The sequence below is a fragment of the Myodes glareolus genome, chromosome 3, assembly GCF_982192425.1.
Source record: "Myodes glareolus chromosome 3, mMyoGla1.1, whole genome shotgun sequence".
Lineage (NCBI taxonomy): Eukaryota > Metazoa > Chordata > Mammalia > Rodentia > Cricetidae > Myodes > Myodes glareolus.
Window position 1 is genome coordinate 21741560 of NC_142028.1, and position 72089 is coordinate 21813648.

A 72089-nucleotide genomic window follows, 5' to 3' on the forward strand; every position below is an offset into this window, starting at 1 on the left:
TGCGAACCGCATTCGAAAAGGCCACCGCGAAACAGCAAAACAGCAGGCGGCTAACTACAGCATTCCTTGTGCGCCATAAAGCCTCTGTGCTAGATCCCAGCTTCGTTCAATAGAATTGGGGTGGGAAACTTCCTACCAGAGCCTCACACCGCTGCTGGCTCCCGACTGGCCCCGACCACCCGCCAAACCTAGGGAAGATTGGGGAGGGGACTTCCCTGCTTCTGCAGATGCTGTGGAACTCGGGAAGCGTGCTCCCATGACTGCTCTACCCCGCTCGGCAGTGTCTTCCCAGCTGCCCCAGCTGAGTCCGGCCTGAGCCGCTCACCTGAAAGTAATCCACACAACACACGATCTGTGAATTTAACCTCTGGATTTGAGTATATATATTTCAGAATCCTTCCAGGTTTGACTCCCTTGCCACATGGATTCAGGTGCGACCCGCCACCTACTGGCAGGCAATGGTCATTACAGGTAAGATTTTTTTTTCCTGTTGAAATAAATAAATAAATATATACAAGTAAGATTTCTTTTGATTGAAAATGTTAGAAAACATTACTATCCAAGAGTTCAATAGCCTTTTTAATTGCACCATGGAGGATATCCTGCAAGATGTTTCAGCTATTCCTCTTACTTGGTTATTTCTGGGGTTTATCATTTTTCTGATGTTTGGCTGTCTTTTAAGAAGGATGCAGTTCTTACAGACTGACTGCAGAATGCTGAGGGCAGAGATTTAAACCTTAAGGACAATTCAGACTGACACCAACCTCCTCAAAAAAGAGTTTGGAGTTCTCAAGGAGGAGACAAGATCTTTGTCTGATATGACTCAGTCGACTGAACAAAATATCCAGAAGGTGCAGTCCAATATTACTTCCTTAAAAGGGAGCTTCACTGCTCTGGAGAAGGGATCAACTAAAATGACTCATAACTTCCAGTCCATGACAGTTAAGTGTTGAAACATTAGCTGAGAGAATTAAAACCATTGAATGTGAAAATCGGACTTTATCAAAAGGGTATGATAGATTAATTGACAGGATTTCCATACAAGAAGGCACAGTACATGCCATGAGGATTATGTCCAAGGAGGAGATGGTATCGCTAACAGACAGACTCCATGCCTTAGAATCCTCAATGAAGGTGATTGTGTCCAAAGGAGAGATGGTGTCTCTAATGGCCAAATTCCATACTTTAGAATCCTTAATGAAGGCGTTGGAGCATAATACTGGACAGGAGATTCAGGACTTACAGAAGGCAATAGTGAGCAGATTTAATAAGATTGAAGAAATCACAGACTCTGATGAACAGGAGCAAAAGGTAGAAAGGCAACATTTAACTCTGAAAACTCTCAGTCTACACAGAGTTATACCTGCCTTTCCAGTAATAACATCAGAAAAGATAACTGGCTCCAAAAACCCTAAGGTCATTAAAGAACATACATGGGAGCCTGTATGTATGAGTGATCTGAAAGAATTTAAACAAGCAATTGTGAATTATGGACTACATTCATCCTTTGTTAGAGAGATGTTAAAAAAAACCTGGGTTCTAAAAGCCTGCCTGCAGCAAGGTAAGACTGCAGGCAGGGAGACTTCTGACCAGCAAGTGGCTCTGACCCTGTACCAGAAGATACAATGGAGGGATCCTTCATCTGGTGATGGATGGAGTTGGAGATGGAGACCCACATTAGAACACTGGACTTAACTCCCTAGGTCCAAACGAGAAGCAGAAGGAAAGAAAACGTGAGCAAGGAAGGCAAGATCAGAGGGAACCTTCATTCGACAAGGGATGGCGATACAGACGGAGACCCACATTGGAGCACTGGGCTGAGTCCCCAAAGGTCCAAACGAGGAACAGAAGGAGGAAGAACATGAAAAAGGAAATCACTCCCGTGAGGGGTGCGATCACCCACTGATACAAGGGGACTGATCTAATGAGAGTTCACCAAGGCCAGTTGTCTGGGACTGAGCGATCATGTAATCCAGCCAGATTCTCTGAATGAGGCGGGATTCTCGGAATGTGGCTGGCCTGGAGTCTTCCTGAAAAGCCATTGACAATGACACTGGGACTTGTTTCCTCTGCATATAGTGGATTTTTGGGATCCAGTCTGTTTAGATGCTCACCTTCCTGGACCTGGAGGGAGGGGAGAGGAGCTTGAACTACCCAGAGGGTGGGAGACCCTGACTGTTATTGGGGATGGAGAGGGAGGAGGGAAGGGAGTGGGGAGAGTGGGAGGGTGTTGGGAGGAGGGGCGGAAATGGAGATTTTTGTATTTTAATAAACTTTGGAAAAAAAAAACAAAATCTGGGCTCTCAGCAACAGGGCAACCTCTCAAGATTGGAATCAGATCACGACAGCTGTCCTCGAGACCTTTATGACATTTCAAATGCCTATTCAAACAAGAGGCCAGACTTTTACAACAACAAGAATAAGTGAAAGAAGTTGAGGTTTCTCTTGATCAAATTCTAGGTGAAGGACTTTACTCTGATCCTCAGGAACAAGCTCTTTATGATAAAAACATTTTATCCATATGTGCCACAGTAGCTCTAAGGGCCTGGGACAGGGTTCAAGACTCAGGTCAGAGAGTAGAATCATATATCAGGGTAAAACAGGGTCAGAAAAAACCCTGTAGTGACTTTTTACAAAGACTAACTAAGGCTGTACAAATAGGGATACCTGATCCAGAAGCAAGAAATATAGTAATTGAGTCTTTGGCTTATGAGAATGCCAGCGTAGAATGCAAAAGGATCCTGGGGCCTTTAAAGATCAGATCAGGGCCTTTGGATGAATGAGTACTACATACAATGAATGCTGATACATTTGACTATGGCAATGAAACATGGGTACAAGAAGCAATTTCCAAAGGTAAAAGGAGACATCAGATTACAAAATGCTTTCATTGTGGCAAAATGGGACACATCAAAAGGGACTGCAGACAATGGAATTCCAGGAATAATGCCTCTTCTAGGAATAACAGGAATAGGAGGACTCAGCCTTCAGGTTTATGTAGGAGATGTGGAAAGGGCAGCCACTGGACGAATGAGTGTAGGTCAACAAGAGATAAACAAGACAACCCATTGCCATCAGGAAACACAATGAGGGGCCTCTCGCAGGCCCCCATGGTGAATATGGTCCAGTCATTTCCGGTCACTGCAGAGAACATGCCTCTTCAGGAAAATTAGAATGCCCCATGCCTGCTGTTAAAAACAATAACGGCCTGAAGGATGAGTTAAATGTGGTGAGTGAATCAAGAAATCTAAGAGGACAAAGTAAACGCATATTCTGGCAGACCTCTATAAATGAACAAAGACCAAAGCTGAGAGTGTGTGTAAATGGCATATTTATTACTGGCTTACTGGATACAGGTGTGGATGTAAGTATCATTACTCCAGAATCTTGGCATCTGCATTGGCCTCTTCAGGAGGTAGATATTCAGTTCCTGGGAATTGAAACCCTATCTCAAGTAACACAAAGCATGAGATGGGTTAAATGTATAGGACTAGAAGGACAAATAGGAAAACTAAGGCCATATGTAGCCAATATTGCACTGAATCTATGGGGTCGTGATCTTTTGCAGCAATGGAATACCCAAATTAACATTACTGCTTCTTCTAGAGCCTATATTTCTGAGAGAAATATTACAAAATATTACAGATGGTGGAAACCAGCCGTTAGAGCTGTACAAGAACACAAAACAATTGATGGCCCTTCAGAGGTACCAACAGCCTTGCCTCTAAAATGGTTTACTTAGAAACCAATATGGACTAAGCAATGGCCTTTAGCTGAGGAAAAGTTGCAGGCTTTAGAACAGCTTATACAAGAGCAATAAAATGCTCGACATATAGAAGAATCTTCTAGCCCTTGGAATTCTTCTGTATTTGTTGTTAAGAAAAAATCTGGTAAATGGAGAATGGTGACAGATCTTAGAGCTATCAACAAGGTTATTCAACCTATGGGCCTTCTGCAATCTCGAATTCCTCTGTCTTCCCTGATACCAAAGGGATGGCCTCTTATAGTTATTGATCTGAAAGATTGTTTCTTCACTATACCATTACAAGAAAAAGATAGAGAAAAGTTTGCCTTCACAGTGCCTACTTATAATAACTCTCAGCCTACAAGAAGGTACCAGTGGACAGTCCTCCCACAGGGAATGTTAAACACTCCCACCCTGTGCCAATATTTTGTAAGCCAAGTATTAAAAATTATATGCAAATAATTTCCCAAGTCGATAATTTACCACTATTTGGACGATGTTGTGATATCTGATCAAAACAAAGATACCTTAGAAAGGCTGTTTGAAGAAGTAAAAATAGTGTTACCTACATGGGGATTGCAAATTGCTCCTGAAAAAATTCTGAGAGGAGATTCTGTTAATTATTTAGGTTATAAAATATGTCTACAAAGAATTAAGGCACAACAGGCACAAATCAGGAGAGACCGGTTACGAACTCTTAATGACTTTCAAAGATTATTAGGAGACATCTCCAGCCTATGACCGGCTGTTGGGATAACACCTGATCTAATAATTCATTTAAACAAGACCTTGGGTGGTGATAAAAACTTGAACAGTCCCAGAGAATTAACAGCTGAAGCAGAAAAAGCACTGACAATGGTTGAAGAAAAATTACAGGAGGCACATGTGGACAGGGTAAATCCAAAGCTTAGTTGTATTCTCGTTATATTGCCTTCCAGAATTTCTCCTACAGGAATCTTGATGCAAAGAGATGTTATTATTCTGGAATGGATCTTTTTGCCACACAAACCAAGTAAAAAATTAAAAACTTACATGGAAAAAATCTCTAAGTGATTATAAAAGGAAAATTGAGACTTCGTCAATTAGCAGGTATAGACCCAGCAGAAATTCTAGTGCCTTTCACTGCTGATGAGATAAAAAAAAAGTTGTGGGAAGACAATGAACCATGGCAAAGAGCTGGTGCTTATTTTCTGGGAGAAATTAATAGCAATTACCCAAAAAGCAAGAGACTTAACTTTATAAGGAGAACTTCTTGGATCTTTCCTCGAATCATCCATGATGCTCCAATAATCGGAGCCCGTACATTTTATACTGATGCTAATAAATCAGGGAAAGAAGGTTACAATTCAGAAGAATTGAGTAAAGTAGAGCAAAGTCCTCATGATTCTGTCCAGAAGGCAGAATTATATGTCATTCTTATGGTGCTTAGGAATTTTAGAGAATCTCTTAATATAATTACTGACTCACAATATGCAGAAAGAGTTACCTTGCATATTGAAACTGTTGAATATATCCCTGATGATATAGAACTGACCTCATTGTTTATCCAGGTACAAGACATGATCAGGAACAGGCTTTGGCCTATGTATATAACACACATCCAATCCCAAACGTGTCTGCCAGATCCTCTAGCACAAGGTAATGAAGATATTGATCAATTATTGATTGGTAGTGTGCTGCAGGCATCTGAATTTCATAAAAAACATCATGTCAATAGCAAAGGCTTGAAAAAAGAGTTTTCTATTACATGGCAACAAGCTAAGGAGATTGTAAAGAAATGCTCTACTTGCTCTTTTTATAATCAAACACCACTGCCTGCAGGGACTAATACAAAAGGTATTCAAAGGAATGAAATTTGGCAGATGGATATGCTCCACTTTGCAGAATTTGGCAAATTAAAATATGTACATCACACCATTGACATGTATTCAGGTTTCCAATGGGCAACTGCTTTAAGCTCAGAAAAAGCTGATTCAGTAATCACTCATTTATTGGAAGTTATGGCCATCATGGGTATACCTACACAAATAAAGATGAATAATGGTCCAGCTTATGTTTTTAGGAAAATGAAATGGTTTTTTGCTTATTATAATATTAAGCATGTTACAGGTATACCATACAATCCTACAGGTCAAGCAGTTATAGAAAGATCAAATCGAATTATAAAATATATGTTGAACAGACAGAAAGGGGTGGAAAATACCCCCAGGAATAGGTTACATAATGCTTTATTAACCTTGAATTTTCTCAGTGCTAATGAGAAGGGGACAATGGCTGTAGAAAGACACTGGATAATGGAAAAGTCTGCTGAATTAAATCAACCAATTTATTTCAAGGATGTGCTGACCTCACAGTGGAAGCCAGGAGATGTACTGCATTGGGGAAGGGATTTTGTTCTTGCCTCCACAGAATAAGAAAAATTGTGGATACCATCAAAATTAATAAAGGTTTGGTTTGAAGAGGAGAAGCCTCTTGGAAGATATAAATAACAACTCATTTACAAGGATAATAATCACACCAAAGGTAAGAGAAGTATATAGGTTGGAGGCAGGGTTCTCTTCTTATCTCCACAGGAAAACACTCATCTTCAAAGGATTCAAGGGACCCTGGATATTTGAATACTGATGGATAGAAATCATCTACGACCCAAAGAGGATCAACAATGAATCCAAATAGTTTAGGTAAGTATTACTGTTTTTTTTAATAGGTACTAATGTACATTTATTTATAAATATGTAGAGCTGGTTTTGGAGTTGTACAATGGCTCAGTCCCTCTTCATTTCCAAGCCTGTTGATAAGAGATATCCCAGAGTTTCTGCCTTATGTCAAGAGCCAAGATATGGGACAGAATAATTACAATTAATAAATTTTCCTTGCCTTTCTCCACATCTGTTTCTGTCTTTATTATATATATATATATATCTGTATATGTCTTCATAGATAATATTTAACTTTCCCATAACAAACAATAAATTTTCCTGCAGTAATCTTTAAAACTTCTAAGATGAAGATGGGGCCCCACAACATCAACTCCACCTGGTTACTATGACGTCATAAGGCTGATAGCACTACTTTTAGACCTGTTTTTTGGTACCAGCTACACAAGACAGTTCTGAATGGTGCACAAATTTTGACAACACTCTGGCCAGACCTCCTCAAACTACTCAGAGACTATTTGCAACTTTCTCACACCAAATGTTAATATTGGAATTTTACAGTCAATTATTTTCACAGGACTCCTTAAGAAAAATGTTGCCCCCATGACAGCTGGAAGCAATTTTAGAGGACGACGTACCCTCTCCCAGTAGAATTTGCCCTCAAGTTTAGGGACATCATTTAGGAGTTGGTTATAATTGATATAGGGATGAGGGGATATGGGAGGTATTTTATAAGCTCAGGGGTGTTTATCATTAATTTTGAAAAAAGGGGGGGATTGATTGGTGATGGGATAATAATTTATCGGTATTTGTGAGTCATTGTTTTTAGAAAATTGTATTGGTGTTGATTCTTGTACATTGATATATTGAATCTTGTATGTGAGTATGCTGCTACCTCTATATATTGTATGTGAGTATGCTTCTACCTCTATTTGTATTGATATATATATATATATACACACACACACACATATATATATTTACATTTCTACCTCTGATTAAGATATTTATGTAATGATATACATTGGTTACATTTGGAGGTCATTGTCCTCATTCATTGCACAGTTGTTTATTCTCTTAGTCTTCAAGTTAGGTAGATAGAAATCAATAGTCATATATGTCTGTTATATTTATATTTAGGCTAATCAAGTTATTTAGGTGCATAGAGATCATATTTAGTATAGATAGTATAATCTTCAACCTCTTTGAAGAGCTGTAGAAAATGGCCTTTAATCTAACTCATAGTTCTATAGTAGTGAGACACAATCGCTCCTGTCATCACTGCTCTACTCCTGAGAGAATGTTGAGCACCAAAAGCACTCCACTTGGAGCGTGTCTTCTTCCTGGCAGAACTGTCCTTTGGGCAAAGAAAAAGCCCATACCTCGACCACTGACAGAATTACAAAATATCCGTAAATGCATAAAAGCAGGATTGTCTTATCTTGCCAAGACAGGGTGAGAGAGTCCTAAAAGGTTTCTTGCCTTTGAAAAATGACATGTCAGTTCAAAGTTGGTTGACTCAACATTGCATATGAGACTTTGGATGATTGCCCAGGTAATCAGTTGTCTCTTCCATTTGTTGCACATTTCGGAAGTTTCTCGCTTGTACTTCCGGTCTGCTTGAGTAAAATTATTTCCCTTCTCAGATCTTTGATGGAGTTGAAGATTAGATAGCTGTAGTTACCCCTACATTATTTAGACTCCTTGAAATAGAATGTTTAGTAAAACTTTTGTTATATATTTCTTGCTTAATATTGTTTGTTATTTGTAATTTTATATTTATTATTTGTTTCTATTGTATATAATGGTATTTGGTTTTGTTCTGTCTTATTTCAGAAAAAAGGGGAGATGATAGGGGAGTTCAGCCAATCACATTCTGTCTGTGGGGCATGTTGCCCTAAGGCAAAAGTTTACCTATAAACCTGGCAGGTGCACTTCCCCGCCCTCTCTCTCTGGCCTGGATCCAGCATTCCAGACAGTTGGGATTCTGGTGTAAGTTTTTCCTTCTGTTTTATTAAAGCTGTATCTTTTGTAAGCTAGTCTGGCAGACCTTTAATTACCGATCGCACTGTGTCTTCAAGTAGCCAGACAGGAATTATAGGCCAGACAATCAGACAGGAAGTAGAGGCAGGTCAATGAGAACAAGAGAATTCTGGGATGAGGGAAGCTCTTTCCACAGTCCTGGCTCAGCCACAGAAGAAGCAAGATGTGACTGTCTTGCTGAATAAGGTACTGAGCCACATGACTAGCATAGACAAGAATAATGGGCTAATATAAGTTATAAGTGTTAATAAAAAGCCTGAGCTAATGGGCCAATCAGTTTATAACTAATGTAGACCTCTGTGTGATTTCTTTGGGACTTAACGATTGTGGGAATGGAGCAGGACAGAAACCTCAGACAACAGCAGGAGATGTTCACTGCCTAACCTTCCTCTGTGTCTTACCTACTCCTCAACTTCTGTGGCAAAACACCATGACCAATCAACTTATAAAATGGTTTAATTTGGAACTCATGGTTGTGGAGGGTTATAGTCTTTAACAATTATGATGGTGAGCATGGCAGTAGGCAGGTAGTTAAAAGATCATATCTCAGTTCACACAAATCAGAGAATTAACTGGAAGTGGGGTGGACTTTGGAATAATCAAAATATGCTATCAGTGAAGTATCACCTCCACCAAGGCCACACCTTCTCTTCCTTCGCAAACAGTTGCACCAACTGGGGCCCACGTATTCAAAATATGAACCCATGGGGGCCATCCTCTTTCAAACCATCAGAGCAGGAAAGAAGCTGGAGTCCACAAATGCAGTAGCTATTTTCTTCCCTCTGGAAGGTCATTCAATACACTGTCCACCTGTACAGTGCTGGCTGTCTCCACACACATGACGTATTTTTTTTTAGCACAGGATGAATAATAAACATAACTTCTATCTATATATCTACAGTACATATTACTTAAGTCATAATTGTTTCTTTCAAATCTGTAAGAAAAAAAGTAAATTCACTTCACAAGTTATATTTTGGTTAGACCCACATAAGAGCATTTTCCCCATAAAATGATTATTTCTTTTGTCTATTGTCTAAGTCAAATTTGGGCTGAAGATTGGAGTGCATATAAGTGATGTGAAACCCTATTTTCTCAGCTTCCCACATCTGGAATATTTTCTGTCATTCAGTTCCCAACTTAGCCTTTCTTCTCACGACTAATAAAATTTCAATAATACCATTTCATAGGTCTCTACTTTAACTTTCTCAGCAGCGAAACTTTGGCATTGTCTTCATCGAATGTTTTAATAATAATGACCATAGCTAGAATAAATCTAATTTAGGAAACATTAAGTCCTACACCATTTCTAATGTGGCATTTCCTTCTAACAATGCCTCTTATACTCCATTCTGACTAATAGTTTGTAACATTAAATAAGTGGTCATAAATACATATTCATAAATTAAAAACCTTATTTCCTTGGTAAATATAACATCAACTCTTGGGTCAATTAATAATGGTCATCAAACAACTTCAAGAGCCATTTTGGGGAACAGAAGAAGCCCTGAGTGTGTGAATGCTTAAGTGGGAGTGTGTTATTGATGTGACCTGGCCATGTTGAGGACTATGGCCTCAGACCCATAGTAAAATATCAAAGCCTTCATCCTCCTGGGGTTAGGCTCAGAGGGATGGGAAAGCCTTCCCCTAGTTCATGCACAGTTGTTGATGGCATAGAAAATGCCCACCATAGTCTTCTCCCCCTAGATATTTGTAGCCTAAAGAGTGTTCCCTTCAGAGACCATTTCTACTGAGATCAAGTAAACTTGTCTCCTTGGTTTATCTGTATGAAATAACATCTGCCCCCATTCAACAGTACATAATAAACACACTGCCTTCTGAGGTGCCTCGTCTTTTCCACCAGAGAGCCCAGATTGCCTGTGTGATCATGTGTACATGCCTTTTCTTCCCTCTCTTACCACCCTGGTCAGGTTCACCCTCAAGGCAGCACAAAGATGGAGCAAGTTAAATTTTCAAAAATGAGACAATAAAGAGGCCCCATAAACAAAACATAAAGGGAAGAAAAAAGCCTCTTCCCAGAAAAAGAAAAATAGGTGTGTGGGGGGGATGGGGGGACTTATTCCAATAAAAGAAATTTCTGACAACCGGAACTCAGAGCTCTCTGGCTGCTGCTTGCTGCCTTCAGCTCTTTCAGCCCAGGGTTCACCAGCACAGGGCAGTGGTAGGTGAATTTCAAAGAATGATGGGCGGGGCTTAACTGCATCGTTGTGAACCATCACAGCAGGCCCAGAACTTACATTTTTCTTGTTTGTTTGATTGCTTGAATTTGGTTTAAATGTTTCTGTTTGTTTGTTTGTTTGTTTCTCTCTCTAATAGCGGGAACAACTCACTATCAATCAATGGTCCATTCATGGGAGAAATAAAAAGCTAAAAAAAGCCCAACTTCTGGAAAAAACAATTACAGTCAGGGCATAAAGTACAAAGCCAATGATGTTTGAATTTCCAAAGGTATTAGTCATTCATTGTAGGGAGGGTGTTACCGTCTCTTGATCAACTGATTAATGCTTAAATGAATGTTTAATTTTCGTAGTAAAGAAGAGCAAAATTCATGATTTTTAACAATGTTATTGGGAATGCTCTTGTCTGTTTGTCATTATTGAGAATTTCGTTCTGCTCTTTAAGTTGCTTTCTAGAAACTTTCAGTTAAATTCCATAAAAATGTAAGACCTGAAATAGAGTGTAGTTAGCTTATTAAATAATATGGCTGCTAAGGCAAAAGTTCATAGAAATAATCTCTTGCTAATAAATAGCCTACAAAAAATATTATTCTACTAAAAAAAATAAGTAAATTTTTCCATGTTATTAATAATTGACAAATTATATCAATGTGTCACTTGGGATTTATAAAAAGGCATCCTCTTGTTAAGATTTTATAAAAATACTGTTGCCTAAAATGATCTCTCTAATTCCTATATTGATTATTTTCATGCTTTTATAGATGGCCTATGTAAAAAAGGACTATACACATAGAGGCAGAAGAGAGAATTACTCAATTGTTATCACTCCCATTTCTGAAAGGTTAAACAGCTCAAAATGTAGGACAGCAGATGTTCTAAGCACTGGGAAGAAAGTATTTTTGTAAACTGTTTTTAATGATGAGAGGTCAAAACTAAGATTATAAGTAAATGGCATTGAATTTGAAAGTTTAGTGGACACTGGAGCTTATGTATATATAATTTCTCGAGTCTTAGAATCCTAACTGGTCTTTACAGGAAGTTTCCACTCAGTTGTTAGGCATTTGAACATTATCTCAGATGAAACAAAGTGCAGAATGGATTAAATGTATAAGGCCTAAAAGACAAATGGAAATATTAAAGCCTTTTGTGACTGATGCAGCCATGAGTTTGCAGGGGAAGGGTTTGCTGCTGCAATGGAGAGCTCAGATCTTATTCTTACAATTTCAGAAACAGCCCAAACAATGATGTTAAAAATGAGGTACCTTTCTAGGAAAGGTATTAGAAAAAAATTATCAAGGAAAATCACAGGCTATGCAGGTTGTTCAACAACAGGGGAAAAAAGGAATTAGCTATCCAAATTTGAAACCCAACTGCTCTGCCTTCAAAATGACTAAGTAATAAGCCTGTATTGGTGGACCACCACCTCTTAACTAAGAAAAAGTTACAGGTGCTTGAACAGATAGTAAAAGAACAGTTAGATGTTAAGGACATTGAGGAAACTACTAGTTATTGAAAATCTGTATATGTAATGAAAAAGAAATCTGGAAAATGGAGAATGTTATCTGATTTGAGCATTGTAAAACAAGTAATTCAACCTATGGAATCCTTACAGTCCAAAATTTCTCTGCTTTCTTTACTACCTAAAGATTGGCCTATTACAGCTATTGGCTTATAAGATTGTTTCTTTATAAGAAGAAGGTAGGGAAATTTTTGCTTTTACAGTGCCTATTAATAATAATGCCAGATTGTAAAACAGTTCAACTTTATGTCAATATTTTGTGCATCAACCACTCGAAATGGCCCCTAAACAATTTCCTTGATTAATTATTTAACATTATAAACATGATAATTTATTTGTTGCTTCTGATACAGATACTTTAAAAAAGTTTAATGTAGTACAAAAAAAATTTGCCCCAATCGGATTACAAATTGCTCCTGAAAAATTTCAAAAAGGAGATTTCTTAGTTAAGATTTAAATTAAGTAAACAGAGAATCTGCTACAAAGGGTAAAGATTAGGAGAGGTCAATTCATGCTCAATGATTTTCAAAAATTATTGGGTAATATTAAGTGGTTGCACCTTACCATAGTAATTAAGTAATTTGCTTCAAATTTTGCAAGGTGACTCAGATTTAAACAATACTAGGCAACTAATAACTGAAGCAGAAAAAGAATTGGCCAAAGTAGAACAGAAATTGCAAAATGGCTATGTGGATGGACTAGATCTCACAACTGAATGTATTGTATGTTAGAAAGAGAGAGAGAGTGGGAGAGAGAGAGAGAGAGAGAGAGAGAAGGAGGAGAAAGAGGAGGAGGAGGAGGAGGAGGAGGAGAAACAGTAGTTACCCCTTCAGAAGAGAGACAGAAAGAGAGAGTGTGCACAGACTGGAGAAGGCAGAGATCTGCTTGCCTGGAGGCAAATTGGGATGGTTGGAAGTGGGTGGGGCTTGTCTCTTAAAGAGACAGGGTACCTAGGTGACAGACCAGGCCAACAGATCATAATACTAATAACCCTCAAGAAATCTATAATTTGACTCCTATAGGTTATTGGAGATTTGCCAAACTAGTAACAAGACATGTGTGACAATTTTCTACATAGTCAAATACATCACAGACACCTGCAGGGGCAGTTGCCTTTAAAGACATGGTGTCAGCTGAAGTTGCTGTGAAAGGCCCTCTGCTAGGTTCCTTAAGAAATGTGTCCATTCAAGTCTAACCATAAAAATCCAAGAAGAACAGAGACTTACCCTGCAGAGAGGAACATGTTCTCATTCAGTTCCTCGTAATAATTTGGTCTCTCTGTTCTGGGTGACAACCCCAGCCAATAATCTTGTAAGTTCTTAGATTTTATAAATTCCTAGAGAAACAGAGATTACCTGTTTAATAAACTGTTTCTTATATCTGTACACTGCCTCACAGGATCACATACTGCAGACTGCTGTTTTGACATTATAGTTTTGGTGTAGCATGTCAGCCCTTTTCATAGCACAGTTTCCTGATTAGCAGGAAGAAAGCTGGGCCTGCTATGTAGACACAGGGAAGAAAGAGAAGGAAACTCCAGTATTTGGAGGCTGATATAATCACAAACCTAGGTTGTGACAGATCATCCTGCAACTGCTCAAACAGCAAAAACCAACACCACCACAAGCTAGTTAGGACCATGGATGACCCTGGTCACTACAGATGGTCCTTTGCTTTATCATTATGGTCTGATCAGCCTTGCAGAAAGTGCAGCTTCCATTATGCATCTGATACTACAACATACCATCCCCACCTGCCCTGCATAAAAACAGAAAGGGTCAACCCTAGTTCGTTCCAGAATCTCCTCCCCTCCTAATCCCATGAGAATCTCTTTTCTCTGTAGTGTCATTTGAACTGTATTTTAATAAATAAAGACTACCTGAAGATTTGAAAGCTAAACAGTCCCATTGGTTAACCTTACAGACCAGATTATGGTAACACACACCTTTAATTTTAGAAGCCATAATGACATAAACCTTTAATCCCAGCAGCCACACAAGAAACTGGGCGGTGCATGCCTTTAACGACGGTGGTGCACGCCTTTAATCCCAGTCCTAGAGAGGATTATAAAATGGGAGAAAACAGCTCTCAAAACACAGTCTCCTTCCGAGATCCCTGGAGGCAGGATCGCCATTTCAGACTAAGGTCGAGGTAAGAGCCAGTGGTTGGCTGTTTTGCTTTTCAGATCTTCGGGTTGAACCCCAATTTCTGACCCTGAGCTTTTATAATCGTGCTTCATTTCTCCAAGTAAAACTTCTCGTAAAACAAGCCATCCAAACGCCCAGGAATGAGACTCTCTCTTGAGAAGCTCAGCTCCCTTCTGCTGGTTTACTTTTGCTTTCTAATAAAATGGTTCAACTTTTCACTCTCTGTGTCAGAACTTGGCAACAGTAGGTTGAAGTCTCTACGACTTCTTCTGCCTTCACTATGGGTGACCAAAGGACTGCTGATTCATTGAATCACCTTCATGTAGGATTTTCCAGGTCTAAGTATTTGAGTAGTGAATATTCAATCTGGGGTAAAGGAGGTGGTTAATAACGGCAAGCTGAACTTCACAGAAAAGAGAAGTATAATGCAATAGACCCAGAGAAGAGCAATAACCACAGAATCAAAATTAGCACAGAACACTTTACTCAAAGTAACATCTGCTTTTCTGTTAAAGACAGACATTTCTTAAAAGTAAATAATTATAAATGATTACTTGAGAAAGGTCAATGAGACAGAATAGTTCATCAAATTCCCTTCTCCTATAAAAGATGGCAAAGATTCTTATGGTAAAGAAGCTGAACCACTTAGGGGATATATTTTTACTCCAAGAAAAATGACTACAATATAGGACCAGCAGCTCACACAGGTAATTTCAGAACTTGGGAGACTGAGACAGTAGGATTCCTATGAGTTTGAGATAAGCTAGGGCTACTGGGTGAGATTTATCTCAAAAAAAGAAAGTAGTAAAGGATTATGATGTGAGAGACCAGAACTCTTTACTAATTAGTGAAACAGAAAGACATTAGTTAGATCAGTAGGGAGTCACTGCTCCTTTGAAATCAAATGACTCTTACACAGGGGTCACCTAAGACCATCAGAAATTTCAGATATTTGCATTACAATTCATAGCAGTAGCAAAATTGCAGTTATGAAGTAACAACGGAAATAATTTTATGGTTGAGAATTGCCACAATATGAAGAATTATATCAAAGAGATGCAGCATTAGGGAGGTTGAGAACCACTGATTTAGACAGAAACAAATAAATAAGCAAACTTTTCATTAGCTCTAATAACTCTGTGCAATGTGTCTGCTTAACATTTGCCTCCTCTCTGTCAACCCAGTATCCTTAATTAAACAAATATCACCCAATTCAACTTTACCTGGCTTCTTTGCCTAGTAAATAAAAAATATAATATATTAACAATAAAGAAGATCATCTTGTGTGGTTTTTATGGGTGTGGTGAGCCTTAGTCATGATGGTCACACTTTTTGTCTTTGGATAGCTACTCTGAGGACATACACAGAAACCTGCTACTATACTTCCAACTTGAAAATAACATAGAATTGAGGATTCTGGGAGTTCCTACCCATCTATCCTGTAACTCCTTAGATTTTGATTAAGCTAAAGCCCGTATCTTTTAGCTTGACTGTGATTTCCCTGAGATAAATGTGCAGGTCCCACTCCCCTTCCCACGTCAGGAAAACAATCCCCAGTCATGAGTGGATCACAGCATGTCTTCCCAACATATCCCTCTTCACCCCGCATTCCATGACGTGAAATGATTCCTTCTGGAGGGAACAGAAACATGGAACCTTACCAGCACACTCCTGTTCTTAATCTTCAGCAGGCTGCCATTCCGAGCAGAACAGAGCATTTCACTCATTTTCCATGTTTCATACTTATAAAGATTGGAATAACAACTGTCCTCATACCACTGTGAACCCTTTGGACAAGGTTTGCATTTGTGTTCTAGAAGGAGGACAGAGTTTTATAGGTTTGTGTGAATACCCTTGACTACTATTCCTTTACTGTCTGTGATGCTGATCAGATTTACTGTGTTTCTTCTCTTTAGGTCAAGGAGAAAGTCATCTGCATTCCTTTACATCACCCTAGGAACATGATACAATACTTGGGCAAACACACAGGTTGTAGTACCTGGCCAGATTCAAACTTATTGTCCATCATTAGGAACCTGGGTAGGTTTTTTTTTCTTTTTCTTTCTTTTCTCTTTTCTTTTCGTTTCTTTCTTTCTTTTTTTGAACTCACTTTTGACTCTAAAAATAATTCACAGCAAATACTGTCTAGTAAAATCAGGTTCACAGAGCCACACCGGTTTTCTCCAGCAAATGTGTCTCTCTAGCTTTCAACTTCCAGAATATTGAAGAGGCACTTTCAAAGCACGGGAATATAGTTTAGCCATAATAACTACAAAAACGCTGGAAGGCAATACTCCTTTGCCTGCTAGGTGCATCACCCGAGACTTCATTTCTTTGCCAGGATCTTTTACACCTTCAGCACACATTGAAATTTAGGAATGAGGTCATGAACAAAGAGGCACCCTTTCTTACTTACCACCTCCTGAGCTTTGTGCCCAGGACAAGGGTAATAAACCGCAGATTAGAGAAACAGTATACTGTATGTGTGCGTCATTATGTAACTGTTGAACCCTGTAAATTAGCAGTTTACTTATTTCTACTTTCATGTTTTCCTCCTAACTAGGGGGAAATATCAGTGACTCATTTACCAACTCATTTAATTCCTTCAATTAATTTCCCTGTAGTTTGGAGCCTGTCCTGGGCCCTCGAACTCACAGAGATCCACCTGCCTCTGCTTCCTTAGTGCTACTGGTATTAGGCATGTGCCATCACTGCCCGGCTAAGAAAGTGATTCTTAAAAGACACTAAGGTTTAGTTTGTTTCCCAAGGAATAGTTTTGAGAGCAGTATAGGGTTACCTGGTTCTTTTTCATACAGTTCACGACACAGCTGGGTGGCTGCCTTTTGCAGCATGGTGGAAAGGTTCCTGATTCTCTTGGAGCTGTTTATATTGTGCATCAGCTGTAGGGAAACATTTTCCTGAAGTTCTTCCCTGATGTTTTGTAGTTGATTTGATTTTATCATTTCTGTCTCCAAAGTTGTATGAACTCCAGGATTTTTTAAAGACAGAAGGAGAGAAGAAAATAGTAGATAATTTTTAAAAACTTCTAAATTCTCAATTATTCTTTCACCTTTAGAAGCTTGATGATTTTTTTCCATTAAAAATAGCACTAAAATATTAAAATGGTAGAAAAAGTCTTCTCTATAAGAGTTAGTGGAAGGGATAGAGTGTACATCTGTGAAGTACATTATAAGATCCTCTGGAGTGTAAGCCTTAATTCTCAGAATAAACATTGGTTCAACAACTCTTGGCATTCTAAATCAGCCCAAAAGTATTTAAATAGATGCATACATTTATAAATACATATAAATATATATGCAGCACTGCACAAACTCATCAGGTTGCATTTACGTATTTATTTATATATCTGGGTAACAATAATAAACACTAAGAGGCTATGAATTTGAGAAGGAGCAGGCAAAAACATGAGAGTGATTATAGGAAAAAGGGAGAAATGATGCAATCACATTTTCATTAAATTTAAATTTTCTTTTTAAAGAATGATGCGATACATACACAAACCTCCTAAGACCCCCAGTCCAATGAGCAGCAGAAGGCATAGAACAGTCAGAATCAAGACTGCTTTATGCTGTGAATAGGAAGGAGCAGAAGGTGCTGTGAAAAGAAAAAGAGCACAGCATTCAAGAAGCAGTTCACACCTCAGTTTCATTCATTCATCCAGTCACTCATTCATTCATTCATTCATTCATCCTCTCCTCATTTTTTCTCCTATATATTTTTTTAAAAGTAATTTGCTCAAAACCCAAAGACATTAATTTTTTCAAGAATAATCAGATAGGAAACCATAAGTAAGGCATCAGGTTTTATCTTAAGATCTTTAACTATGCTGTCTTACTGCCAGATTTTTTTTGTTCATTAAATGTCTCAAATTTCCTACTAATAAGATCAAAACAATGAGTTTTTAAAGTAAGAAACGTGGTAAGTTCTTTTGAATGAGAAAACATCTCATAGACAAAGACATTAATCCCTAGGCTGATGAAAGATACAAAAAAGGAAAGAGAAAATTTATAAAATAGAGAGGAGGAAGGAAAATGGAGACGATTGCAGTCAGAGGGCATCCTTGGATACATTGTGGCAATGTCTGAGGCTGAGGGAAGCCAAGTCAGTCTGAGGAGCTTCTTGGAATGTAGAGGTGAGGCTTGACAGGCAATTCCAGCTGTTAACGCTTTCCCCTCTTACATCAAGAGTGGGGCTGATGAACAGCAGAGCAGGCTCTCACCGGTTATGTCCTGGCATCCCTCTTCAGCATCCTGCCTCATTTGCACTTCTCCTTACTTTTTCAATATTTTTGTGATTTTCTAGCAAAACATTGTGATGGAATAATTTTTATTATTTTCTGAACAAAGAACCATAGACTAGACCATTTTCCTAAAAGTAACTGTGAATTACTGGTAAGGCATTCCATGATTTAAATTCTCACCATGTATGAATATATGAAAAGACTGTTTGTAGCACGAATAATTAAAAACTCAGATATAGAAATTGGAGTTCAACTTGAAGATCAGAAAAGCAAGACAGTCAGTCACTGGCTTTTACCTCTATCTCAGTCTGAAATGGCGATCCTGCCTCCAGGAATCTCAGAATGAGACTTTGAGTGAGAACTGTCTCCTCCCACTATATAATCCTCTTTAGTTCTGGAATTAAGGGCATGTACCACTACTGCCTGGTTTCTATGGCAAGCTAGTATAGCTACTGGGATTAAAGGTGTGTGTCATTGCTGCCTGGTCTGTAAGACTGGCTAGTGTGACTGCTTTACTTTTCTGATCCTCAGGCAAATTTTATTTATTAAAATACAAATGAGAGGTCACTACAACTGTTTTAAGAATGTAATTCAAGAATTACCTAATATTTTTACTCTTTTCCTGAAATTTGTCTTATATCAACAGTTAGTAACATAACAGTGTTGTAAAATCTCACAAAAGTGATATATAAAATATAAACTTGATTTCTTAATATTTTGTAAAATTGTCATTCTTGAAAGTCTATAAATATTGTTCCAGTCTTTATCTGAGGCTTAAAAATCAAACTCATGGGCTATTTTTTGTCAAAATTATTTTCTTATTTATGAATGTATTCAATTATTTAAAAGCTATCAGTTGTGTGCCATTTAGGTACTAGACACTGTTGTGACTGCTCATAAAACAAAGTAATAGGGTGTGCAAGTTTATGTTGTCATGCAGATGCATTTTAAAGTGACAGAAAAGAAACAGCTAAATGCTTGATACAGAGATAGATAGATAGATAAATAGATAGATAGATAATTTTTGAAACTCTTATATTTTAGGAAGTATGTGGTCCAGATGTCATGGATACAGGGAAGAGATGTGCAAAGTTGGTGTGAATAACATGAGAGGAACAGTACCCAGCTCTTTGACTCTGATTTAGGGGGAATATTCTTATGTGCGGAACAGAAGGCACTGAGGGTAGCTAAAGATTGCTCTGCATGAGAAGGAATGCTCACCAAGAATTCAAAGCCAAGCCAAGCCTTCCTGTGGAGGAGCAGGACAGGTGCTGAGGGCTGGGAAAAGGTCATAAGCAGACACTTGGAAGTCATGGTACTGGAAGGGGAAAGGTCATGAGCAGACACTTGGAAGTCATGGTACTGGAAGCTGAAAGGCATGAGACGACTTAGAAATGTTTATTGTGGCACAGGAGAAGGAGACCAACCTGGAAAGTGACCAGATGTGAGCCATCGAAGAGCACAAGGAAGAGGTCAGGACAAGCAGAACAGCTAAACCACAGGAAAAGTGAAAATCAGAAGGTTGTGTCCTGGAGAATGCCTGGTGTGAAGAAATTTCACTTAGGTTTTGGTGTGATATGAGGGTGGTGTTGAGTGTGTCATGTTGTGTTATGTTGTATTGAAAGTAGAACCCCACACATGCTAAGCAAGTCCTCTAGCACAAAGCTCTCTCCTCATTCTCGTTTTACTTCTTATTTTAAGACAGGATCTCACTAAACTAACTGCCTGAGCTGACTTTGAGCTCACACTGCAGCTCAGGCAGGTCTTGAATTTATAACCCACCTGCCTCAACCTCTTTAGTAGTCGAGATTAGAGAATTACTCCTTCAATGTTAGCAAGGAAAGTAATTTTAAAAGAGACTGGTTTACATTGTGAAAACAGTAGGGGAGTATAGCCGTGAAAGAAGTTATGAGATAGCTCAGGGGCTAAAGGCACTGGCTGTACAAACCTGACAACTTAAGCTCAATCCCTGGTGGTAATCTAAATTTAAAACAAAAAATAGAAATCCAAATGCTAGGATAAAAGAAGGAAGAGCCAAAAGACTTTGAATAGAGCAAGCTACATGAACAATGAGGAAAGAAGTCAGATAAAAAAATATTGTCTCTGGATACACACATATATAAGTGCACACACATGCACGTGTGCGCGCATGTGCACACACACACACACACACACGTGTTCTCTCCTTATTTCTCCTTATCCTTTTCTGCAAGCATTTTACTTTTCAAAACTATAAAAAGAGTAACATGTAAGTTCATGACTTTCCTGCATAATGTATAATCATAGTTCCATGGCTTCCTAGAATGAACATAAAACAAAATAAAACAAATTAGAAAATCTTCATACTAGAATACCAGCATTTCTACACAGACAAGCCCGTCTCAAAAACAAGCAAGCAAATAAAAAACACCAGCATTTGAAAATATGACCCTGTCCCTTCCTTGTACTGAGTTTAGTATTTTAAAAAATGCAATATAAAATATAGTGTTTTGTTGCAATAATTTATGCCATAAGGGAAAATATCTTTATAATCACTTTGATACTTTGGTTTAAATAAAAAACTTAATTAGAAATGCACGCTGAATTATTGCAGGATTTGAAGTGTGGGATTGTAGCCATTGCCACAGTCTTGGCTCAAAATCTTACCTTTTTCATCGCATTTGTCAGATGTCTGCAGATTTTCTTTCTTATCAGAGTCCTTGAATTTGAGATTTGCATAAACAATTTCTTCAGACATGGATGAGTATTCTAAGAAAGCTCCAAAAATTGTCCTTTGGAAAAGGTGAGAGAGAGAACTAAAGGCTGAATGAGTCTATCTGAAATTTTAATTTTCTCTGTGTAAACTGAAGCTAACCTCACACGCCAGAATTTCTTTTTAAAAGCCCACTGTGCCAATCTCTCAAATATGTGCCCAAGAGTCACAAACTGTCTGTTGTCTCAGACAAGAACAGATACGAGTCAAAAGAGGAAATATCTTTCTTCCTCATATTTCTTCCTTTTTCTCATTTCTACACAAAGTAATTTTGAAATTGTGTTGGGATACTATTAATATTGTGCAAATTGCAAAACTCACTCTAACCACATGGTACAGATACAACATAGGGTTAATCTGCCTAGCACGGAAATAAATGGAATGATTCGGTTCATTTACTCACTGATACAACCACAGAGGACATGCATGGTGCTCTGTGTGTAGAATGGTCAAAGTTCCCCGAGAAAGACTGGCTTACTCAGACCTGAGCATGCAGAGAGATGATGACATGCAGAGAGTAAGAGATGAAGGACCGTGCTCTCTCTCTCTGGTGCAAATGTTCTGATTAAATTAACAGGAGCTTTGCTCCCCTTGCTGGAGAGGCAGAAGCAGGTGGTTCTCTGTGAGCTCCACGTCAGCCTGTTCTACATAGTTAGTGCCAGGACAGCCAATACTATATAGAGAGACACTGTCTCAAACCACCACCACCCCTGAAATAACTAATTAGCCAGATAATAAATAAATAATGTGAGACACCACTACCACTGTGTAACTGGTAAATGAATGAGCTCAAACCTGGTAATATTGACTCAAAACCATAAGCCATGACCTGTGTTACACTGGTACCAGTTTCCTTCCCCCTTTCAGTGGCTTATTGAAGTACCTCATGTGGATTTAGACTGTGTGCAGAAGGTTAAGTCTGGTTTTAGGTTTCCTGGTCTGCAGGGCTGTTGACAGACCCCTCGAACAAAGATTGTTCCTCGAAGCATTTGAACTTCCAGTTGGGGTTCAGTGCCCCTGGTTCATTTTTGCAAGCAATATTTTTAGTAAGCACTATTAAGACCAGAATAACTGTTAAAAGGTTCCTTACTAGAGACTAAGATTTGGATATCAATTTTATCTCAGGGTATTAAACGTTGACCCTTGTAATTTTAATCATTTTTATTTCTATCAGTTTAGTTATGCCTGTAACATCTTTCTTTAAGTTTTAATGCCCACAACCTCTTACAATATATTTTAATCTTTTAATTTGTCCTCATCTCTTTATATTTTGAACAAAAATTTTAAAATTTAGAGTATGAAATTCTTTTTCATCTAAATGCATTTCCTTTTCCTCCAACCTTCTTTACCAAAATTACATTCATATTTCTAACCTGTTGGGCCAAAATTATCTCAGGGCCTATACTTTGAGACTGTAGAACAGAAAAGAGCCTGGCTTGAGTTTGAAGGATAGTCTCAAAGCTATTGAGTGGGGTGAGACAGCAAAATCTAGGTAGACACCCCTGCAGCCAGAGGGAGGGCTTGGCTGTATGTCATTGGATGGAGGTACCCCCCCCCATACCACACAATGTCACTTAACCTATATAAGCTGACACTCACAGTAATAAACTGAGTTCCTGCTTTGACTCAACTCCCTATCGCATCTGATTGTCCTGTGTTGTGGGGCTGCAGAATGGGCAGATAGGGCACTCACCTTTCCCTGGGGAATAAGGCTAAGGAGGCCTGGCACTAACCTTTATATCTCATTTTCTTACTCAATGGATCCTTTCATATTGTGACATTTGTACCAATTCTGGAACAATTTTAGGCATGCATGCAATGTATTTTGATCACATTGCTCTGCTGCTGCCCCCAACTCTTCCCAGATCTATTCTTACCTCTCCAATGCCTCTCAGTTTCCCCTATTTACTCCCCCAATGTAGAAATATGGATTGAAAAACTCCTTCCTGTCCCTCACTATTACTCTAGCCCTCTATTCATTCTTGGACAGGTCGCCAAGTCTAACTGCTGTTGGAGCATTTGCTTTGTTTCATTGTTCCTTTAAAATTCTAGTTTTCCTACAGTCATAAATGAATGTAGGTTAACTTAACAACTCAATTTATGTAAGCGACCACCTACAAGCCAACATGATATGAAATAATCACAGCTCTTACATAAAGACAAACCTTAAAGACAAGGTTTTAGAGCTTTTGTTTAGCTCTATCAATTGTGAGTTAAACGTTGCTTTGATTTTCTATTTTGTGCTATCAATAATCTCAGGTCTGTACTTTCAAAGGATTGAATTTTGCCAGAATAAGGTGGATTTATATCTTAAAGAAGTAGACTTGGAGGTTAACCTGGTCTTTAATAAGGCTCAGGAATGTCCTCAGAAAAGGCAAGATTCCAACACGTGGAGTGACCATGCGTCTAGTTTCCAAGCTAGAGAGCAGAAGTGGGGATACCTTTACTGTCAGAAATGGGCCTGAACTATATTTTTCACTTGCTCTCAAATCCCATTTTTCAATGTGGCAACAACCTATATGTTTTATAAGCAACAGAACAAAGAAAACTATCAGTCAACAAACTTTCCAAATACAGTAGGTGAGCGTATTAGGTAGGTAGATTCCAGTAACTTTGGGGAAATCTAAAGGCCTAAAATGCTCTCTGATGGCGTTCTTATTTTAGGGCCAAGACAAGTTAGGATTCTTTTAGTGTACTGCAAAATGCTGTAAAGGATGATCACGGGACCTTAGGTCATATACAGAGGTGACATATGTGGCTATTTAAGGAGTTAAAATACACTAAATAATTTGTCTCTGGACTTTGGTAACATTCCAACCTTTCCCCAATCACTTCCAATGCTGCTGTGTCTTAAAGGTCAAGGGTCCAAATACCCTAGGCCAAGGAACTATATCACTAGCAATAATAGGTCTCAGCACTTGCAGCCTGAGCTACAAAACTAGCCTCTGCTACACGCTGTTGCCCGCAGTCATCACCTACTACTTCTTTGAGTTAAGGTTTCACTGGCTGTTGATGCCCCATGCTACCGACAACAGGAGTTCCAAACACTAAGACTCTAACCGAAGCACTGATGACTGCATGTCTCTGGGTCCTAAGGCCTGGAGCATGTTCCCAAAGCTTGGAGTTATTATACAAGCCTCTGAGTCCGTCAGCCCAAGTCCACTAGCTTTCAGGACCTAAGAGCCTAGAATGACCACTAGGGAGAAGTTGTTTCTTGACTACCCATGATGCTGAGTGCACAATGCGACCAAGCCAGCTGATCCAGAGCACAAGGAGAAAATGTTCCTTTTTGATCAGGGTTTTGGAGGTTTCAGATGATGGCTGGATGGCAGCATAGTTTGGGTGTGAGGGTGAGGCACAGCTTCACAGTAGGATTACGGTAAAGCAAAACCACCCACCTCAAAGGCAAAAAGCAGAAAAGTGAAAAGGATAGGAACCCTGTCATCCCCTTTCAAGAGAACTTTCCAAGGACCCTACCAGCTCTGTACTCTGCCTTTCATACATTCCCCTGCTTATCCCTAATGCCACCCTGAGGTCTTAAGTCTACAACACATAAGCCTTTCACAGGCATTCAAGATCTACTCCGTAGTGTAAGGAAGAACACCACTAGCAAGGTTTCTGCAAAGTAAGCTTCCTACCAAAAGCAACATCATAGAACCAGCTTTTAAATTCAGGCTGCCACAGCAACATAAAAGCAACACACATGTGTGTGTGCATTATACAACAGAACACTTGGTACAGTTGTAATCATCTCTATGTTTTCCAGAAAGAACTAGAGATATGATGGGGATGAAGGCACCACCAACTCTGCCACTACCTTTTGGATGTTTCCAGGCAACCAACTTTACTCCAGACCAAGTTCTAACCATTGTCACAAGATATTGCAGACCCTGTTAGAACATTACATCACATACTTTTAGTAACTGCTCTGCCAGGGAACTGGATTCTAAATCTCACACAGTGTAGCTATCAACAACAAGCTGTCTTTTCTTTGTGTCTAAAACTATTCTTGCTGAAGTAATTCGTTTCAAAATATGATCGTAGAAAAGCATTAACCAAATGAAGGCATAGGAGATGACTAACATAAAGGCTTAAAATAGTAGTATGATGATGCTTAGTGTAATCACAAATTATTTCCTTATGAAACAAATAAGGAAAAAGCTCTAGAAGATAACATTTTATTTTTGAAAGCCATTTGTAAGATTGAGATATATTTTTTTTTGTAATTTTCTGCTTCTTTTTGTCTTTTCCAAATGACCGTACTGAGATTTTGGTGAAAAAAGAACTGCTAAGCAGTAGCTCTCAGCCATGCTCACAAAGGACTTGGTTTTGCTAGCCTCTGAATGGATTATCACCACACAAAAGAACCCGCAGCTTGGGAGATAAATAAGAACAGAAAGAGTGGTAGTTCATGGCCGGGTATCATGGCCCACAGCTGCCACCCTAGCACTCAGAGAATTGAGGCAAAATGCAGATAAGTTCAAGGCCTGTGTGGTGATTTGAAAGAAAATGGCCACCGAAGGGAGCGGCACTATTAGGAGGTGTGACCTTGTTGCAGTAGGTGTGGTTTGGTGGGAGGAAGTGTGTCACTGTGGAGGCAGGCTTTGAGGTCTCATATACTCAAGATACTGTCTCATATCACAGACTACTTCCTGTTGCCTGCACTATGTAGTACTCTCAACTGTTTCTCCAGCACCATCTGTCTACATGTCATCATGCTCCACCATGATGATAGCTGAACCTCTGAACTGTAAGCCACCACCACAATTAAATGTTTTCTTTATAAGAGTTGCTGTGGTCATAGTGTCTCTTCACAGTAATAGAAAACCTAACTAAGACAGCCAACCTCAGCTAGATGGAGACTCTGTCACCAGAAACAGACAAACAACAACAAAGAGAGCCAGATTCCTTCACCCATGAATAATTTGAACTCACTCTCAAGTGTATTTTTCTTTGTGAGCATGTATGTGTGCATGTGTGCATGTATGCCTGAACATGTATGCGTGTGGGTAAAGAAAGTAGATGACAGCCATGAGTAACATTTCTCTTGAATCGCCCACCTTTTCTTTTAAGACAAGGCCTCTTATTGACTTGCAACTCACCAGCTTAGCTTGGCTGGCTGGCCAGCAAGATCCCACAACCTGCTCATCTCCACCTCCCTAGTGCGTGGATTACAAAAGCATCCTGCCACCACAGCTGGTTTTGTTTACTTGAGTTCTGAGGATCAAACTTTGGCCCTCTTGCTTGCAAGGCAAGTACTTCACCAACTGAGGCATCGCCCAACCCAACCCATGCGACTCCACCCCAGCGCAAAAACTGTCTTTATAAATGTAAATTTCCATGTAAAAACTCTGCCTTCTTCTATCAGAAAAGCTACAGAGGAGGAGGTAGGTTGTTGGCTTCCTTTTACCTAGTGTCATCAGATGTGCTAGTCACTACCTTGTCTTTCAGTTTTCCTTGGGGAGAGAGTGATGTACCTGGATGTACCTGAAAGCGTGGACCTGTGCTATGGAGAACCCTTCCTCTCACCCCTTGCTTTTGAAGGTTTTCTAGCAATCTTCTCATCTGTAGAAGGTTTTCCCCACGTGTTGTCATTCATCTTTTGGAGACCTGTAAATTTTCACAGTTAGAAGTCCATCACCAAGTATCTTAGCTTCAGCAGCTTCAACTTCACACAGCCGATAGTCATTTGTTGGGGGTCTCAGCTGAGGGGCTGGCCAGAAAGGAACTCTATGACCTTGTCTGTGAAAGTTTGTCTGAACGACTGACCATGAGTCATATCATCCCTAGGCAGATGGACCAGGGCTGTATAAGAAAGCCAGTCGAACATGAACGAACATGTGCTAACATGTGAACCAGCAAAGCGCTAACCAGTAAGCAGCATTCCTCCATGATTCCCACCTCCAGGTTTCTCCTCCATGTTCCCGCCTGAGTTTTTGCCCTGACTTTCCTCAGTCGCGGACTGTGGCCTGAAAGTGTGAGTGGAATAAGCCCTTTCCTTCCCTGAGTAGCTTTGGGTCAGATTGTTTCATCTCAGCAACAGGAAAGCAAACTTAAGATAGTAAATCTTCCTGCATAGGATCACAGGTGTGTGCCACCACATACAAACCATGGGACTTCTCCATGTTTCTAATGTTTTAATTACGAAGGACCTAAAATACTCCTTGTAGCAGTTTTTAAATCCCCCAATACACATACGATGAATAGTTTCAATGTTTAGTGAGAAATTAAAAGTCATCAAAATTTATAATTCCCCCATTAATTATTGAAATCTGGAGGACTAATTCCATCTTATGCTGGAATCTATCATGCTAGGTCTCTTTGCAGAGGATAGTGCCTATGTAGGAAACAAGCCTTAATTTACCATGAAAGCAAATAAAATCAATGGTTTTGCTTTGCCAAATTTTACTATACAATCCACATGACAATTGAAAATACAAACAGATATTGAAACACAAAACAAAACATGCACGAGAGAATGAGTGCAATTTACAGTTAGTTGAAACAATCCCGAAGTTACACAGATATATCAGATTTGAGATTTGGGGGAGATTATACAAAGTCCAGGGAAGGGCAAACCATGATCTACTGACTGAATGGCAGAAGGTTGAGTGGATGCCAATCAAGCTTCTCCCTGCCCCCCCTCCACCCGCGGTGGTTGCTAGCCAATCCCGGGCTGCTAGCAGACACCGTTGGGGTGTGTCCCGCTGCCGTTACTCTCTCAGAGGAGCGAGGACAGGGCCAATGAGAGATCTTGTGGCCCGCCGGATCCGAGCGCAGCTTCAGTGCCAAACCATCAGGCTGGAGTGGTGCTGTATCATCTGTCGATCAGTCTTGCTCCGTCCCTGACCCCAGAGAAACTTGGCCCTCAGAGTCCAAAGGTTTGACAACGGATATGATTATCAGTTCTCCTTTTGTCCTAAGAAATTTCTCTGCCCCGGTAGTCACTGGAGCGCCTTCAAGATGATGGTGGAAAATTTATACAGAGCATCCCAGACAAGCCATGTAGCTGGGCGTCATAGGACACAGTTTGGTAAGAAGATGACAGGGTTTGTTTGCTGGCTAAGACTGGCAGCCTTTGCTTAGCCTGTGAGGCAGAGGGTATGCACGTGGACCTTAAATGAAAACGATCGCTGTCGTCATCTACAAAACAAAGGCTCAAAAAACTAAAAGGAAAAAGGAACACTACCTTTCCACCAGATCCGCCCTTCCCTAGCTGCAAAAAGAGATGTTGCATTACAACAAACAAACAAAATCACAAAACGAAACCAAACCCTCTGGGGAAGGCGGGGACTGGGTTTTTGTTCTACAAACCTTGCTGGAGAATACACCGCCCAGTTCTTGGAAATGACCCTTAGATGCAAAGCTACTCCTGAGCACCTTTTCCCCCTTTTCCAAATAGAGCAAAGACTGAGTTGTAAATAAGACACAGAGAATTTGGTTTTTTTTTAAATGGGGGTTTTGTTTACTTGCTGGTCTTTTTCTGGTAAATAGTGACCTGTCTGTTTGCCTTATGTGCAGATGCGAAGAAATTGCTGACCGTGTGGACCGTGATATGTGGTGGTGTTGTTGTGCTTCTTTGGGGGTTTTTCAGTTTCCCTAGAAAATGTAAGTGATCAGTTTCGACCGTCCATTTGCCTCCTAGAAAAACAGTTTTAGGATAAATATGCATTGCACCCAATTACTGCTGATTCATCCCAAAATGGGACTTCATGCCTAGAAAGGCTTTTATTCCCCTCCCACTCCTCTAACTGGACAGCGACAACCACAAGCAAGCAGCTGTGGCAGAGTAAAGTAATTACTTGGTGGAAGTTTGTTCAGTTTGAAGCAAGAGGAAAGTGAGCCCTGGTTGTCAGATAAAGCCTTAGTCAAGAGTTGGGTGAGTGCTCCAGGGTAAGATCTTATACGTACGATATTCATGTCAGAAAATCAAGCCAGCTGTAATGGCGGTGGAGGTAAAGAGCAAAGTGAGACTATGTTGTGCTGCATTTCCAGAGTGTGTTAACCATTACTGCCACCCGTGAGTGTGTGGAACCTTATTCTAACAGAAGCAATGGTGGGAGACATCCTTCCCTTCTCCACCAAAGAGGTTTTCCTGACAGCGGGGTGTCCAGATTCTTCGCTAGACCCTGTATTGTCTTACTCGGTCACTAGCACTGTCCTTTTGTCTCCCATATACCATTGTTGTTCATACTACATCGTTATCAGCGACATAATGAAGGTCACAGCTTACCCCCAAATGGAGTAAAAACAAAAAAATTCTCGTTAGCCCCTATTCTTGCTATAAGTGCTGTTTATGTTTGCTACTTAATACAGAAGCCTCCTTGAAATCTTTTCTGTGTTTTTGTTTTCTCTCCCCTCCTCTGCTCCCTGTCTGCCTTTCTCCTTTCCATTCAGCCACCCGTCCTTCCTTTCTCCGGGGCTGCATGTATGATCTACCAACAGACTACAACTGCAGCTCAGACGGCTAAGTTTTTCCTTGAACACAATTCTCGTGCTAAGGATGGGCTCTTACCGTGGAATTGAACCCCAGTGCCCGTGCTTTTCAAACTTTCTACTAAATTCACTTTAGGTTTCTGCTTCTTCTTTTCTCATGAAATCTGTCATTGTTTACCAAAAAGTCAGTGCCACTACTTAGTAGCCATCATCTGTTCAATATTACTTCACAACAATACACATTCACTTTATTTTTTAAAAGATTTATTTATTTATTATGTATACAACATGTGTATGCCTTTATGCCAGAAGATGGCACCAAATCTCATTATAGAGGCTGTGAGACACCATGTGGTTGCTGGGAATAGAACTCAGGACCGCTGAAAGAGCAGTCCGTGCTCTTAACCTCTGAACCATCTCTCCCGGTTTCCACATTCATTTTAAAAATTATTTTTCTCTTAGAAAATTTCATACTATTATACAATGTATTTTGGCCATATCCATCTCCTTTGTACCATCCACAGCAGCTTCCTTCCAATTTCATGTTCTTCCTTTTGTTGCTGTGATAATTGATTGAAGGGATCCTCAATCCAATTAGCACTGCCTATATCTAGATATGGACAGTCTTCTTGCAGCCATGTCCCCAAAGGTGAGTCTCTCCCTTGTCTGCAAGGGCCCACTTGCAATCCAACAAGGATGGGCCTCAGAGGGAAGGCCTCCCCACCTCATGTTGGAATTTTCACTAATGTGATATTGAACAATATCTTTTCAAAGCAAGCAGTGGTTGATGCAGACATAGGTAACTGGTTGAACTGCCAAGTATAATAAATATGAGGACTCAGCTCTGGATAAATCATCTATTCTACCCTTTCCCCACCCAAGGCTCATAGACTATCACAGAAGAGTGAGTGGAAGCTGTAACACTGATGGATGGGGAAGAGAGCTGTGCATTGTTGACTTCTGTGTTTCACCTTTTGCTGGCATCAGCTAAGATAACCTCTGGTTCTTCACACCATCTAAAATCCCTTCCTAAAAATAATTTCATTTGGCCTTCAAGTCAGTAGTCCTACTGCTTGTGTCTTGCCTACATTACGACTGACATTATTTCCTTTACTCTTTCCTCCTTTTCCCCTGCACATGTGCACCTAGTATTTGAAGCATTGTTGTCCTGTTGGCCTTCTGAACAGGTCTCAAAATTTTATGACATAAATATATCTTCAATCTGGGACACTTTTTGAATTCAATCATTTAAGAAACAAAATCTAACTACTTGATTATCTAATATCTCAAACTTAATAGTGTTCGTGCTGAAATATCTCTCCTCCACCCCCACCGTGTGTGTGTGTGTGTGTGTGTGTGTGTGTGTGTGTGTGTGTGTGTGTGCGCACAAGAGTATAGGTTCCCATAGAATCCAGAAGTCAGCCTTGGATGTCTTTCTTCAGGACTCATTCACCTTGTTCTAGATAAAAGGACCCCTCACTAGGACTTGGGGCTCAGGTTAGGTTTAGCTGGCTAGCCAACTCCTCCCAGGAATCTGTCTCTCCACTGCTGGGATTACAAGAGAGTGTCACCACACCTAACTTTTTCTGTGGCTTCTGGAGATTGAGTTCAGGTAGTCTTTCTTTAATGGCAAACAGTATATTAACTGAGCTGTGGCCTTACCCTGAACTCTTCATAACTTTCTTTTACCTATGGTCCCCCTCATCACAGGGAACAGTAAATATATTCTAACATGAAAGTCAAAAACCTTATGTATTTCTTATTCCTTTTTTTCCTACTTTCCAAATATAATCAGTAAACTGCCACTGTCCTTTCATTGAGCCAAATGTGAACTCTATTCACTTGCCAGTTAACCAGCCAGCACCTCATTTTCTTCTCTGATGTTTGTCTCTCTTCTACCTGTGATGCCTTAATGCAACTGTATAATAATACACTTTCTAGTATGAGATTTTTACATTATTTTTTTCCTACTTTGATTTTATAATAAAAGTGAATTAGATTTGAACTGGCCACATTTCAAGGTTCCATAATCATATATGACTAGTGGTATCCATATGGACAGAGTTTATTTTTAACAATTAAAAAATTATCAGATCTGTTGGAAATTTTACACGGTTTTTTATTCATTTATAGCAAAGGCTAATGAATGGCTATGCTGCCCTTAAGGCACCTAGTCATCCTGAACTACTGATGTCCTGTACTACTGAATCTTTCACTCAGTCTGTAGGAACGTGGGCATCTTCATTATTTGGTGAACAAGCCAGACACGCTCACCTCAGACCTCTGCATCAACTCTTCCCATTGCTTAGAAAAAATGTGTTCTTACTCTGGAAGCAGACTTACCTCCCCAGTCCACCTTTCTTCAGGTCTTTACTAGGCATCACCTGTGTCTAACCCTACCCTGAATGTTGTGCAGTCATATATATCCCTTGACCTGGATGCTCTTCATGAGAAATTATATGGTTTCAGGTATGCAACTTACATGAAAGCAATTTTTTTCATGGTATATTTATTTTTGTATTCCAAGAACTACAAAAAGATAAATGTCTGACACAGGGTAAGTGCTCAGTTTGGCTGTGATTGGATGTACAAATGAAGAAAATATAAGCTAACAGATGAATTATAAAACTGCATTTCTGATAGTTCGGGTTTTAAGCCAACTGTTTGATAGTAGTTGTATATTTGAACCCAATGTTTTATGATAATTTGGTCATTTTTTCCAAGTAATTTCAGTGAAATGAGTGTTTTTACTGTGCTATCACATCAGGTTTTATGTATATAGAACCTTACTGCTAGTTAATGCTTCCAAATGAGTAGTCTCCCATTTATAAGCTTGAGTAGGAGGCGGTCATTTGTTTTTCCAGTCTTGGGGTAAAAAATACCTTAAACACTTTCTCTCAGGGTTAGTCACATACAAGTAAATTCATATATCCAGTGCTGTGAGATAAGGAGTAAATGGAAAATGGCTTAAAACTTAAATTTCAGTGTTTTCCCCTTCCTGAATTTTTTTTTTCCTAGAACAAAGGACAAAGTTATATCTGATACAACTAAGTATCAGATAGGCCAATAGGAAAGGACCAACTCTTTGATATTATGACTAAAGAGGAATCTATTAGTTTGGGGTAAAAACATCTAAGGTGCCATATCCAATTATAAGAGCTGTGAATGAGTAAATAAATTTCAGTTGTATGAAAATACCAGAGAAAGATTTGTCAGAGAATTTTACGTTTCTGGAAGTTGCTCATTACCATTTTAAGTTACATGGAGATCTTAATTCTCCAGTTTTTTTTCTCTCTCTCTCCTGTTGTGCTCTTGGTTGACTTCTCATCACAGAACAAATAAGTAAACTCATTTAAAAGTCATTTCAGCCATTTGACTGAAATGGGATGTGGAAGTGGAATTCCTTTCATCAGTGCGAAATATAGGAGACTCTTTTGTAATGACAGTCAGACTTTCTTTTCTCATAGTGTCTTCGTGTCGTGTGTTCATTTCAGTTGGAGTCTCAAGAATGATCAGAAATAAGACGTGTGATGATGAAGCAAAGATATGCCCGAGGGCCTGGCATAAAATTAACCAGAACTGTGTCTTCCTTTTCCAACATGAAAACTCATGGCCCGTCGCACAGGAGAACTGCCAACACTTAAATGCAAACCTGGCTAAGTTCAACAACAAGAACGAACTGGTTAGATTTCCAAATGAACAAGCCCAGTAGTTAAGACACAGGTCTTTTGCCTTTGGGGAAGTTGGAGCACAGCAGGGAAGACAGCCAGTTAGAAATACAGAAAATATGAAAATTACACAGCATGTTAGATACAGTCAAAGTGGTTATCACTTCTCCAAGAGGGAAGATTGGAGAAAAGGTCACATTTCCTTGAAATGATGACATTTGAGCAAAGAATTTGAGGGACAAAATCCTTGGGGAAATAAATCACCTGCAGCACAGGGTTAAAATAGGTAAATGCCTGGAATAGTCAAGGAACTGAAAATAGACAGGCAATCAGCCTGTCTTCAGTGGAGGAATGAGTATGGGTGTGACCACAAGGGTCTTGTAGGCCTTTACAAAGACTTTAATTTTTTACTTCTGGAAAAACAAGGAGGTGTTTCAGAAATAGGGTCAAAAGTGCCACATTCTAGCTTCAGTCTTAACAGATTCATTCTCTTTCCTGTAACAAATATAAAGATGGGCTTTAGGTACTTGGCTCCCTGCAGGGCCTGTGGTAAGAGCATGTAGGACTCAGACAAGGGTAGTACCTTTTCACACACTGAGAAAAAGACTTCTAGATGATGTTCCTGATAGTGTTTTCTTTATCACAGGAAAGTTTGATGAGCCTTGTGAAGGAACATTCTTCATATTGGATTGGACTGAGCAAACAAAATTTGACAAAATTCTGGCTTTGGACCGATGGAACAAGATACAATAATTCGTAAGCCTTTGTGAAACTGATTTAGTGTTAATCCTAAATCATGGTCAAAATTCTAACTCTATAGACAGCTCCATCTACTGTTTCTTTAACTACATTTCCTAGCCAGGCCCTTGAGCAGATGCTGAGGAGAACCTTCAGGCTAACTGGTAGTCTTTTGGAGGCATCTGCCCTCTCATGCCACTGTGTATTTCTGTGTGTTTAATTGGGTCGTGCCTATCTTCCTTTCATTCTAGACTTGATAAAAGTCTAGACAGTATACCTCTTTCCTGAGCACAGTTTATGCTTGTGTGCCTGTGTATGTTCGAGTGTGTGTGTGTGTGTGTCACTTCTCATTGGTAAAGAGTAAGTAACCGAAGATGTAATGATGGCGACATTGTCCTTATCCACCAGGGGCCTAACAATATGGATGAGAAGAGATTGGGAAGAGAGATGTTGAATTTCCTTTTATTGAAAATTCCAAAACTTCTCTGCTGTCCCGAGTCTAAAGAATTAATGGTATCCTTAGATCCTATTTTTGTTCTGGAAACATTTAAATTTTCCTTAACTTCAGAGTGGAATGATTCTGTTTTTCACAGAGGCACCACAAACTTTCACTCACTGCATACCTTTTTCATGGCAGGTGCTCACTCTGCAGTATTAATAATTTGTACCTCACCAAAAGAATTTCCTCAACTAGGAGAAGTTTCCACGATTGTTCTATTTATAACATATTTAGGTTGAAAATGCACAGTGACTTGAAAGCAACAATATAACCAATAATTGTGGTTTTCACTTGAAAACCAATGTAAGGAATCTATGATGCAAGTTAACTTTGAGTACAAAGCACAATTCTTGTGGTGTTTTCTTGAAAAAAAAAATACCGACAGTTTAAGATGTTATGCATTTCTATTTAAAAGGAATTTGAGGGAAAGGTATGAGTTGGAAAGGTATGAGCTGGTGAAAGTTGGTGTGGTACTTTGCTGGGGTCACCACAATAAAGGACACAGACTGAGCAGATTAAGCAACTGATCTGGAGTCTAGAAGTCCACAGTCAGGGTATTGTCAGGGTCTGTTTCTTTTGACCTCGTACATTGGTGAGTAGGTGCCTGACATCTCATTCTGCCTTCCAGTGGCTCAGCCTGTGTACACACTCTAGGAAGGGCCTAAATCGTTTCTACTTCAGAGAGCATCAGAGGCACATGGGGTAGGGGAGTGTAGTTCAGTGGTAGACAAGTTTCCGAGTAATGCAAAGGGCACCTGGGTTTGCTCTCAAGATGGCAAAAGAAAAAGAAAAAACACTCAGATTATCGGATTAGTGTTTATCCAAAAGACATCATTTTAAACCAAGGATGGTCATGTGCCTAGAATCTAATTTCAAAAACATTAATTAATTTAGAAAAGATTTTATCTTACTTAATCAGTCCTTTTAAAGCTTTATATTTAAATGCAGTTACCTTGTGCACCCCCGAGGAGTAGGCATTCCACTTATGGGATTCCTATAACAGGAAATGAAAAATGTTCCCCGAAATGCGAGTTACACTCTTCCCGACACCACCTCTAAATGCCTAATCTGTTGTTTTAGTCATTCTCATCACCAACATAAATGGAACAATCTGACCCCTCTCTGAAGGATTATGATAGTTTTTTTCCTTGTTGGCAGCATGAAGTGTCTGGCTGTGCTGCTGAGGGGTGGACTCACTTAGTACCTCCCCAGCAGAGTCCAGAGGTTAAGTGCAATGGACAATAAGAGCTTACTTAACATCCTCTTCACAGAGTACATTTGAACTGTGATCACTGAAGTTCAGTTTCATCATATGAGGCTGTGCTGAGTCTGATAAATAAGGAGGCCTACCCTTTGTTTCGTTCCAGGAAGCTAATCCATGATTACGGAGACTGTGCCTTCCTGCACAAACGAGGCATAGACAGTACCCACTGTGATGACCTGAGAGACTATATCTGTATGAAAGTAGGCCAGTGTCCTTGAAGGTTTCTTTTGTCCAAAACAAAATGAAGCAGAACAGTGTCTTATATTGTACGAGTTAAACCCATGGTGATGTGTTTTTCTTCCCATCAACATTTCTTTGAAATCTAATTTGACTGATGAACATTTATATAAATTTTATCTTCAACAAAATAGTTATTAAGAAGCCTAGAGAGAAAGCTAAGTTTGAGATGGTACTGCTGAGTCATTGAAATTGGTGTGTTTGAGGCTATGGGAATGAAGGGCCTTGCTTGGAATTTATTCTTCATGGTGGATCACATGGGAGGGCAGAGGAAAAGAGAAAGAAAGATCCTCTGCTTGTCTGAAATTCACTGAAATCTGAATAAATGAGAAAGAAGAGCCGTGAGACGAGATGAGCTGAGAAGTGTTTCATTTGCCCTCAATACAAGGTTCATGTGGAACTGTGAATGAAGGCACAATGGGGAACTATTCTGATCCGGAGCCTTGTGTTGTCACCGGAGACCAAGCACCTCTCAACAGGTCTCTAGACACTCAGTCAAATTGCTAAACTGAAGGACTAACAATAACCTGGATTTGTTGTTGCCGTCGTTACGGAAAGAGTGAAAGGAGGCAAGTTTTGTCATGAGTCACTGTGAGCTGAACATGAGCAGTCAGAAGTAGAGAGAAACATGAAAGAAGAACCCTGGTGACCTCGAAAGATCCATAGAGATTTGCATGGATCCCCACAGCTGTTTCGCTCAGATTCTGGATAATATTGAAATGGTCTTGGAGGAAAGAGGGAGAAGAGGTTAACACTGGTCATCATTAAAAATCTCTTCAACTACCACAGGTCTTTTCTCGTATATGATCCTAGGGTTTGTGTTATATGGACATGCATGTGCGGAGATGTACAGGGCATGGACCCAAAAAGGGACTATGGGTAAGGTGAAGAGCTCTGAAGAAGGGGAGAAGGTAATCGATGTATGTGACATGAAACCAGGAAGACCACCAAAAGGAGTGTTGGGACCCTCAGGAGGATAGGTGGGTGACTTTCATCCACTCCCAAACTTACTCCAGTGATGGTATTCAGAGCAGATCTCACATATATATTGGATCACACAACACTGAATTACTTTCCATATTACCATTTTCCTTGAAGTGCTAATCAGAAAGCTTAGAATGGCAAATCATAATTTGCCTGTTGTCTGTAGCCATCTTTCACTACATTGTCCCTCTTCTTAAGATATAACTGTTTTCCTACCCTTTATACAGGGTAACCTTATATATGCTTAGCATATATAGTATATAATGCTTAGCATCTTGACACTCTCGTGCCAGAATGATATTCTCTCATACTCAGCATGCTTCTCCCTGTCACTCTGAAGTTCACTACAGTTCCAACTCAGTGATGGTCATTCCGACAACATTGTAGCCCTTGGTATATTATCTTATCAATAACCACTATTTTTCTTTCTTTTTCTAATTAGAGTTTGCTGCACAGCAAAATGTCATATTGTTTATTGTTTTTAACTCAGTTTTCAGTTTTAATTCATCTTTCTAGAATGAATCCAGAGACTTCCTGCTGTTTTATCTCTATACATATATCCTGAGCACCCAGAACATATCAAGCACATGTCGCTATGCTTGTTAACCAAAACAACGGAGACGTGAGTGTATGCAGATAGGCAATTCCAAAAGGTAGCAAGTACTGTTTGTCTACATTGTCATACTAATTATTGGCAAATGCGAAGGACTAGTTATCTGATTTTAATCAGTGTTTTCCAATAGAATTCTCAAGAACTATATAAGGTAACCTATTTGAACATTGGGCTTAATTAAGGAATTGAGCCTGCCTCATCTTTGCGTGTATATGACCCACAGCCTGACAGCAATTGCTTGGTAGCTAGCTTACTTCATTGTGAGAAGTAGAATTAGAAGGCCATTTTTGACGTGCATCTATGACTTCAGTAATAATCTTTTCATTAAAAAATTCAATATTCTGAACAAGAGAAAGGGAAAACTGTAGTTTTTCCATCTGTGAAACAGCTTTGTAATAAATCCGCTATATAAATTCTCGTTACTCTTCTTTCTGTTTCAGAAGTTTGAGGGAATATCCTAGGGTGTATCCAACAAAGGAGGCCGCTTGTTGGTTCCCAGCCACTTAGCCCCAAAATAATCACACAGAAACTGTATTATTTAAATCAATGCTTGGCCCATTAGCTCTAGCTCTCTTATTGACTAACTCTTACATCTTAATTTATCCCATGTCTAGAAATCTGTGTATCACCATGTGGCTATGGCTTACCAGCTAAAGCTCCCAACTCTGTCTCCAGCAGCTACATGGCTTCTCTCTGACTCCTCCCTTCTTTCTCCCAGCATACAGCCTAGCTTTCTGCACCTAGTTCTGTTCTTCCCTGCCATAGGGTCAAAGTAGTTCTTTATTCATTAACCAATAAAAGCAACACATAGACAGAAGGACCTCCCATAGCACTAGGGTCACAGAATAGGTTTTAATTTTATTGTTTTGAAAATATGTGCAATGTTTTGGGAAAGTTCAATGTAGAATTTCATATCTTCTATAATTTAGTGTTTAATATATAAGCTTTAATTTTTACAGTTTTTACAAATACAACCACTCCTAGAGATGTGGAGAGGAGTTCAACTAATACAGGACTCTGTCCTCATGTATTCAAAAGCATGTGTTTTTATGTGTGCCCTAAATAATGTGTATATGTAAATGTGTGTATACCCATATGCTATAGATTAATACCTATATATTTCTATATATTAGTGTATTCATAAATGCTTACACATAATACATGTCCGTGAATTCATGCATGAAAACTGATATAAAATAAAACTTGAATGTCTACAATAATAGATAGCAAGGCAGATTTCAGTTGAATTACTAAATATTAGTGTGCATAAAGAAATAAAATGACAAACAGGTAAATTAATTAACAGAACATTATTAGGATTTTATAGTCTAATAAGAGATTTTTAAATACACTAAACAAACTATGGCAAAGCTCAGTGGATGAAGTCCTTGCTATATAAGTGGCAACCTGAGTTTAGATCCCCAGAACCTACACAAAAGCCTGGAAGGCATGGTACCTGACTTACAATCCCAGTGATCAGAAGGTGGAGAAAGGGGAGTCACCAGAGAAAGCTGAGCAGTTATATAGCTCAATTAGCAAACTCTGGGTTCAACAAGGGAGTTTGAATGGAATATGTCCAATCCAGAAAGAAAACTGACATCAATTCTGGCTTTCACATGTCCTCACCCACATGCTCTGCATCGACACACATATGCAAACATGCATATGAATGCACAAAATTAGGAATAAGAATATATGAAACAACTGGAGAGATAGCTCAGCCATTAAGAGTGGCTATTCCTCCAGTACCCATATAGTGGCTCACAGCCAGTAACCTCAGTTCCAGGGGATCTAATGCCCTCTTCTGGTCTTCTCTGGTACCAAGCATGCACATGCCCCACAGACATACGTGCAGGCAAAACACCCATACACATAAAAATTGTTAAAAGTTTAAATAAATACATGAAATAAAAACTGAACTGAAAGGAAAGATAGACACACAGTCATAACTGGGAACTTTAAATTTCTTCTCTCAGTAATTAATATATTGCTAGAAAAAGAAGATTGAATAACATTATCAACCAACTTTGATAAAGAATGTTCTACTCAACAATAGCAGAGCTTAACTTTTTCAGGGTCATACAAAAATTCAAGTCAACCATATTTGGGTTACAAAAGAAAGCAAATTTCAAACAATTTCAAATCCTTAAAATACTACTTTTGTCCAGAGTTGAACAGAGATAGGAAGGGACCAGTAATGTATATTATACCTAGAAGAGCCACACCTAAGCAGAATGTGAAACTACTTTTAAACACAATGCTTAATAATGGAAGAATCACAAAGTATTTGTAGTTGAATCAATGCAAAACATCACCCTGAAGAATGAGGTTAGCACAGAGGAAAAGAAGCATTGGGTCACTGATGTCAGAGAGGAATAAAGACCTTAGACTGATCTAGGTGTCCAAAATAAGTGGGAAAAACTAAATCCAATGCAAAAGACAACAGGGATGGAGGTGAAGTAGAAACAAATGAAATTAAAAACAGAAAAAAAGATTATGTGGTACTCTGAAAAGTTCAGTAATGTTTAATAATATCAGAACAGGTAATTAAAAAAAAACTCAGAATACAAGGAAATTTTCCAAACTGATGTGGATGGGCTTTCTGTCTATGTGTTATTTTCATTGGTTAATAAAGAGACTGCCTTGACCCTTGATAGGGCAGAAAATTAGGTAGGCGGAGTAAACAGAACAGAATGCTGAGAAGAGGGTATGAGGCAGATGCCATGGAGCCAGCCACCAGGTCAGACATGCTGAATCTTTTCCGGTAAGCGACCACCTCGTGGTGCTACACAGATTATTAGAAATGGGTTAATCAAGATGTGAGAGGTAGTCAGTAACTAACTCTCTAGAGATAATGGGCCAGGCAATATTTAAATGAATACAATTTGTGTGCTATTATTTCCGGGGCTAAGCAAGCTGTTTGGGTGCTGGGCGGGATGAAAAGCAGACCTGTCCACAGCTCACCACTACACCAAACTGCCAAACATCATCAACAAAACTCTACACCGACTCTCCATAGTTAATGGTAGAAAATGAATACTTTTCTCCAAAAATTTTGGTCTTGCAGCCAGCATTTATTGTGAGAGCTGTCTCTGTAATCAGATGAGAGAAAGAAAACAATTTTAGTTGTGAATAAAGTGGCCTCGTGTCAGGGGTCATGAATGCCTAAGACACCTAAGAAGTCAGTCAACACAGACAAGTGAACAGTTTTCCCAACTCTTATGAACTCATCAGAGTCGACTATGTTTCTACTTTCTAACAACAGACAACTGGAGAGCAAAATATATAACACACTTTACACTGGAACAAAAACTAAACATTTAGGGGCACGATTAGCAATGCATGCACAAAATCTGCATGGTAAACACCAAATGTTGCACATACAAATAAATGAAGCCAAAACCAATGAAGTAGGACTCACATTGAGGACCACTTGTCACTAAGATGTCAACTTTCCCCAAAGTGGAAGGAATTATGCTATAGCTCAAGATGAATAGTCTGAGGGAGGACAAAGCATGTCCTTTTTCAGCATCTTTTCCTGTTGCAGGCTTCGACTCATCAGACAGGACTACTCAGAGAAACCCTGTCTTGAAAAATAAAATGAAAAAAAATCTTTCTTTTTAAAACTAAGTTCTTTTGTTGTCAATGCAACCATGGTTTGTGAACAAAAGGACACTGTGTTTTATTTATGTATGAGTAACCAATATAATAAAAAAACCAATGGATAGTTTTCATATAACACAAAATCAAAAATAACATATGACCATGTATGTTAAAGATGTTTTGTTTCGTCTATTGCTGTAACCCACGCTGTCATAAAACTCATGAAAAACCCCTTGCTTCAGCTTCCCAGGTGATGGTATCGAGGCATATGCCACCATATCCGACAAAACCCATGGTTAAATGCCACCACATCATGCGAAAGAGCAAATTTCAGAAACAAATCACCAAGGCCTTTCTTTCAGTTTGTCGATGTAAGCCTTCTTCTGCATGGCTGTAATTGCTGAGTGTGTAGAGAATGTTAATTTCACTCTGCTTGCATGCGTTGATCTTCTCAATATTAACTTAATACCTAGAATTTTTTCAGATATTGAAAGTATATGAAACCATAATCAGAAGTAAGTGATGCCTCAGGGCTTAATTTTAGTGAACCTATTTTATGCTTGTATCATAGTAGTTTAAGAAACATGAACTAGAAGCATTTGTAACTCTTGTTTTTATATTCTCAATATTTCTCAGCTTCCATGCACTTGTTTAGAATTCCATGTAGGTATCCAGATCGGGAAAGAGAAGGGTTTCAGGGAGGGCTATAGAAGCTTGCTGGCTGTTCCTCACAGAAGTTCTGAAAAAAAAAAAAATAGCTCCTTGTTGATGCTTCACACGACCAGGAGGGGGCACCAGCAGGTCAGAAAGCTTTCAATAACCTCACCGGGGTTGTCAATGTATGTTCAAAACACAAAGTCATTAAGTGGTGGTTCTTAATTCACCGGCTTTGAGGATTCAGAAAACTAGGCTAATTGTGTCCTTGAGGCATAAAGAAACTATAAATTCATTTTGGCATTTTCATTGATCTGGTCTTTGCATCAGGACTGCCACATACTATGTACTAAATGTCTCTGGAAGTTTCATTTTTTTTTAACGGTTGGGAGATTATCTTCTCTTCCAAAAGTTACTAAAATATTTTATATTTGATGAGGTCAGTGAGGTAGCTCTACTAATAAAGGTAAGGTCTCTGAGTCTGACCACTTCACTTGAGTTTGATTTTTGGAACTCACATGGTGGAAATAAAGAGCCATATCCTGTAAGGTATCCTCTAGTCTCCACACACATCATGTGTGTGTGTGTGTGTGTGTGTGTGTGTGTGTGTCTTTGTGTGTGTGTGTGTGTACATAACACACATACACATGAATTTTAAATGTCCAATATTTTTAAAATTGTCTTTTTTATTAAATGTTGTGTTACACAAACAAACATGCATATCACATTTATGACTGAAAATAAGTATCAACCTTGTGGTATCAAAGTCAGTTGTCCTTAGGTGCATCTAGTTTATTTGTTTCCTTATGTTTTTGAGACAGGGTCTCACTGTGTAGCACTGGCTGTCCTGGAACTTTCTGTCTGAACCAGACTAGTCTTGAACTCTCAACGACTCATGCTTCCTCTGTCTCCCACATATTGGGACTAAGACCATGCTCTACCCTGCCCAACCCCTGAATAATATCTATTAAGTACTGTGCCAAAATAAGTGCTTCTAAGCTCTTATTTTGTATTTAAGTATTAAGACATAATACTTCCTGTCTTGCCTAAGAATTCCTAGTCCTAAACAAAGCCTCTTTCCCATTCAACATGTAGCATGAATAATAACAATGCAGAGACAGATATTGGGGTTCAACCTGAAGATCAGAAAAGGAAAGCAGCCAGCCACTGGCTCTTACCTCTACTTCAGACCAAAATGGTGATCCTTCCTCCATGAGTACACAGAATAAGACTGAGTTGAGTGAGTCCTGTCTCTTCCTGTCTTTTATTATTTTCTAGTGCTGGGATTAAAGGCATGCACCATTACTGCCAAGCTTCTATGGCTAACTAGTGTGACTAATGGAATTAAAGGTGCATGCCACCCCTGCCTGGTTTGCAAATTTGACCAGCCAGTGTGGCTGTTTTACTCTCTGGTCTTCAGGAAATCTTTATTAATTAATATACAAATAAAATATCACTACACAACATCTACTAAGAAAACAATGTTGAGCATGCCCTTTAGCTCAATCAATAGTAGAATTATGGCTACTATTACTATGGTGGCTATTTTTTTGCTCATTCACAACTGACTTGTGAAACAGTTGCCAAACTGTCACTCAAACTGTGACTGCATTTGTATTCTTAGGTTCTCTGTGTCTTTGACTGATCTCCCAATGTTCAGAAAGAAGCACCCAGCAAACCGGGTTGTTTTATTCCCATTTGTGGGCAGTACTGAGTATCCAGAAATTGGAAAAGGCTATGTAAGTGCCCTACCATTGAGCTACATCCCAGACTAGATAAAATTATGTCTGTATACTCCTTTCAAAAGTTTGTTGAAATATTTTTTAAAAAATGACTGAAAACCTCTACATGTTTTATCATCAATCTAGCCACCTTTCTGTCTGTCTATACATCTCTCATTGATCTATCTGTCATCTATCTATCTATCTATCTATCTATCTATCTATCTATCTATCTATCTATCTATCTATCACCTATTTTATTATACTTATTCCTTCTTTCTACACATCTCTGTTATGTAACTTAGGGTTCTTTTGAAGTGGAGTGAGTTCTATGATTATACTTGACAATATCAATCAAATTTCAGAGCTGATTGACAGAAGTATGGAATAGTTTGATAAAGAAAGCTAGAGAATGCCCAAAATGCAGCAAAGGGGAGCTTAGTGCTTGATTATTTTGGGCCTCACAAGACCAAAATGATGAAAGAAATGGAGATAACAGTGATTATGATGAGGTTTCAGATGGAAATGAAGATTCTATTAAAAATGAAACCACTGACCACATTTTTACACCATGACAACAAATAACATGGCTACACTCAGCATTCTAGTATGGAGAGGAAAGATACACATACAGTAAATCTAATTTCCTAGACTGATTTTTATTATTTTAAATTATGTACATGTTCATAGATCATATACGAGAATGTGCATGAGAGTCCAGGTGCCCACAGCGGCCAAGCGTATCAATTCCCCCTGGAGCTGAAGCTGCAGGCAATTGGGAGCTACCCAACAAGGGTGCTAGGAAGTCAAGTTTTCTTGATAACTGAGTCATTTCTCCAGCCTAACAACCCCACACCATTTGTCTGTTGCTTCCCCCTCCACCCCCGAGACAGGGTTTCATTATGTAGTCTAAGATAGTCTGGAACTACCTAGCCCAAGTTGCTCACAAACACAACACAATCTGCCTGCCTGAGCCTTGAGTACTACCCAAGGATTTCAGTCAGGAACCTTTACGTCTGTGTTACACTCCTTGTGAATTCTCTCGTTCTTCTTCTTTCAAATTACTTCAATTATTTGCTGGATTTGTATTTACTTTGTACCAGAGTATTCCTTGATTAGAATTGCAAACTATCTCATTTAGGCATGTCTGAATATTTGATGAGATTGCGAGTGCATAAGACCTCCTAAAACACCCTTCAAATTTGTGATTTCTTGTTTCTAAGAAAAGAACTTAAATGAACTTCTGATAAATGACATAGGTTTTGTGGTAAAATGAAAAGAAACTGAAGCGGAAGCAGCCACGTGAGGTAAGGTTTACATCCTCATTTGGTCATAAATGAACTCTGAAACTTTAATGAAAAGTAAAAGACAAATTTTCGAAAACCAGCATAGAAAAAGTTATCCCAATTTTTAAGGAATATATATGTATGTATATATATATATATGTTAGTTGAAATATAGTTTATTATATAATTGGTTTGTAACAACCTTGTGTGGTTGTATCCTTTTGAATGACTTTGCAGATAAAATGAGTTACATGTGAGGTTTGCCCTTAAAATCACACATAGCAAGGGCGTGGTTTGAGTGTCTCATCTCTCATAGTTGGATCTTTTAAATATTTGTTGTGAAACATAGAACAATAATGATTTCTGCATTTAATCCTGAAAAACAAAAAAAACATACTTCCTGTTTTGTCATCACCTTAGTATGAGTTTTCTCTATTGTGCTTCTGGGTATGAAATGCTCATTTATTTTACTATTTAATCACATTCAACTCAGTTCATCCCTTAGTCAAGCTGGTCATTTGTTTAATATAAACAAAACACACACACACACACACACACACACTTTAACTACTATATTTACTATATTTAGACTTACAAAATTTGCCCTTTTAGATATTTCTTGTTATTTCTCTATAAGAGAAAAATGTTAATGTACAAACGATGGTCAGTAGAAGCTGTCAATGAGATCACATCCTTCCTCTGTTCAAAGTTGCTACCTTAAAATGGGCAGATGGAGTTGCTGATGAGATAAATTAAAATCTACAGGTGATCACCTTACTAAGTAGATTTGTTTGCTTTTTTTGGCCTGAGACATTGGTGGTCCCTATAAATCTGGCAGATTTCACACAAACTGATCATTTTCATGTAAATATTGGAGAGTGAAAACACCTAGGGCATTTATTTCCCAAATGCTAGATTCATGAAACTGAAGTAGATGCTATTGAGTTTATGTTGAGGAAAGTTCTGCATCCCTCTGTGGCAGTCATTGGTATTGCTCTCAGAAAGTAAAGATTATATCATTATGCAAAGAATCAGTCTGTCACAGGTGACACTTCATTGTTAATCTGTGTCTCAATATTTCTTCTTGACTGCAGGTCAAGTTACTCAGAAAATAAAAAAGGTTTGCATTTGATATGAAGTTTTGCATTTGATACAGGATACAAATTAGCAAGGGGAGGCAAAACCAATACCTGTGGATGAGAAAGACAGAATTGGGCAAATAAAGATGTTCCACAAAGGCCTTAGCTAACTAACACTTCTGGAAGCTCTGGAGGTAAATGTCATTCAAGTTTAGATAGAACATAAGTGTCTGGTCTTTTATCATCCCTTATGTACCAAGCCTTTTCAGACAGGATAGAATGGCAAGGAGTGCTGCGAGAGCTCCTTCTGCTCCTTCAGCCAATACTCTTTAAGATGCCAGCCCACTTGTGCGTGGTCTCTTTGGTTTGAAAAAGCAGAGGTAGCCTTGTCCTCCCTCTCTTGCTTCGGACCCTGCTTCCGGCTACCAGACTCTTTTCCTGGTCGTGCAAAGGACTGTTGTCTAGGACGGTGATCTGTAAGTTTTTCCTTTAAATAAATAATCCTTTTATTAATCATAATTCCAAACTGGTGTGGGATTGTTTTGTGACTTATTCCTTTATAGGAAAATGAAGGTGAAGGTAAGGGAAAGTGTTCCCTCAAAGAATCAGATAGAAGCTTCTCAGCTGACTGTCAAGAATGCCAGTCCAGTTAATGTCTGCGGGGGTTGTTTTCATGCAGACAATGTCATTCTACACAGGGCTTTCAAAGAGGAATGCCAAAATGACAATGAGACAAAGTCTATGACCATTAAATATAGCCTGGTTTTTGTCCCTGTTCTAAAACTTTTGTTGTCTAGTCAGTCCTTAAGAACCTTTGTGACCCCTAGCTTCCCCTTGTTGTGATCCTATCCAGTGCACCTCTGGAGCCAACCTGCATTCTCATTTATAGGAAGAATTTTGGTATTCATCTTTAAAGCCATGTGTGTCTGTTGCTATGATACCTACAGATTATCTCTTGGATTCCCCTCATTCACACTTGGGAATGTTTTACCCTTTGCCTGGGCACCTCTCTATTAACTTCTGTGCTTTAAGTTGATCTTAAAATGTCTTTCTAATAAACGTCATAAAGGTTTCATAGTTGAATCCTCTGAAATTCTTTTCTGCAACAAAGTCAGGAATCTCTGCTGTGACCTAAGACGAGTACAGTTTTCTCTGAATCACCTGTGCCAAGCAACCTGGATGATGTTTTCAAAAATGAGACTCTGATCATAGTTAATCACTAATTTTACGACACTAAGACTATTTTTTTCCTTCTTTAGAATGATTGTAAACCTAATAGATTTATTTAGGTTTGTTATCTGTTTCTGTCTCTTGCCTCATTCCTCAGATGCAATTCTATCTTATGAAACTTCTTTCAGTTTTACTAATGAATGATGTTCCCTTTCATTTATGAGACTTGTGTTGTTTAGTTTTCTTTTTCTTTTTTCTTTTTTTTATTTCTAGGCCACAAGATGGCTCAGTGGATAAAGGAACTTGCTACCAAGCCTCATGACCTGCGTTTAAGACCTTATTCCCAGGAACCACATGATAGAAGTGGACAGACTCTTGGAATGTTGTTTTCTGATCTCCAAAAATAAAACCTCAACACATAAAATAAAGAACGGAGGTTAGAGAACTGACTAAGAGGTTAAGAGCACTTGATTGTTCTTGTAGGGTATTGAGTTCAAATTCCAGCAATCACATGGTGGCTCACAACCATCTGTAATGGGATCTAATGTCTTCTGGTGTGTGTGAAGATAGAACATTCATACACATTAAATACACAAATAAATTATCATAGCTTAAAATTTTAATATTTTAATGGCTTATTTATGTGATAGAGTTCTGTCGATTGTCTACTTCTTGTCCTATATATTACTTTTTACACAATGCTATGCTTACATGAAGGCAAATTCCTCTCTTTGTGCTCTGCAGAATCACTTTCTCCCATCAAAACCTAAGCCACACTTCATCACTGTCTATTTCCTTCCCCCAGTCCCGTCTTTCTCAGCCACAGGTGCTTATTTGAGACTCCTTCCTGTGCACAAACTTCTAATTCAGAGTCATTTTCCCAAGGAAATTGGCCCACAGCAGGCTTTTATGAGAAAAATGAGCTTCCTGAAACGTGACTTGCTCCCACCCCCCCTTATCTCAGCTTCACTTGAGCTTTAAAAACAAAAGAGTTTACAACTATAGTACTTGGGGGAACCCGCAGCCTACTGGGTTTGTGAGGGGGCAGAAAGGGTGCAGGACTTCAAAAGCCTCTTTTGAGAGTATTCTCATTTGGACTCTGAGGAATTCCCCCTAGAAATTCCCACCTGTAGGGTATTACTCTACTTCATCTGAGCTGTGGTATGAACAATCTTTTCCCCCTAGGGACATCTGTCAAAAACAGCACCAGCTGCTGAGCCGTGTAGCTTCCTGAAGCGGTGAAGTGGCTGGATACAGTTTGAGTACAACCCCCCCCACACCTCACCCCCAAAAAGCTTTATGTGCTAGAAGTTCAGTTTCCAGTGTTCTGAAATCTTTGATAAATGGAATCCTGGTAATAGGTGCTGACCTTGGATGAGTAGTTCTCATGGGCACCTATGACATTCTAGTAAATCAATGGATCCTGGCCTCTGACAGTGCCTGTCTTCCTGTCTTTCCATGTGACCATTGTTGTACTTTCTTCCCCCATCATGATGCCATCTGCTCTGAGGTTCTCAAGCCAAGCCAACGGAGTTATTTGATTCAGATGGTCATCCCCTGAAACTGTAATGTAAAGAAACATCTTTGTATATTACTCAGTTCTGGGCATTCTGTTAGAAAATAAAAAAGCTAACTAACGTGTGTGGGCAATAATCATTGGACCAAAAAAATTCAGATGGGAGTAAGATGTGCTTGGAGGGGTCTTTAAAATTTCAACATTATTGCAAAGAATAATACATGCTTGTATAAATTGGTATACATGCCCAAAGTAAGCTTGGAAAGACCCTAAATTCCCCCTCTGAGAATGTTTCTCAACAGCGATAAAGACAAAGTTTTCAAATTAACTGTTTTAAATGCAAAGAACTAAAGAAAACCACTTCTTAAGTAATAAAAGAATGTATAAGAATGATTTCCACCACCCAAAAAGGAATGATTTCTCACTGGGTAGCAAACCATGATGCAGATATATACCGTATTGGACAAGGTAGTGCTCACCTGCATTCCAGCACTATGACTGGAGAGGTGAGAGCATCCCTGGGAGTTGGATGACACTCTGATCTACAGAGGAAGTCCAAGGTTGGTGTGAGCTACATAATGAGATTATGTTGGGTGGTTCATGGAATCTTTTAAATAACCACATGGAGAGAGAGTTGGAAAGCAAAGGAAAGAGAAATTCAATGACAGATTTGAACGGGTCGAGCAAATCTGGGAAATAGAAAAGAAAACATAATTAAGAAATTAATAGCTCTGAGAGATGTGTGATAGTAGCTTACAAGTCAGCATACGCATTACAAACAATCTGCATGATGTTTCTAAGGAAAGGTATTATCTTGGGGTGCATGATATTGTTAGGCACTTTTAAAAACTTAGGCTTTAAGAACTGGCTTGCAAAGTACTTGGTTTCTATGTGACTTTTTCATATACTCTCACTTCATGTCCCCTACCCCTTTCAATACCAGCCATACTTAAACCATTCCAAACCCGATGTTTTCCCTCCCTACTTACATATCATATATATTCTAATATCCCCCACTGCTAAGACATACCCCAGCTAATGGCCCCATTCTATTTTTCCACATTCTACAGGAGCTGCAAATTGAAATAACCTGTTCTGTGAGAACGAATATGGCATTTGTCCTTCTGATCTGGTTTACCCTAATATAAACTTTTCCAGTTCCATCCATTTACCACAAAATTTTATTTTTCCTTATAGTTGAATTTAATGTCTTGTGCACATGTATCACGTTTTCATTAACAGTTTGTCAGCTGATGGAAAGCTGTGCTGGTTCTGTCTCCTGGTGATGGTGAACAGAGCAGCAGTGAACATGGTTGAGGCTCTATCTTCATAGTACAATTCAGGGTACTTTGGGTCCATGCACATGAGTGGAACGGCTGGATCATATAACAGTTCTGTCTCTAGGTTTTGTTTTGTTTTGTTTGAGTATTTTCAGAGGGATTTCCAAAAATTTACCAATTTACAGTCCCACTAACAGTGCATTTGGGTGCTCATTTTCCCATGTTTATACCCATTAACAAATTTACTTTTATCCTTAATCAGAGAAGCTTATCTTTGTAATGAACTCAGTAGATGAAGAGACTTGTGGTTGCCCAAAGTACTGAGAGTAAATATTGGTTGAGTTTTCAAGGAACATCATGGAAAAGAGGATAGAAAGAATGTAAGCCCTATAAGATAAGAGTGAGGGCCACAAAATGTTATCTTTTGTGTGTGACAAGTGCATTGTAATCACGGTCTCACAGTAACTGTGGTGATATATATATAGGACCTGCACAAGACTTAACCTGTCAACAGTTAGTCATGGATCAGGGAGGGGCTCAGAGAGCCTATCACTCCCTAACAAACCATTAGCTACTGATGGTTTCTGGGGGTGGGAGAGCCATTGTCTTCAGCTGCATACCTACTAAGGACCCACCAGACTTGGATGGATATCAGGGACCTCGGAGTGTCAACCTCAGTGTCCCCTCAGGGTCAGAAGATGTACAGCAAGCACAGGACTTAGATCTGAGGGTGAAATGAGTTTTCTACTATGTAACTTCATGCATTAGTTTCTTTATTCTTCTGCTGTTCTCTCCTTATTCTGTAAACTTTTTAGTTTATACACACAAGCAAAACAAAGGCAATTCTCTGGGCTTGAATGTCCCTTTATATTTGAAGATCCCAAATGTGAACTAAATGAAAGACTCCTTTCCTGACTGCGTGTCCTGTCAAATGGAAGATAGTTGCAGGGAGGTGACTTCTAATGTATCTTAGGGAACTAAGTGGAGATTAGACCGTGGGAACCTAGGTTATTGACTGTGTGACTAAATTTCCCACTGGAGGTTCCACAGAGTGGGGAGAGGATGACCCAATATACCAGTACATGGGAAAGAGTTATGCCCGATAATCCATACTCTGCTGAATCTTGCAACAAGGGAGAGTGCTTATGGCTTTACAAGAGATCGACTGTGAGAATCAGTTTATATACAAAAGGAGGTAGGCTCAGCACCTTATGAACTGGATTTGCTTCTATCAGAACACATTTGCTCTTGCGTGTCAGTCTTCTGTCTTATCAGTTGAAATCTCACTGCATGATTCCTGTGGATTGCATCAGATGGGTAGTTTCAAATTCACTATCACACCAACATCACTAGTTAAACTCATAAACTTAGTGGACCACAAAGAAACAGAATGACATGAATATGAGGAAAGGATACCTATGGAGGAATAAGAGTTGACAGGGACAAGAGGGATATAAGGGGAGAACAAGGGTGAAAGTACTCAGAGGGCATTATAAACATGTACAAAATCATCAATCAAAAAATTTAATGAAATTTATCAAAAAACCTTGATTGGTCATGATGATCTGCTTATGATCACAGCACTTAAGAGGCAGACACAGGTATCTTTAATAATCTGGATAGTTAACATGGACCAGTGAGTTCTGGTTCAGTGAAAGAGTTTGCCTCAGCAAGGTAAAAATTGATCAAGGAAGAGCCCACTATCAACCATTGGCACCCATATGTGTGTTCATACATGTGCATGTATACACATGCTCATATACCTATCTATCTACACATGTGTGAACATATATAACATACACATACACACCCCAAAAATATAATTTTGGTGGAAATTGCACAAAGGAAATAAGAGTGAACAGAACAATTGAAATTACATTTGTATTAATCTGAAGTAGACTATGATAAATTAAGATTAATCATAATCTTCAAGGACTGAAAAGATGGATGAAAATCACTTCCAAGTATAGTAAAGTGAAGCACAAGTAATACTTGTATGCTAGAAAATGAAAATCTATTTCATTTTAGAGGTGGAATTTGTAGACCATAGAGGAGCAACAGTATATAAAACATGAAAAACAAGTTTCAAAATGGCATCTAAACACCTTCAAAAAATTTTGAAATTCTATTTAATGTAAATGTATTAAGCTGTTCAATCAAAAAGCACAGACTGGTTAAATTGATAAGAATCATGATTTAACAAAATACTGTATATCAGAGACACATTTTTAGTAAAATGTGTAATGGTTGTTATGAAGAAAAGTGATATTATTAAAATAGTGAAAAGAATGGTGGGGTGGTATGTTAATACCAGATGAACAGTCTTCAAAAACGTATTGGTAGGTTCAAAATGACACTTCAAATAATGACAAAATCAGTCTATCAGAAAAGCATAATAATTTAAACATAAGACCATCTAATTTAGCCAAATTATCTAAAATAAAATAAGACATAACTGAAGGGAAAGAACAGTTGAGCAACAAAGGCTGTATAGTTTCAGACCTCTTTCAGGAGTGAACAGAGTGAGACAGAATTTTGCAGGGAGGCCGCTTGCTTGTCCCGGCCACCCAGAACTAAAATAACCACACAAAAACTGTATTAATTAAAACACTGCTAGGCCCATTAGCTCTAACATCTTTTTTTTTTTTTATCCAAAATGTGTTTATTGGGATGGTTCCCACTCATCTTGAATCAGGTGCTTTTCAGTGCTGCTTCCTCCTGAAGGAGCATCCTTCTGTCAGTCTTGCTTTCCCGCCTGTAGGCTGACAGAGGACAGTGGAGCAGCCGACACACAAGACTACCGTCTGTGCATGGCTAAAGACCGTGGTGATTTTATAGCATCCTGGGCACTTCACATCCATAAAGTAGGAATTGGGGCTCTGCACCAGGCGCTTTTTCTTGTGTTTCCTCTTTTCCTCCTCTGGAGAGGGATGAAGGAGATCCTTTGCGAGAGGCATGTTCTCGTAGGGAGGTCGTCACCGCCGGAAAGGCTAGCTCTAACATCTTATAGGCTAACTCTTACATCTTAATTTAACCGATTTCTAGTAACCTGTGCATCACCTCAAGGCTGTGGCCTAACAGCAAAGTTTCAGCAAATCCATCTCCAGTGGTGACTCCGTAGCATTTCTAACTCTGCCCTTCTTTGTCCCAGCTTTCAGCCTAGCTTTGCCTGACTACCTAAGTTCTGCATTGCTATAGGTCCAAAGCAGTTTCTTTATTTATTAATGGTAATCATAGCACACAGAGGGGACTCCCACATCAACAGAATATGAAAAAGAGGATAGACTACTCAAGGAGCATACAAACCAACTAGATCTAACAGACATCTCCAGGAAATTTTACTTAATAAAATAATATAGACTTTTCCCAAAATAATATGAAAAGTTCTACAAACTGAGGATATGTTAGATCAAAATAAGTTAAATCTTAATCAGTTTAAAATGACTAAGTGTGTTCTTTGCCTAAAATGAGTTAATATTTGAAGTCAATACTAGCATGATATGTAAAAATGTAAACGTGGGGGAAGTTAAATGATCTAGTTATAAATAACCAGTGAATCAGAGAAGAAATCATGAGATAAACTATAGAATATTTTGAAATGTATGAAAATAAGCACACACAACATACACAAATTTATGGGCTATGGAGAAAACCTCATCAGTAATGAATTGTTTAAAATATATAAATATTTATGATCTAGAGTTTTGAAAAAAAATTGGAGTCAATAATTAACCTTTTATTTTGGAGAACTAGAAAAAGGAACAAACTAAACTCAAAGCAATAAAAAAGGAAGACAAACAGTAGAGATGCCATTCTAAGAAAAAAATTGTTGTCTCAGAGATTAACAAGATTGATAAAGTTTTTTTTTTCTTGAAAGGCCATGAAGAAATGAGAGCATAGACTGAATTATTAATTGAATGGTCTGTTAGTCTGCGTACTCTGAAGTTAGAAAATCATTGTTATTTGGTTTAGTGTAAACCTGACGTGCCTATTTTCATGTTTGGCACAATGTAGATGATCATTAAGTGTTTGCTTTGTGAATGAATAAATGCACTAGTGAGTGTGCTTCAGGGCATCTCAGTGGGGCCTGAGAGAAGGTGCTTGTCACACAATCTGGTGACTTGGGTGTGATCCCCAGACTCCTCATAAAGGTGAAAGGAAAGAACCAAGTCCACACAGTTACTTTCTGACTTGCACCACACACACACACACACACACACACACACACACACACACACACACACACAAACACGCACACACACACACACACACGCACTAAGGCACACACACATGCATGCACGCATGCATGCAAATGCACACACAAGCACAGGCACATACACACAAACACATACTAATTAGAGTGACATTCCTAGACCCAAGCATTATCAACAGAGGATTCAAATTGCATCCTTTATGTTTTCCTATTCAGAACTGTACCCCTGCATGCTGAGACACCCATTAGATCTTTTCTATGACAAAGTTTTAGCCCTGGTGTGTATGATGTTCTCTTTTGTTTCCTCTTATCTGATGCTGCTACTCCCCGCCCACTTCTTTAAACTATATTCATAGGAGACATCTCTACAGGACTCGGACTGCAATTCAAGTTATCTGATGTGGTTTCAGAATTTCCTGTTAGGAGATTTAGACAAAAGTAAGTTAGGAACACTGAGTTCCTAGACTTGAGTATGAAGATCAGTAACAAATGCATCTTTGGGGTAAACATTTCAATTATTTTGCAGGATTTTCTCCTACCCAGTAGGCAACTCCTTCCATTATCTTCATTCTTTTCAATGGTCCCACCAGGATTCAGAAATAGGAGATTCCAACCTGAAACTCAGAAAATGGAGCCTAACTGGGTCAGAAGATCATGGTGGCATCAATTCTATGACACTAACTGAGTTATAAAAGGCCACAAAAACAGAATAGATAACAACAAATTTTCAGGGGTCTGGAGGTGACTCATTAGGTAATATGTGATCTTGTAATCATGCATCTAAGGAAGAGCTGTAACTTCCATATCTATGAGGAACCAAGAAACAGTTCCCCTGACTCCAGATGTCCAGAGTCTGAGTGGGGAACCTGGCAAGAAAAAGGCAATAGTCACCTTTCTACCCATGAGAGGTGCCAGAGGAAATCAGCCAGGACACAGTTTAAGGACTGTCTTAGGTTTCTATTGTTGTGACACTATGACCTAAAAGCAAGTTGGGGAGAAAGGGTTTTGGCTTACACTTCAGCATTGCTGTTCATCACTGAAGGAAGTCAGGACAGGAACTCAAACAGTGCAGGATCCTGGAGGCAGGAGCTGATGCGGAGGCCATGGATAGATGCTGCTTACTGTCTTGCTTCACATGACATGTTCAGTCCACCTTCTTATAGAACCCAGAACTAGAAGCCCAGGGCTGCTACCACCTACCGTGGGCTGGGCACTCCCCCATTGATCACTAAATGAGAAAATGCCTTACAACTGATCTCATAGAGTCATTTCCTCAACTGAGATTCCTTTCTCTGATGAATCTAGATTGTATCAATTTGATACACAAAACATCCAGTACAAGGACTATGGAAGGATACAGCAGCAGATGAGCAGGGGCATATTTCCAACTGATATATATATATATCACACGTGATGTGTGTGTGTGTGTGTGTCCCAGTTGGCAGAAGCATCAGGAAGCTATAGAACTAGAGGATTTGGTCATTCCAGGAAAGTCCTTAGAGGGCCATTACCCTGTCTTTTTCCTGCAATATTGTTTTCTAATCAGCAATTACATGGGAAGCAGTGACTCTCCAGACCACTGTGCCAGGTATAGTGTCTCCCCGTGATACACAGCATCCTCTGACGTCATGAGCCACAGAAAACCTTTTCTTCCTTAAGCCATTTCTGTCAGGCATTTTTCCAAGAAAAGTAAGGTATATTGGGTTTCAGTGTTTACACACACACACACACACGCACACACACACACACACACAATTTATTACTCAGGAACTAGAATGTATCTCTACCTCAATGAACAAGGACAGCAAGAAGACCACTACTGAGAATATAGTTGTAAGAATGAGTTAGAGAGAAGATGCTACAATAATTTAATTAAAATAAAACAACCATCATACAAACACTTTAATAAATAATTGTGAATACATTCAAATAAGAAAAACCCAAAATAGCCACAAAGAGGTTTAGGATTTAAAAGGACAACAATAAAAATTTGTTCTCTAGATGAATTGCATCAATGCAATATCCTGATTACAGGGACTGAAGATACTGCTCAGCATTGCAGAGCTTGCACTGCTCTTATAGAGGACCTAGGTTCAGTTCCCAGCGACCATATGACAGATCATAGTTAGCTTTTAACTCAAGTTCTAGGGGATCTGATACCCTTCTCTAGTCTCCATAGGCACTGTACACATGTGGTGCCCTTTCACACGTATACAGGCAAATATTCAGATATATAAAATAAAAACAATAGACAAAAATTTAAAAATATATCCCAGTTATAAAAATGTACTATTATTTTATAAGATGTTGCAATAGGTAAACAAAGAGCATTTAATTCATTTTTGTCATTTCATAAACAAACAGAATGAGTTGTGAACATGTGCACCCCGTTATAGATCCTATGCATTTCCTGTCCTCTCTCAGTCTTGCCAACTCTATTCTTCTTCCCAACTAGAACCTCTTCCATCCATGTCTTCTTTTTTTCTTTTATGAAGGTCTTGTGCAGGTAACCATTGCTGCTGTGTTCATGATTGTTTCAGCCATACCATGCTCAGCAGAGAGCATCTTATAATGATTGTCTGCATCTGCCAGCTCTCGCAATTTTGTGGTCCTTTTTCTGTGATGCTTCCCGGCCTTCAGGGGGATAATATAAATGTTCCTTTTAGGAAAGAGCTCTCAACAGTCAATTTGTACATTTGTGTGTCTCTGCACTATTTATCATCCTCGGCAAAAAGAAGCTTCTCTGACATGAATTGAGAGTAGCACTAGTGTATGAATATAAACCGAAATATTTGGGAGGCAGAACATCAGTAGTCTTACCATGTACCTCTGAGGGACAATCAAGAGCAGGGGCAATAGTATCTCTTGTCTGGGGAGCCTTTGTGTGCTAGAGGTTAAAGTTTATTTCACTAAGGATATCACACTTGAAACACCTTCTTACAAGGAGTTTTTATTTTTAGTTTATACATTAATAGGTTTCTGTGTAGTTTTTAAATACAGATTTTGTTTTGTTTAACTTTTACCCTAATCTTTCCCTATATTACTATTCCTTTTCATGATTAAACATTCATTCCCTGTTTTCACATCTTATGTGTTTTACTTTCCCACAGAAACCACAACACACACACACACACACACACCATATTTTTTCTACTCAGAATCAATTTATATTTCACATGGAATTACTAAAGTCACTAAGCAATCTTGCAGCTAGGATAATAAGTCTGCACTGAGAAGAGAAAGCTAAAGTTCCACTGAAGAACCACTCCAGTGTCTAATTATTCAACTGTCCAATGTGCAGTAGGTGGTTTTCCCTTCTCTGCTTTTTGTAACTATTGAATATTATTCTATTGATTCAGAATAGTAACAGACTTTAATCACAGGCAAATCAGGCCACCATACTTCATGAAAAAGCCTGTCAACATAAGACAAACTTATGAACATGAAATATCACTAGGAACCTTCAACTTATGTATGTATGTATCATACATCAATGTATGTGATGGCTTGTTTATTGTTGCCTTATTGAACCAGCAACTCAGTGAGGGATTGTTTAGATTAGGTTAGCCTGTGGGAAATTTTCTTAACTGGTTTATTTAACGTGGGAACTCCCAACCTAAAAGCGATCCCCCTTCTCTCTTCTTTTGACTGTAGATAGGACTAATTGCACGAGACATCTGCCTTGACTTCCCTGCTATGATAAGTTGTGACATAAAATTGCCAGCTAAACTAAAGCCTCTTACAAACTACTCCCCTCAAAGACCAAACTTCAAAACCAAAGTCAAATCAAACCAAAAAAATGAATTAAAAAACGAAGGAAGAAATACAGTGAAGGAGAGAGTCTTCACAGATGTTCAAATTAGAGATGCTCACTAAGGTAAATAAGCCCCAATCCAGTACAAATTTTACTCACTGTATCAAGAACACAGTAACCTACAGTTTCAAGGCTAATATCTTCATGTAAGAGAGAACATTCAGTGTTTGTCCTTCTGGATCTGGGTTGTCTCACTCAACATATGTTTTCCAGTTCTATTTATTTACCTGCAAACTTTGGTATGTCATTTTTCTTTCCAGCTGAATAGAATTCTGTTGTATATATGCATCAAGTTCTCACTTACTACTTACCAGCTGATGGACATCTAGCTGTATATACACAAAGGTCCTGAAAGGTGGTAGGGGGAACGCCCTGACAAAACTGTGAAACAAAGAACCTTTAAAGATATCACTGAATACATTTTGCATTGGCCTTCTACTGTTGGGCATAGTGCCTAGCCTTAAGAGTGATTTGTTTTCCCATGAGTTTCCCTTGGAAAAAACTAATTTTTTATCTTCAAATGCCTATCAGTTAGTGATAACTTCTGATGAAGTGATGCATGCATGTGTCCACTTATCCTTTCAGCTCTAGGACCCCATTCAGTGCAGACCCATGCCAGCTCGCACATGCTACCATAGTCTCTATGAATTCATATCTGCACCAGATCTGTTTTGTCTAGAATATCTTGATTACTTGGTTTCCTCCATCCCTTTTATACTCTTTTTGTCTTGTCTTCAACAGAGTACCTAAGTCATGAGTGTAGGGGGTTCATGGACACATAACTTTTATAGATGAATGTTCCAAGATTTCACGCTCTTTGTATATTCTCAGGTAGTGTATTTGTTCCCATCTACTGCAGGAGAAAGCTTCTCTGATGATGTCAGAGGGAGGTATGGATCTATGAGTAGGCAAGATGTCATTAGGAGTCATTTTATTGCTGTTTCTTTAGCAGAATGGTAGTATTTGGATTGGTAGGATTAATATTAGCAAAAATGACCATCTAACCAAAGCAATCTACAGTTTCAATGCACTCTTCATCAAAATTCTGTGAGAATTCTTCCACGAACTTAAGTGACAATTTTCAGCTACTTGTAAGCAAAAAAAAAGAGAGAGAGAGTTAAAATATTCAATCAATATTCCTGAATAAAGAACTGCCAGAGGTATCACCATCTCCAATCTCAAATTATACTACAAAACTATAGTAATAAAAATAGCATACTATTGACACAAATACAGACACATTGATCAATGAAATCAAACTGAAGACTCAAACACTAAGTTCACATGCTATGGCTACCTAAATTTTGATAAAGATGCCAGGAATACACTATGTAAAAAATACAGCATCTTCAACAATTAAATCATGTTGGTCAAATTAGATGGCTTCATATAGAAGGACACAAATAGATTGATCTTTGTACTCGACACAAAACTCAACTTCAAAGGACCTCAACATAAGGCTAGCTACACTGAATCTGATAGAAATGAAATTAGAGAATAGTCTTAAATTCATTGGCATGAGAAAAGATTTTCCAAACAGAACACCAATAGTACAAACCACAAGAACAACTAATAAAGGGAAACTCATGAAACTGAAAAGCTTCTACATGGCAAAAGATACCATCATTCAGCTGTAGTGGCATTTCATTTGTATTTTAATAAATAAAGATTGCCTGAAGATTAGAGAGTAAAACAGCCTCATTGGTTAGCCTTACAAATCAAGCAGTGGAAACACACACCTTGAATCCTGGTAGCCACATTAGTTTGCCATAGAAATTTGGCAGTGCATGCCTTTAATCCCAGTGATGGATGCCTTTAATTCCAGCCCTAGAGAGAAGTGTAAAACGGGAGGAGACAGCTGTCAGACATACTCTCATTCTGAGATTCCTGAAGGCAGGATCACCATTTCAGTGTGAAGTTGAGGTAAAAGTCAGTGGCTGGCTGTTTTGCTTTTCAGATCTTCAGGTGGAACCCCAGTTTCTCTCTCTCTAGTTTTTATTAATTGACCTTCATATAGCCAAAGTGGCAAGCTTCAATATGGGAAAAGATTTTACCAACTAACTATATATCTTATAGAGGGATATTATCCAAAATATATAACAAACTAAAAAAATAAACCCTGGACATCAAGAAAACAAATAATACTACAAATCTAAAAAGAATTCTCAAAGAGGAAACTCAAATGTCCTTTGTTTTCTTGATCTTAGTCATTCTGACTGGGCTGAGTGGAATCTCAAAGTGTTACAATGTGCATTTTACTACTGGCTAAGGATGTTAAACATTATTTAAAAATTTATATTTACTTTGAAAGTAAATAAATATGTTGAGATCAATAGACTATGATCTGATTGTGTTATTTCTTCTCACATTGCTTAGGTCAGTTTAGTTTATTGTGCAGTCTGGATAGTAATTCTCTGCCAGATTTTCTTCTGCTATGCAGGATGTCACTTCACTCTATTTCTATTTTCCCTGGTGGAACAAAAGGTTTTTAATTTCATGAGATACCATGTGTCAATTATTGTCCCAGAATATATTTAGAAAGCATTTACTTGTGTCTGAATCTTGTAGAATACTTTCTGTCTTTCTATGGCAGTCCCATTCTAGAGGCACAGAGACAATTCAAAATATATAAACCAATGAATGTAATTCATCACATAAGTAGTCTCATGAAATCACATGATTACCTCTATAAATGTAGAAAAGACATTTGACAAAATCTAACATTTCTTCAATAAAATCCCTACACAGTCGGGCAGTGGTGGTGCACATCTTTAATCCAAGCACTTGGTAGACAGAGGCAGGAAGATCTCTGTGAGTTCAAGCCAGCTGGTCTACTGAATGAGTTCTTGAACAGGCTCCAAAGTTACAGAAAAACCTTGCCCCAAGAAACCAGTATAACTGTCAAAAGAGAAAGACACCAGCTGCAAGCCAGGACTGTACAAGTAGGCCACAGCCTTGTGGTGATTCACAGATGAATAGAAATGGGTTAATTTAAGATGTAATAGTTAGCTAGAAATATGCATAAGCTATTGGCCAAACAGAGTTATAATTAATATAGTTTCTGTGTGATTATTCATGTCCAGGTGACTGAGAAACAGATGAGCAATCTCTGCCTACATCCCGGCACTAGGAGCATTTGAGTTCATGAGTTCAAGGCCAGCCTAGATTACAAAATGATAAGCTTTCTAAAAATGTGTGTATGTGTGTGTTTGAGAGAGAGAGAGAAAGAGAGAGAGAGAGAGAGAGAGAGAGAGAGAGATAAAGACATATAAAATAGTGTACCTCTTATCTCATTCCTGATTTCACAAGAAAATGTTCTCAGTTCTATACTAGTGATGATGTAGTTTATAGATGATTATTCCTCTATAGAGCCTACATTTCAAGGCAATTTTATTCTTAATTAATTTATGGACTGTCATCATAAATGGTCAGTTACCAAATACCTTAACTTCCATCTTCTGAAATCGTTTTCCTTTTAATTTCCTAATAAGGCAAGTCTTGGCAGCTTTTAAATGAAAACAAACATTTCATTCTTCAACAGACCTAGTTTTAAGATATATTTCTTATAAATGTTGATGAATTTAAGTTTGTTTTAGTAATAAAATAAGCCGATCAATTTCTGATTCAGAGTTTTTGTCTTCTCATGTTTAATTTATTATTCTTGGTGAATTTTTAATTTTCAATTTCACTATTAAAACTTCATTATTGATAGCTAGATATAGAAAAGCATGTATCCCTAAAGGTTTTATTTATTTTGTTTTTCCTTTAAAAGATAAAAGGAAGGAGGGGAGAAAAGAAGGAAGGAAGGAAGTTAAGTCTTGGGACTGGAGAAAAGGCTCAGTGTTTAAGAGCACTGGCTGCTCTCCCAGAGGTCCTGAGTTTAATTTCCAGCAACCATATGACTGCTCACAACTGAGGGTATCTGTAGTCCCATGGGATCGGATGTCCTCTACTGGTGTGCAGACAAAACATCCATATTTATAAATAATTAAGATAATTTTTTAAAAAGAAATTATTTTCCAAGTATAGTATATTTAATTTGAGTTATATGTCCTTAGTAGTTACAGAAAATAAATTGTCCTTATTCCTTCCTGTGTCAATGGATGACACTGAACACAGTGGACTTGGGAGGGTAACATTTAGTTACATTGTTGAAAACAGTAGCTTAACATTGTTCATAATACATTATTAGGATTCTTTGTATCTTCTTTAATCTTGAATACTCATCCCATACCTGAGAAATATTCCAATGTATGTGAGCTCCAGGGTGGGTCCAAGTGCTGGACACCTCCCAGGTTTTCTCTCTATATATAAATTAAGCACTCCGTTCAAGTCACTGCACACCTGTCAAGCAAGAGACAAAGACAAAGGAATACAACTCAGTCACTTAGTTTCTTAGGCTCTGACATTTTTGGGATTCCTGTGCTGTGTTTGCCATCTCCACACCATTTTCTCTGAGAGTCATCCTCAAACATGCTCTGCATGTGTGAAGTGCCCGGAACAAATTTTTGGAATGATCTCAGACATAACTAAACACCATGTCTTTTTGATGGTATATTTCTCCTATACAATTCACTTTCAAAAGCAGTCAGAGTTCTCAGAGTCCAAGTTTATGTGTACATGAACTTTACGTTTTATCACTACAAATCAAGAAAAAAATATATCAACTCACACTTTCCAGTTTGCTTTCATGTCTGGGGAAATGTTCCACAGAAGAAGAAAGTAAGAACACTTGATGAACTCAGAGAAGACTGGAAATTGCTGAGAGCTGGAAATCCCCCACTTACTCATGGCCACCTTAGTGGCCCTACCTGGTACCCATTTTAAACCACACACGCACACACACACCTGTGAGGTGAAAATAAGTGATACTGATATGCAGAATTTGAATTAGTTTAATACAGCATTACAAACTCAAAATCTGGCCCATGAGAAGATCACCGAGTTTCCGGTACCAAATTCACCCACTAAAAGAAAAAAAAATCATTTTAAAATATGATGAGCAGGTTGTCACCGGAAACTGTCTCAGGTCGGAAGTTTGTGGTTTCTTTGAACATGTACCACTAAGGCAGCTGCCGTGATAAGGACTGTACACGCTGCCTTCCTGCTCCACTTTGCATCTGCCTCACATTACGTCATTTCCCTGCAGAAACCCCCCTCCGGATTCTTCATATAAGGTCACACATAAAGGAGATCTGCACTGAGTTTTAGAGTCTGAATGACCTCTACCATCTCTTGCCCAAGCCTCAGTAGCTCTGAGTCTCTGTTTTCTCAATTATGAAGTGCTAATGACAACAGAGATGATCATATACATATAGATATCACTTCATTTCAATATATTATTCATGTAATAAAACCCATACAATATTTCTAAAGAAATGGAAAGGTCAGGCATGGTGGCACATATGATCCTAGCACTTTGTGGTGTGACCAACCTGGGCTAAATAAGGAGCTCTAGGTCAGCCAGAGCTACATAACGTGAGAAAGGCTGTCTACAAATATCCCCAAATCAAACAAAAAATGGGAAGGTGACTAAGACTTCATTGTCACATATGCCATGTTTTATAAAGATATTGAGAAAGAATTAAATCCTTTGGGACTGATTGCTCAGAAAGTTTGTTCTGAAAGCAAAGGAAGAAACTGAAGCCCCAGCTCCCTACACTACACCCTGACTCTACCTATTTCGTTCCTTTTGTTTAACAAGTCAATTTTAGTAGTGTTACCAGAAACCTGTGGCAGTTAACAAGCACCTGTTGGTAGTGCAGTGGTGGCTTTTAATAATTACAGCAGGACAGCAGACATGAGTCAGGCAAAAGCTGTCCAACCTCTACTCAGCGTCCTCCCTTGTAAGAACTAAAGACGCTTTCCATTTCAAAACTAAGGAGGGGAGAGGAGAGAGTGAGGATGGGGTTGAAAATGCTTTATGACAAAATTTTGCCACAAAGTAGAGGCTTTTGAAGATTGGGAATAAGAGGGCCAGAGGTATCCAGGAGGCCCACCAACACATCTATTCTTAGTAACTTTTTTATTGTTATTTTTCTTGGTAGTAAGTTCATTCTCCTACTCACATGAGTATCGACTTCAATAAAATACTTTGGATGTACTTTAAAAGCCAAGGAGGGGTAAATGACTTCATAAAAAGGGGCAAGTGTTTGATTAGGGAGAGAGACTTGTTTGCAGAGATGATGTATGTTATTAAATATAAACAGGAAGACTAGCCACAAAGACCCATCTTGGAATATAAAGAACCAAGGAAAGAACATGCCCTCCACAGGGAATGCAAATTTAACCTGCTTAAGCACAAGGAGAAAGTCAGTACAGTTGGCCTGTGCAGAATATGAAGGGAATATGAGAGATGAGAAGTACCTGTTTAGAAAACAAAACCATTTTAAAATAAGGCTTGCCTGTCAGACTGTCCTGGCATATTCAGATTTTGAGAACATATCCATGTCATAATGTTTAAAGATATTTACCAAATTATATACAGTAAGTCTAGTTATCATTTGTGACTAACGGTATATGTGAAATGTATATAAACCATGCTGTCCATAGCAAATACACATAAATGCATACATAACTATATATGTAGAAGATCAGTGCAGTTGGTTGTGGTTAAGGAAGCGAGAAACCTAGAGCACTGGACTGAGAATCTTAGCACGAAGAACTTGCTTAGAGGTGACTGACGAGGTTGCAGCAACTTCCTCTGTCTGCCCAAGTTCCTGACACACAGCAGACATGTTGCATCGCATCAGCAATGATGCTGAGAATTTTCAATTATCGTGTCTTAGTGCCTCTCCTCAAATGAAAAGCCTTCACACACCACACTCCCACTACCTCATACAGAAAAAAAAACACCCTAACATCTATAGAACATTAATTTTCCAGTTCACATTTGTTCTTCATGGAACTCTCAGAAACTGCTAGAGATCGTTTTGATTTGCAGGTAACAAAGCCAAAAATCAGTAGAGTTGTATAGACATCCCACATACACACTGTTAACAAAGACTTGAATCAAGACTTGCATGCGTCACTCAGCACCACTTAGTGGGTTTTTTCAGTGTTATAGGCTCTATTAACGTATCCCAATAAATAGGGAAGATAAGTCCCTGGCCATAAGCACCTTACTCTCTTGAAGTGAGAGACAGGAGCTGATAATGATTTTAAAGGTTTTCATAAGTAGAAGAACTAGAAAGAACCAGACACAGGAGGTTCTTTACATGGTGGTTAGGGAAAGTCTTGCTGAAGAGGTGATATGTGGTATTAAACACAAACAAGAAGACTTAGCCATGAAAAAAACTGAGACTATAAAGAACAAAAACAAGAACACTTCCTTAGTGAAAACAAGTTTATCTTCCTTAAGGAGCAAAATGAAAGTCAACTCATTTGATCTGTGCAGAGCTGTGGGAAAATGAGACTTGAACGAAGATTCTCTGTTTGAAAAATTTATTTATTTACTTTGTTTACCTGCCAGGCTTATTCAAATCCAGGATTATTCAAATCTCAACGGTAGTTAGTACCTAGTTAGGGGAATTAGATTTCACCTTTACATGGTGTAATAGTTGATCTTCATTGATAGATTGACTAGATTTAGTTACCTAGAAAAAAGAAGACTGAGTAGACTGAGCACCAATCTCTCTCTCTGTGTGTGTCTCTCACTCTGTCTCTCACTCTGTCTCTCTCTCTCTGTCTCTCTCTCTCTATCTATCTGTACACACACACACACACACACACACACATATATACATACATACATACATATATACGTGTGTGTGTGAGTGTGTGTGAGAGAGAGTGTGTGTGTGTCTGTATGCACCCACAGTGTCCCAGTGTTCTGGATCCTCTCATATCAATCATCATTCAAGAAAATAACCCACAGACTTGCTCATGGGTCATCCTGATGGTAGTATTTTCTCAACTGGGGTTTTCGCTTCCCAACTGACTCTACCTTGTGTTGATATAAAACTTGCCAGGACAGGGTGCATACTAGCAAATGTGAACATTGAAATATAAAATTTGTGTTAATCAGTTCTTTGAAAGTCCTCCTTTGCATGAGGAAAATGAAGAAGGCTGAAGCAATTGGAATATGTGTGTCTGTGTGTGTATATATATACACATATGTGTCATACACAATGATATATGCCAGAGTGTGTTTATATTACATACATTAAATACACTGATATCAAAATGTATATATAATCAGATTATATTTAATGCATGTGTATGTGTGTATGTGTGTGTGTGATGTGTGTGTGTGTGTATTTTGTGACCAGACACCTCATCCTTCTCTTGTTATTCCCTTCCTAACAAGATCACCTATATATTTTCTCAAACTATGAGACAAAATTAACCCTTCCTTATACTGTTTCAGTTATGTATTTTGATGCAGTGAAGTAACTAACACATGTGAGACTCACCAGAGGGGAAAAGGCAAGTCTTATTGAGGGTTACTATTGCTTTGATAAGCTCAGTGGTCAAAGGCAGCCTGGGGAGGAAAAAGTATATTCCATCTTAAAATATTCAGGTAACAGACCATCATTGAGGGAGGTCAGAGCAAGGATTTAAGGCTAGGATTAAAACAGAGACAGTGGAATAATGTTGTGTATTGGCTTCCTCCCCATGGCTTGTTCAGCCTGCCTTTTTATACAATCCAAGATCACTGCCCTAGGGGTGGCACTGCCCACAGTATGCTAGATCCTCCTACAATGATCGTCAATCAAGAAAACAACTCACAGACTTGTTCATGTGTCTGTCTGGCAGTGATATTCTCTCAATTGAGGTTTCCTCTTCCCAAATAACTCTACCTTGTGTTGATATATAACTAGCCAGGACAGGGTACCTACTGGTAAATATAAACACTGAAATATGAAGTCTGTGTTAATCAGTTCTTTGAAAGTCATCATATTTGCATGAGGAAAAGACAGAAGGCTAAAGCAATCAGAATGTGAACATGTGTGTCTGTGTGTGTGTGTATATATATATATATATATGTATATATATCAGAGCATGTGTTTATTATATACATTATATACACTGCTATATATCAGGGTGTATATATATATATACATATATACATATAAACTTTTTTTATTGCTATGGTAGAACTCACTGACCAAACCCAATTGGGAAGGGACAACTTTCTTTAGCTTACACTTCCCAATCACAGTTCATCATAAATAGAAGTCAGAGCATGAACTCAAATCAGGAACCAGAAAGCAGGAACTGCATCAGAGACCTTGGATGAGTGCTGCTTACTGGCTTACTCCTCATGGCTTACCTTCTTATACAACCCAGGATCACCTGCTCAGAAGTGTTGCCTTCCTATATCAATTATTAATCAAGTAAATGCCCCCAGGCTTGTTCATAAGCCAATCTGATGGAGGCATTTTCTCTGAGGTCCCCTCTTTTCAGTTGATGTCTTTTCAGACTGACAAAAAGAAACAAGCACAAATAAACAAAAAAAACCTAATAAGCACAAAGAATGAACCACTCCTATCCAGAATATCTAGCAGGTCCAGAGGCCTACTGTGGCTCAGCTGAGATTAACAATAGTACACAGCACATCAATTCAAAACAGATGAGAGAAAATTGGGACAAAACCACATACTATGACTTTTCCAGGGGTCACATAAGTAACATTATTCACTCCAGAGAAAACATCAACAACATATCAAGGAAATTACTCTACCCATGTTCAACTTGGTGAACCATGTATTTAGTGGGAGTTACTTTGAGGTACATGAGTGAGGGTTTACTTACTTGGCATAGGTTGGCTCAAAGGCAGTTTTACCACACTTTAAAACCCAGGCTTGTTGTGACAATCCTCTTCCCTGACCACATCTGACAAAGACTCCAATATTTTAAATCAAGAAATGGTCTTTTCTTTTATTATCTGGCTATAATGGTTCTTGAAGACCCACACAGGAACCTTGTGCTTTAACTTTGCTCTATGTCCTTGATTCAGAAACCTATTGCCATCATAATATCCTGAGGAGGAGGTCACAGCTGTAAATTTCTCTTTCTAGACCATGTAGGTGCCTACGGTGGGGGACAGGAAGAAACAGAAGTCTTAGGTCTGGGGTGCACTGCTTGTTCAGATGGTCTGGAGGACTGAAATTCTAGAGATCTTTAAATCATGAATTGATCATGTAAAATTCCACCAATATTGACCAGATAAATGCTGGTCAAGGTGCTTGTTGCCAAGTCCAAGGACCCAGATTCTATACCTTTGACCCACATATAGTAGGAAGGAACTGGCTCCCAGAAATTAACCTCTGATTTCAAGACACATGTCTTGACACATTCCTTACTCTCCTTCAATAAATCAATACAGGTAATAAAAACATTCAATAAAAAGGTAAAATAAGTACATTGCTGTGGTGTGAAAATGGAACCTACATCATGCATCTGTCTCTGTATCTGCCTCTAGGTGACAACTGCAGACAGACTCTTCTCTCCCAGAATTCTCCTGTTCTCATTGCCCCGCCTCTACTTCCTACCTGGTCACCCTGCCTCTACTTTCTGCCTGGCTACTGGCCAATCAGCATTTTATTAAAAAGAGACAGAGGAAGTCAGACACAGAGCATGCAAGATATGACTGCCTCGCCGAAAAAGGCACCAAGCCATGTGGCTAACACAGACAAGTATTCTGGGATAATATAAGTTTTAAGAGTTAATAAGAAGTCTCAGCTAATAGGCCAATCAATTTATAATTAATGTAGATCTCTGTGTAGTTCTTTTTGAATGAACTGAGACAGGACCAGGCAGGACAACAACCCTAGTCAACAAAGGGCTGCTGAAATGACTCAGTGGATAATGAGTCAAGTCATTATTCCTGAAACTATATGGTAGGAAAGAACCAACGTGACTCTTTCATGTTGTCCTCTGACTTGCACATGTGCACTATCTCTCTGTCTCTGTCTCTCTCTCTCCTTCTCTCTCTCTCCTTCTCTCTCTCTCTCTCTCTTTCTCTCTCTCTCTCTCTCTCTCTCTCTCTCTCTCTCTCTCTCTCTCTCACACACACACACACACACTCAGGTTTGGGGCTGGAGAGGTGCCTTATCAGTGATGGTTCAGCAGTTCAGAGTGATGGCTGCTCAGTTCCCAGCTTTCTATTGGGAAGCTCACACTACCTGTGACATCAGCTTCAGGAAACCTTCTGGCCTCTGTGGGAACCAACTTAAGCATACATGACCCACACACACTTATGCATAAAGGCCGAATAAAATATTTTTTTAAAGTTTAACTAAAGGAAAAGAAATGCTTTTTAAAAATACATTTTGTATATTTGTGCTGCATTTTGTGCCATTGACCATACCAGAGGAGCAGCGAGTTGCAACTGAAGTTCCAGGCGTCAGATCACCAGAAGGGAATCTAGATGTGTTCATAAGGTTTCAGAGTTCATCACAGCTGAAGCAAAGCTTTGACAATAACAAAGTTAGATTAAGATGTTTTAGTTAAATAACTTTTAGGTAAACTTTTAATAAAATAATCTAACGTTATAGAAAGACACATAGTTGAATATATAATTCTTTAAGGTCAGAGAACAAGAACAAAGCAGCCCAATTATTACTGGATGACGTACTCTCCTTGCTAGGTTTTGTTGATGACCAAAGGTGATGATTAATTCCTTATACCCATTTCTGCCCTCGATCTCTGATATGAAAATATATTTATATAAGATTGAGTGGATATGTACCCTAAAGATTTAAATTAGAGCTGACTGATTTCTTTTCATATATAAAAATTTAGGTTTGTGATTCCCTTAAGATACCTTATAAGATTGCCTTACCGTTCAAGATAAGTAATAACGTAATTGGTCCTTTCTTTGCAACTGTAAAATCCAACCTACTAGTAAAACAATTAACAAGAACACCTTGCTTGCCTGCATGGTTAAGCTATAAAAAGTTGCTTAGGTATGAATGTATGTGGGTTTTTGGGATAGTTTGTTTATCATCTGTAATACATAAAATGTTTAATCATGTGAGGGAGATGAAAAACATGTTTTTACCTATAGTCATTCACTTGAGAAACAGAAAGCAACTATTATGACTCTTGTACTGCCTGGAAGAGTCTGTCAGTGTATAAAAGCTATGAAGAACATGAGAGAAGGAGAGAGACTAAAGAAAGAGAGAGAATACTGTAGAAAATTATCAAGTGAGTTTGTGAGTGCCTTTTTCCCTGCTCCCCAGATAGAAAAGTCAAGCCTAGCTGATTACATGGATTCCTATCAAAGCCCTGTGCTGTTGGAGGCTGGCCCCCTAGACAGCGTTAATTTCGCCATTAAAGAACTTAGTTAAGAACCAGCTCATAATAGAGGTTGGCTGTGATTCTCGCTGCCTTAGGGAGTTTCAATACTGAGGTCTACAAAAACCTCTTTATCCCATTCAGCAGACGTGACTTAGAAGAGCACCATTCTTGGAGTTAATGGGTGTGCTCTCTCATTGCATCTAGACCTTTCTGCATGTCACTTGGTAGTGAGTTAATTAATTACCAGAAAGGAAGGCACGTATGCTCACAGAGAAAGAACCGCTAAGAAAAACCCTAAAGACCCAAAGGCCCTGAAGAGGCTTCTGGGCAGTCTTGTGGAGAGAAGGTTTCTGTTGGAAAGGGAGAGGGATAGAGGAGGTGGACTGAGGTCAATGTAAAGTTTCTTCTCTGCTGTAAAGAGGTCCTTGGATTTTAGGGCACTTTTGATAAGCTGAATGTCCTACCAAGATGATACGATGGACTTCTAAATGCCACCCCATCTTCTGCTCAGGAAAGCTCCTGGGAATAGAGCAGCACAAGGGTCACCATGTACTTGTCTGTGTCTCAAGCAGCAAATGCACCTGCTGGCTCTTCTCAGCTGTCTGCATGGCACTTTCCAGTCTACCTGAGCATAGCATCTCCAGAAGGTTTTATTCTACAAACCACACAGCTTTACTCCAGGAGTGACTGTGATCTTTGGGCGCCAAGTTTATTAACCAGAACGGTGTTTTTATCCTTTTGATCCTCACATGAGAGTCACCAAATAGACACTTTCTCTCTTTGTTTTGTGTTGTGCTTAATAACTTACCTGGAAAAGATCGGTATGATCGGAAGGTACAGGAATCAGAACCACATTTCAAGTATCTGAGGCCACAGACACCTGAACTAAATAACCTACAGGATAGGGGGGAATACAAAAAGATGTGCTGCAGCAAAGCAAAGGAAGTCTGACAGTGGAGGATGACAAGAAAATGAGCAAGGGACGATGAAATAGATAACTGAAGATAAACAGTTTTAGAACACAGCGAGGAAGTTCCAGACCACAAGCTTTCTGTTTCCTGCACTAAAGCAACTCCTGACTAAATGACACTTGAAATAACTAATCCTGAGGTGGGGGGAAGAAGTGAATATCGTGCTTTTAAAATTCATAATTTCCTGAATAAAACCTGTTCAAGTTAGAGAAAGAGCCATGGGGATACAAATTTTTAAGTCCCTACTCAACAGTCCACCTTCTGACCACTAGCAATACTTGGTACATAATAGATATTCAATAAATGCCAGTCGCCACATATACAAGAAAATGCATGAATAGGATTACAAAAAAAGTTTGCCTTCTCTTCCAGTGGTGTTTCCACACTGGATACAGAAATGTCAAACCTTTAACTCTGTGTTTAAATGATGCTATTTGCTAAGTTATTTGAGTTTTCTTTAAAAATTGGAAAAGATGTCTTTAATTCTGGGAAAATCCCATTTATCTTTTTCTCCTGAGACTATAGTTGTGAGAAAGCGCATTTCAGACAGCAGGGAAAACCCATAGCTCACCACAACAACACAGGGTGAAGTGTCTGGGCCACTGGAGCATAAATTAAAGAGAACTGACAGAACTGAACAAGTAGGAGGGAGGAGGAAGGGGTGGAGCCATATTAATGAGGTATAAAGGCTGAAACGCCTCAGAGATCAAGACACTGGCAAGACAGCTTCAGCAAGGACTCACTGTAGACCTCTTGAGATACGCCAGGGAAGTCA

The 72089-nt window shown here is 38.8% G+C and overlaps 4 protein-coding genes across 10 annotated transcripts in view; 2 read left to right on the forward strand and 2 right to left on the reverse strand.

Moving 5' to 3' along the window:
* Positions 1-355: 355 nt before the first annotated feature.
* Clec12a (C-type lectin domain family 12 member A) lies at positions 356-21533 on the reverse strand. 2 transcript variants are annotated; one of them, XM_087904097.1, is made up of 6 exons: positions 21217-21533; positions 17826-17924; positions 17107-17295; positions 15971-16122; positions 13389-13498; positions 356-487 (listed from the first exon to the last, which is right to left on the reverse strand). In XM_087904097.1, exons 1-6 carry the CDS (start codon positions 21305-21307, stop codon positions 466-468), a joined length of 663 nt encoding a protein of 220 aa, XP_087760223.1. In that variant the 5' UTR covers positions 21308-21533; the 3' UTR covers positions 356-465. The 2 variants fall into 2 exon arrangements, with proteins under 2 accessions (XP_087760223.1, XP_048288273.3); XM_048432316.3 differs by lacking the exon at positions 356-487 and adding an exon at positions 8884-9382.
* A 6473-nt stretch (positions 21534-28006) lies between these two features.
* On the forward strand, positions 28007-47723 carry LOC125399083 (C-type lectin domain family 2 member F-like). Of its 6 annotated transcripts, none has more exons than XR_007231607.3 (6): positions 28007-28355; positions 28844-28930; positions 33253-33440; positions 34073-34182; positions 46182-46298; positions 47548-47723. XR_007231607.3 is itself a non-coding variant. In XM_048432313.3 (6 exons), exons 1-6 carry the CDS (start codon positions 28286-28288, stop codon positions 47569-47571), a joined length of 594 nt encoding a protein of 197 aa, XP_048288270.1. In that variant the 5' UTR covers positions 28007-28285; the 3' UTR covers positions 47572-47723. The 6 variants fall into 6 exon arrangements, 5 of the variants coding, with proteins under 5 accessions (XP_048288270.1, XP_085543347.1, XP_085543346.1 ...); XM_048432313.3 differs by lacking the exon at positions 46182-46298 and adding an exon at positions 43643-43757; XM_085687221.2 differs by lacking the exon at positions 47548-47723 and adding an exon at positions 43643-43757 and having other exon boundaries at positions 46182-46293.
* Positions 47724-52706: 4983 nt separating this feature from the next.
* On the reverse strand, positions 52707-53058 carry LOC125399402 (small ribosomal subunit protein eS27). Its single transcript, XM_048432840.3, has one exon. The coding sequence runs from the start codon at positions 53025-53027 to the stop codon at positions 52773-52775; it is 255 nt and encodes an 84-aa protein (XP_048288797.1). The 5' UTR covers positions 53028-53058; the 3' UTR covers positions 52707-52772.
* Positions 53059-72014: 18956 nt separating this feature from the next.
* The window catches only part of Cd69 (CD69 molecule), a 6480-nt gene continuing 6405 nt past the window's right edge, over positions 72015-72089 (forward strand). Inside the window, exon 1 of the mRNA XM_048432312.3 lies at positions 72015-72089. This exon is cut by the window's right edge and continues 87 nt beyond it. The gene's annotated coding sequence lies outside the window, so the exon portion shown is untranslated.

What these genes read in the sequence shown, in the direction of transcription:
- Clec12a (XM_048432316.3), bottom strand. Translation starts at nt 21,307, where the DNA reads ATGTCTGAAGAAATTGTTTATGCAAATCTCAAATTCAAGGACTCTGAT. An exon ending in TGACAAATGCGATGAAAAAG is followed by an intron (nt 17,925 to 21,216) that starts GTAAGATTTTGA and finishes TTCTTTTCACAG; the next exon opens with CACCTTCTGCTCCTTCCTAT. An exon ending in TTAAGAACAGGAGTGTGCTG is followed by an intron (nt 13,499 to 15,970) that starts GTAAGGTTCCAT and finishes CTGTTTCTCTAG; the next exon opens with GAATTTATAAAATCTAAGAA.
- LOC125399083 (XM_048432313.3), top strand. Translation starts at nt 28,286, where the DNA reads ATGATGGTGGAAAATTTATACAGAGCATCCCAGACAAGCCATGTAGCT. An exon ending in GGAACAAGATACAATAATTC is followed by an intron (nt 34,183 to 43,642) that starts GTAAGCCTTTGT and finishes TTGTATTCTTAG; the next exon opens with GTTCTCTGTGTCTTTGACTG. An exon ending in CAGAAATTGGAAAAGGCTAT is followed by an intron (nt 43,758 to 47,547) that starts GTAAGTGCCCTA and finishes TTTTATTTCTAG; the next exon opens with GCCACAAGATGGCTCAGTGG.
- LOC125399402 (XM_048432840.3), bottom strand. Translation starts at nt 53,027, where the DNA reads ATGCCTCTCGCAAAGGATCTCCTTCATCCCTCTCCAGAGGAGGAAAAG.